Raw genomic sequence first — 63,718 nt, forward strand, 5'->3', positions numbered from 1 at the left:
AACCCTTTGTGGCCCACAAGTCAAAAAGTTTGCCCACCCCTGTCATAGAACATTACAGCACAGAAACAGGCCTTTTGGCCCTTCTTGGCTGTGCCGAACCATTTTTCTGCCTAGTCCCACTGACCATATACCACCATACACCTCTCATCCATGTACCTGTATAAGTTTTTCTTAAATGTTAAAAGTGAGCCTGCATTTACCACTTCATCTGGCAGCTCATTCCACACTCCCACCACTCTCTGCGTGAAGAAGCCCCCTAATTTTCCCTTAAACTTTTCCCCCTTCACCCTTAACCCATGCCCTTTTTTTCTACCCCCTAACCTCAGTGGAAAAAGCCTGCTTGCATTCACTCTATCTATACCCATCATAATTTTATATACCTCTATTAAATCTCCCCTCATTCTTCTATGCTCCAGGGAATAAAGTCCTAACCTATTCAACCTTTCTCTGTAACCCAGTTTCTCAACTCCCGGCAAATTCTTGTAAACATTCCCTGCACTCTTTCAACCTTATTAATATCCTTCCAGTAATTCGGAGACCAGAACTGCACACAATGATATCAAAAGTATCATCGCCTCTTTGTTCACAATCAACACTGGTACACCACAAGAATACGTGCTTAACCCACTGCTATCAGATATCTGAGGGTACAATCAATCCATGATCACAACCTCACTATTTTCGTCCACTCTATTTGCACTAGTTAGCAGGTCAGACAGCATCTATGTAAATGAGCAATTAGTCAATGTTTCAGGTCAAGACACTGCATCAAGACTGGAAAGCAAGGGGGAAATGATAGAATAAAAAGGTGTGTGGAGAGGGAGGATCTCTAGAAGCGATCGGGGAAGCGAGGTGGGTGGGGAAGGTAAAGGGCTGGAGAGGAAGGAATCTGATTGGAGAGGAGATTGGACCATAGGAGAAAGAGAAGGAGGAAGGGCCCCTAAGGGGGGTGATCAGCAGGTGACAAGAGATAAAAGGTCAGAGTGGGGAATAGAAGAAGAGGGAAGGGTAAGGGATTTCTTCACTTGAAGGAGAAATCGATATTCATGCCATCAAGTTGGAGGCTACCCAAACAGAATATCGCGTGTTGCTCCTCCTCCCTGAGTGTGGACTCATCACGCGGAACAGGAATTAGAATCGGAATTTAAGACTCAGCCACCAGGAGCAGCAGTTCCTGCTTTGGCAGATGGAGCAGAGCTGCTCGACAAATCATGCCCTAGTTTACAACAGGTCTACCCAATGTAGAGGGCAGCCACAACGGGAGCACCAGGTACAATGGACATCACAACAGATTGACAGGTGAAACGTTGCCTCACCTGGAAGGTCACCTTGGGGCCCTGAATGGAGCCAAATAGGCAGGTGTAGCCTTTGACCACTTGCAAGGGTAAGAGCTGGGAGGGAGAGTGGACAAGGGAATCATGGAAGGAGTGATTCCTGGAGAATGCAGAAAGTGTCAGGTAGGTAACAATGGGTTTAGTTGTAGGATCCCTTCGGAGATGACAGAGTTGGAGAGAATAATGTGTTCCACGTGGAGATAATGTGTTCCATGGGCTATGGACAAGAGGAACTCTAATACTGTTAAAGGCAGCAGGAAGATGGGATGGTCGTGGATGTCTGGGAAACAGAGAAGATGCCGGTGAGGGCAGTGTCAATGGTGGAGGAAGGGAACCAGCTTTCTTTGAAGAAGGGGGACATCTCTGATGTCCTGGAAAGGAAAGCAGCATCCTGGGAACAGATGCAGTGGAGACGAAGGAACTGAGAAAAGGGAATTGTACTTTTCCAGGAGACAGAGTGGGAACTAGTAGACTCATATCTCCAGCTTATGTGTTTCACTTTGATTATTTCCTGCAGTTACAAAACATAGCAGTAGTGACAAGGAAGTCTTAAAATGAACCCAAGATGACTACCCACCCGCTGAAGTGGAGTCCTGTACTGCCGAAGGGTTTCGGCTCAAAACGTCGACTGTACATGTTTCCGTAGATGTTGCCTGGCCTATTGAATTCCTCCAGCTTTTTGTCTGTGTTGCCTGGATTTCCAGCTTCTGAAGATTCTCTCTTGCTTGTGAAAGGGAGTTCACTTCAGCTTATTGGCTGAATAGAAGAAGTTTTCAGAGCATTGTGGGCCCTGATTGGCTGAGACAAATAAAACTTGATTGGAGTTTCATTAACCATTAGCATGCCACATCCCTGCAATATAGTCAACTGAAAACAAATTAAGAAAGATACCAGATAATGCCATAGCAGTGGTCAGGGATGGCATTGGAATACTCAAACACATCAAGGGTACAATATTATTAAATTAACATGCCACACCCCGATTTTACAAAGTCCATTTGGTTTATTAAATTCTGTGATTAAAAAAAAGCCAGTGAGCTAGATTGCATGGAGGCTGAAGGAATTTTTCCATGGTTGAGTGGAGCCCATGGGCATTACCAGTGGTCCCAGTAGCCAAGAAGGATAAGTCTCTCAGGATCTGTGGTGATTTTAAGGTCACCATCAACCCAGTATTGAAAGTAGACCAATACCTTTTGCCCAGGATGGAGGATATCTTTGCAAACCTTTCCGGGGGAAACACTTTGGCAGTGTGGACTTAGCTGTGGTACCCTACAGAAGGAGATGGTAGAAGAGTCCAAAGTGTTCCTCACCATAAACACTCCCAAAGGTCTTTATTGTGATCACGGACTTGTTTTTAAAGTAGCATCTCCACCTGCACTCTGCAAGAAAGTTATGGACCAGTTGCTGCAAGGTCTAAAGGCACACAGTGTTACCTGGGTGACATTATCGTTACCAAGGATAACACGGAACATCTTTAAAATTCCAAAAAAGTGTTAAATAGCTTAGAAGACTATGGGCTTAAAGCACTATATGGCAAGTGTGATTTATTTAATCAAACATTACTTACTGTGGTCACAGTATTTATGCACAATGATCACACAAGGGTACAAAGAAAATTCGAGCAGTGCTGGATGCCCAAGGCCAAAGGACCTGTCAGAGCTGCGATCCTTTTCAGGAATTCTCAATTACTATGACATGCTCCTGCCAAACCTGGCTGCACTGCTCCTTTGAAGTCATTACTACAGATTGGGAAGAAATGGCAACGGACAAAGCAGTGTGAGGTGGCTATCGAAAAGGCAAAGGAAATGGTGAAGTTAGACTCTGCTCACACATTATGAACCACATTATCAGTGAAACTTGCTTGCAATACCTGGCCTTATGGTTGATGTGTAGTCTTGTCACATTAAGTAAATGCCCCATAGCTTTTGCATCATATTTCCTAACTGATGCAGAAGAAATTGTGCATGGATTGACAGAGAGATCTTGAGCGTGTGTTCAGATGTCAAATGTTTCTTTCCTGTAATATCCATGTGGTGAACTACATATACCTGTCTGGACACGCCCCTGCTGACTGCTCCTGTGGCTCCTCTCACAGACCCCTGGTATAAAGGCCATTGAGGTCTGAGCCCGGCCTCTCAGTCTCCAGGATGTAGTATGGTGGTCACTCACTGCTTGTTCCTTCTTCCAGTCAATAAAAGCCGGTATCTCGCCTTTACGTCTCAGAGAGAGTTATTGATGGTGCATCAATCCATGGACCCTTATCTTGTTTAGCAGCCTTATGTGCGGCCTTCTGAAGTAACAGCAGCCACTGATTCACCTGTTACTTTCTCAAGTAATTCAGACAGATTAGTCTAGCAAGATTTCCCCTTAAGGAAATCATACAGAATCTGCCTATTTTTTCTTCCAGTTTCTTATCTGCCACACTACTGCTCCCACATCACTATCCCACCCGCACCCCCCCCCCCACCCCCACCATACACAACTACATTAAACTGAGTAGTAAATCTTGCAACTACACGTCTGAACCATTCTCGGAAGTGCATGGGTCTTGGTGAGAGGAGCTTGTTGTAACACTCCTAATTTGTTCATTGTCCATGCTGGCTCAGCTGGGAGTGACAGGGAATCAATTTCACTCAGCACATTTGGGATAAAAATGAGAGAGGAACTGCTTTCTTTGACTACTGCCTGAAAAAGGAAGTAACTAACTCAAACAGAACTCAGACACCCAACTCATTCAACACAGCTGGAACAGTGGTTTGGCACAGGGTGAATCCACCCGCCAGTAAAGACAGAGAACTACAGGAACAATTGCTCTTTAGGTTCTTACTGCTGTTGACATTTCATCAGATAAATAACTTTTTAATGTCCTTTGCGATTAATAACATGTAACTTTAAGAATTCTTAATCAGCTTAGTGGATTCAAGTCTAAACCTCAATGTTGCTCACTTCACTGGGTGTTAAAGAAAAGATAAACCGTTCACAGCTTTACAGATTCCTGATACTGCAGTCACTTCCTTGCATAACTGATTTAGGATCAGAACATTAGCAGCAAAGCAAGTTTATGAACAGCAAGCTCATACACATTAATGAGATGACGACAACACAGCCTGCCTTCTTTCCATTGCCTAAAGGGATTGTTCTTTTTTTGCCCAAGAACATGGACTTTCTCCTCTTTTCTGCAAGATGCACTGTTGGATGAATTTCCTAATGGACTTGACAAATCACGCAGTGATCAGGCTGAAAGGCGCAACAATGCAGCAGACCTTCATCTGGGAAGGGAATAAGGGTCGGACATTACAGTGAACGGTGAGGTCCTGAGTAGAGTTGTAGAACTGAGAGACTGAGCAGTACATGAGCTTGGTTTCTTGAGATTAACATCACAAATAGATTGTGAGGTGAAAAAGGCTTTAGGTACACTGCCCTTCACACCCCCCCCCCCCCCAACCCGGTCAGGGAGCGAGTATAGAATTTGGGATGTTATGTTGCGGTTCTACAAGATATTGGCAAGGACACATTTGCAATATTGTGTTAAGTTTTGATAATCCTGCTACAGGAAAGATGACATTAAGTTAAAAAGATTTACAGAGAGAAGTTGAGCAGGTTGGGACTTCTTTTACTGGACGGTAGGTGAATAAGGAAGATTTTACAGGGGTATATAAAACCGAGATTTGTAGGTTGGGTGAATGCAGTTGGGATTGAGGAACGAGAGGATGAAAGAGCAGAGATTTAATAGGCATTGACTTTGGGGGAGTCAGGAAGTGAGTCAGCAAACTGTCCGTACACTGCAGCTGACGTGTTTCATTTCAAAAGAGGAAGTACTCTCTTTGAGATATCTGAATAAGGAAGTGACCAACTCAGACACAGTACAGGGACCTGATCAGGTTGGCACTGCTGAAATATGGAGCTGCTGCAGGGTGAACTCACCCACCAGAAACAGCCCAGGATTGTGGAATCTATTGTTCTGCTGTTTCTCATCTCTGTTGGCTTCACATCAGGTAAATCATTATTTTATAAAATAATCTGATCAGTCAAATTATTAACAAGTAGCCTGAAGTGTTTTTGTCAAAGCAACTGATGAAAATCAGGAACTTCTGATACCGTTCCCTCGCTCGGTGGTTAAGCTGATGGTAAAACATTCAGTCTGCAGGATCCTGCAGTAACTTCAGAGTCTGTTGTGATGTTGTGTGTAGCCGATGTGTACACAGCAATTTCTCCTGAATAACAAAGAGATAACAGCCCTCTATCCTGCCTCTTGCCCTTGGTTGCAGGGATAATTCTCATCCTGATCAGGGAGTGTCCTCTAACAGTGCCAAGCTCCCTCAGTAGTACACTCCGTCAGCGCTCAGGCTTCTGGAGTGTGAGAGGAACCGGCAATGCTCTGACTCAGTGGCCAGAACATCAGCCACCGAGCTTGGCCTGGAATACACCACAGGCACTGGGTGGGGCACAGCCAGCTTGGAAAAGCCACAGCAGACTGCTAGCAGAAGTGGCGGATGCAGGTTCGATTTCAATATTCAAGAGAAATTTGGATAAGTACATAGATGGGACAGGCATGGAGGACTACGGTCTGGGTGAAGGTTGATGGGTCTGGGCAGATCATTAGCTCAGCTTAGACTGAAAGGCTGGTTTCCATACGGTAGTGTTCAATGACTCTATGTCTCTAAGACACTCCCTACACACTGCATAGGAAAATGTTGAATTATAGGACACTCAAATAAAAATGTGTGCAACCCAACCTTTGGAAACAGATGTTCTTTTGCAATCAGGAAGCACCACAAGCTCTTTTTAGTTTTATATTTGCAGGATTTGTGCCAATGTCTCCCTTCTGCTAAAAATCATCTGCTCGCCTACAATAAATTGCAACACAAGAGGCCCTGGTAGCTTGGGCACGTCTGCACTGTGGGCTTTACCCAGTCTCTGAAGATCAGGTCTCTGAAGTCCTTGATGGTAACTGGTGATTGTTCCTGGATTGATCTGATCACACATCTCCACACCACTCCTACAACCTATGGACCCACTTTCAAGGACATTTAATTGCATCTTCTCGATATTTATTATTTATTACTTCTTTCTTTTTGTATTTTGCACATTTTGTTAACTTTTGCACACAGGTTGAACACCCAAGAGGTCTTTCATTGATTCTGTTATGGTTATTATTCTATTATGGATTTATTGAATAAGCCCACTGAATGGACTTTGATAATAAATTTACTTTGCATTTTGAATACTTTCACTCCCTCGCTGCACCCTAGGCTATCAGCCATATGGGCAGGGGTTTCAGTGCATGTACAGTAATCACCAGGGACCACCAGCTCTCCATTCTGTATATTCAGAAGCTCTCCCAATGGAGATCAGCTGGCTCTGTGAGTAAGTGTGTCTGAGCCAAAGCTATCTCATGCCACCTCCTTGCATGCTTGATTTCCTTCTTAAGCATAAACCTGCATCTCCTTTACTGCCAGATCCCAGTTGATCTATGTATCAAACACGAGGAAATCCTGACGAAGGTTCTCGGCCCGATACGTTGACAGTGCTTCTCCTCATAGATGCTGCCTGGCCTGCCGTGTTCCACCAGCATTTTGTGTGTGTTGTTGATCTATGTATCCTTCTTTTTTCCTGCCCAAGTCTCTAATTATTAAGAATTCGTTATTACTGCCAACTTTGACAATACTCCAAAGGGAATGTGGATTATCTCATTTTTACAAAATTTCCACTTGTCAGTCGCCCCCTTGCCTGCAAAAAAACTACTTCAATCAAGTTTGACAAGTTTCTATCTAATATCATCAAAATTTATCATGCTCCAATTTGTCCAGCACATTTCCCAAGAATACATTGGGCTTTTTCCTCTCTGTAGCAGAGCCTTCTATATATTGCTTGCAGACACTTTCCTGAAAACAATTAATAAATACAATCCCATCAATTTCTTTACCAGTAAAGCAGATTCACTCTTTATTTAGAAAGTTAAATCATTTACTATGACAAACCTAATATTCATGCAACTTTCTGCAACCACCTTGAATAATTTATTCCTCTAATCTGGGTTTATTATTAGACGGCCTCTGGTGTAATCCAAATAAAGTATTCACCCAGTTCTTCCTCTGTTTCACCCAAAAAGTCACACTGGATGATCCCATAATAATTTCAGTGAGATCTTAGCATCACTGGCAAGGCCAGAATTTACTCTCTATCTCTGGTTGCCCTGATGAGGTGATGACACTTTCGCTGGATCATTTTCACTGGACAGCAAGGATCATTTTCCCAGAAATCACAACCTGTTCTCAACAAGAATCAGAATCAGGTTTAGTATCACCAACATATTTTGTGAAATTTGTTAACTCTGCACCAGCTGTACAAAACCTTACATGATAATATAGGAAAAAACTGTGAATTACAGTAGGTACTGTGTGTAGATATATACTGACTGTTTGTATCACAATCTGGTATGGGGGGGAGCAGCTGGCGAGCTACTGAACAGGATCAGAGTAAACTTCAGAGAGTTGTAAAAATATATAACAGTTACAAACTGTCTAATTACATAAGTAGTGCAAAAATAGAAAAAGAAGAAGTGATGTATTGTTCATGAGCTCAATGTCCATTCAGAAATCAGAGAGCAGATGGGCAGAAGTTGTTTCTGATACTAGATGGTGATGCAGCCAATCAGATTGCTTTTCATGGTACATCTATAGAAATGTCTGTGGATTGTAGGTAACATACCAAATCTCCTCAAACTGCGAGTGCAATATAGCTTCTGTCTTGCCCTTTTCTTAGCTGCATCGATATGTTCGAACCAGGTTAGGTCCTCATACATATGGACACCCAGGAACTTGAAGTTGCTCACTCTCTCCACTTCTGATCCTCTCTGAGGATTAACATGTATTCCCTCATCTTACCTTTTCAAAAGTCCACAATCAGCTCTTTGGTCTTACATGCACTGGGTGCACTGTGATACCACTCAACTAGCTGGTATATCCTACTCCTGTATGACCTCTCGTCACCATCTGAAATTCTGCCAACAATGGCTGTGTCGTCAGCAAAATTTTAGCTGGAATTTGAGCTATGCCTAGTCATGGTTGTCCGGGAGTAGAGAAGTGGGCTAAACACACATCGCTGAGGAGAGCCAGTGTTGACTGTCAGCAAGGAGATGTTACTTCCAATCTGCACAGATTGAGTCAACAGACCAACAGAAGAAACAGCACACCCACAAGTTGGAAATACCTAACTGAGCAATACCACTTTCACTGTAACTTCAGGAACATTCTCAGTGAAATAAGGATTCACATCAGGGATAGAGTATTAAAGTGGAATATGATCTCTGCAAAATCATGGAATTTTCTGAACAACTGAAATGATGAGATTATATTGCTAACTGCACTTTCTGCTGGTGACATTTGAGTGACCTTTCATTATTAATCTGTTCACAGGCTCGACTGCAATAACTGGACCTGAGAAGGTCAAAGGAGTAGTGGGACAATCAGTCACTGTGGAATGTCGGTATGAGCATGAATACAAGGACTACGTGAAGAAATGGTGTAGAGGTGATCCGAGCGTTAGTTGTGATGCTCTGGTTTCGACTGAGAAGCCGCAACATGGACGAGTATCAATGAATGATAACAAATCACAAGGGATAATTTCAGTAACCATGGACAACCTAAAGATGAGTGATAAAGGGCTGTACCAGTGTATGATACAAAGGGCAATAGTGATACCGAACGATAGGTTTACCATTTCACTCGAGGTTTCTGAAGGTATGTAAATATTTTTCTTCACTCTTCCAGCCTGGGAATTTCCTCCCTCACCTCTGGGTGAAGTAAAAATATTCTTTATATGCCCTCTAAGACTTTTATTCCTTACCTTAAACTTCAGTCCCTGGTTACATACACTGTGACTAGAAGTTTACCACAAACAATTCCATCTATTCCCCATATAGTTTGGTAGATATCAGTCAGTCCCTCTTCAGTCTTCAGCACCTCAAAAAGAACAACCCAGTCTCTCTAGTCTTTCCACATAATTTAATTGTTGCATACAAGGCAACATCCCGGTGAATCTCCCTTGCAGCCTCTCCACCCTGCTCCCTGTCCTTCCTACAAACTGGTCATTACAACTGCACTAAAAGAATGGTTGGGATTTCTGGCAATCTGAACAAAATACAAATGATAAGAAGTGGGAATCTTTTGCTGAACAGTTAACAGTTTACATTATCTCTGTCTCAATTATTAAAGAGATGAAATCTCGAACATTATTTTCACATCCCTGCGGGAAATTACCAGAGTATTTTATATCCACCCTTCACCTTTACCCTCCCTATCTCCTCCCATCCACACTGATCACTCTCCCCTTCCTCAGCGTTCTCCCTTCTCTCTCCATCCCCACAAACCCCATTCCCACTCTCCCATCTCAGATGCTCCAGTTTCCCAGCAGTGGGAGTTGGAAGCCTTGCCTTTTCCCTGTAGTCCCAGAAGTGGACAGATTGGGCTCAGGATCCCTGTGCTTTCATTCCGTCCCCTTGGTTCAACACTGAAATTTTAACCCAGTGGGATCTGCGCTTGTAACCAATAGCAAGAGCCCAGCTTCAGTGTGGGAGATGTCCCAGGAGGGGATGGAGGGTGGAAATGTAGCCTCAGCTACTGAGGGGATTTTCAGGTAACTGGGACACTCTCAGGAACATTCTTTGACCAGGCACACAAAAGCTCATCTGGAGAGCGCCAGAGAAATCACTACTTTCCTCATAACTGATGATAACAAAGAGGTTGATCATGGACTTTCACCAGAAATAAATTCCCCAAAATAAAAGGAACTTTGTCAGATCACTATTTAGAAAGATTCCAGAAATTACACTCGGTGCCAATTTTATTACGTATTGCCTTTACCTAATAAAGAGGCTACTGAGGTATGTTCATGATCAATAAAATGTGAGAACATTTTATTACTGAACCGTTGCTCAACCCTTGACCTGTGCAACCAGGTCACCATCGTAGCTTCTGGTACCGAGTGAATCCCTCACATTGCCCACTGGGAAGGGAAGTTATTAAATATGCACACATAATAACACATCTGCCTTTTTGAAAGAAAAACAAATACAATTCTACGTGCTCATAAACCTGCAAGGAAGAATAATTCATTCCAACAAAGATATCTACATTCTGTAGCCAGTCACTTTTCCCTTTTTTATTCAAATTCTCAACTGTTGAACATTTCAACATCAATTGTAATGAGCAGCTACAATCCGTTATCTACTCATCGAGTTACATTCAGTCTCTGGGATTGCTTAATGGTCCTTTTTGTTCTGCTATTCACTTCCACAGAAGTATTGCTTGTATTTGCTGCGTTAATACTTGTGTCTTTCTGAGAACTCTGATCAACAAGTTCATTTTTTACATATGCTGGCCCCTTTGGTGTACTGACAGGTGACATGTCACAGATAAGGGTTGCAGCTTGTGGCATTACATCCACATGATTCCTACTTGGAGATGTTTTGCTCCATATGGATGTGATAGGAATGTAGATCTACATTCTCTTTGCATGGACCATGTGCCAAAATCGTGATCTCGAATTCACATAATCTCCAGGCTTTGAGACTGGTAGTCTTTTCGCAGTCTTGTCATGATACTCTTTCTGTTTTTCTTTCCCTTTTACTTTAGGCAGTGTGACCTTGTGTACTCATTTAGGTGTCAACAGGATTTCATGCACTGGAAGGTTAGTGTGTGTGTGTTGACCCATCAGCACTCGGGCTGGTGAAAGGCCATTCTGCAGTGGCACACTGTAAATCACTAGACATATGTGGAAATCCTCTCATCCATCTTGCACTTTCTTCATGAGGCCCTTCACTACCTTGACTAAACTCTCTGCTAGATTGTAACTGATGTTATATGTCAAAACCCTCATTCATTGGCAAAGGACTGAAATTCACAGCTCCAACTGTGGTCCCATGTCTGACACCACATCACGAGGAACTCCCTGCCTTGCAAACACAGCTTTCAGGAAGGTGACGACTGCTTTGCTGGATATTGTTTGCAGTGTTGCAATAATTGGGTAATTGGAAAAGTAGTTTGTTACAACAATGTGATTCTTCCCATTACAATCAAACAAACCCTCTCCAACATTGAAGTACTAGCTGTCTGGTACAGGGTGTTGGTGGAAGCAGTTCTGCTTGCTAATTTCTTGTCTGTAGATAAGGCCTATTTCACATGAAGCAATGGTCTGGTTGATGTCTCAGTTCTTTCTTGACCAGTATATCACTTAACAAGCTCTACGTTTATAAATTCCCTCACCAAATGCCCGTTGTGCATCTTTTGGAGCATTCCCTTTGAAGAAGCAAAATTGCCCCATTTGAAGACAATGCCTTTCACTACTAACAGTTCAGCTCTGGATGCCCGAGAATCCTGAATACCCATTGGACAGTCATTCTTATCTGCTGTCAATGCTTTCCGTATCATATCTTTGAGTTCATTCATTGTTTCATCTGACCCTGCTGCTTTCCTAATCTGCACTGTTCTTTTCAGAGATATTGGAAGGGAGGTGACAATAATGTCAACAAAGACCTGTATATCTGTATTACCCTCTTCACCAATCTGCACTTTCTCATAAATTGCACAAGACAGCGCATTAGCAGCAAACTTTTATTTTCCCACAGTGTAGATCATCTTCACATCATATTTCTGCAGCCTTCTCAACACGTGCTGTATCCTCATGGGACAGTCGTTCAGTGGTTTGGACAGAAAGGAGACCAATGATTTATGGTCTGTACATCGCTGCTTTAATATTCTTGTCCTCTCAATATGAATGCTAACATAACATTTACCTTCTATACCATTGACTCAAACTATAAGTTAACCTTTAAGGAATTCTGAAAAAGGAATCCCAGGTCCCTTTGAACCTCTCATTTTTAAATTTTCACCTCATTTAGAAAATAGTCGATGCCTTTATCTCTCTAAAACCTTGTGCAGGCTCCCCACCTCCTTAAAATTACCTGTCTTTTTACCTATCTTTAAATCGTCTGTAAATCTGGCCACAAAGCGATCAATTCCATCATCCAAATCATTTTCATATAATGTGAAAAGGAGTGGACCCAAAACCAAACCCTATGGAACACCACTAGTCACCAGCAGCTTACCAGAAAAGTCCCCCTTTATTCCCACTCTTGCCCTCTGCCAGTCAGCTGATATTATATTTATTCTGGTACCTTTCCTCTCATACCATAGGCATTTAACTTGTTATCAACCTCATGTGTGGTTCCTTGTCAAAGGCCTTCTGAAAATCCAAGCAAACAACATCCACTGACTCTCCTTTGTGTATCCTGTTTTTATTTCCTCAAAGAACTGTACAGATATTTCAGGACAGATTTCCCCTTATCTCCAACCTCTATCCTCAAAAGTACAAAGAAATATAAAATTCTTTATTTATTCTAATTGTTAAGTGTTCTTTCTTTGTTGCATGTTGCATCAACACACACCACAGTAAATTCCAAACTCGTGCAAATGTAAATAGCAAATAAAATTTACCCTTGGTCCTTGATGCCCAATTCATGGGGTTTAGCCATTTGAAGGTGGCTTCAGCAGGAAGCCACTGCAGTGGATCACCAGCCTAGAGAGTATTACTCAAAACCCTGGTGTGGGTCTTGAACCAAGAATCTCCCCGCACATTGTCAGAGACTTCCCACTGGGGCACTGCTGATACATAATGGAAATAGTACTTGCTTTGAGACATTCAATGCTCAGATATTTGATCTACTTTAGCTCCAGAAAAGGAGGCAACCACCTTGGAAATTTCCACTGAAATCATGTGGACTACTTCACCTCAGAATTGGATGTCCACCAGGTAAGTAGAATCCACTGAGACTTCAGTTTTCTCACATCCGATCAGGTTAGTCACTTCATGGGACAATTCAGCTTTACCTCAGCATTACAGTATTCAGAGAACAACTCACAGTAAATGTCACAGGAAAATGCAACTTTACCAGTCATACAGTGAAACTCACACAAAGCGCTGGAGAAACTCAGCAGGTCAAGCAGCATCTATGGAAGTGAATAAACAGTCGATATGTAGGGCCAAGATCTTTCAAAAGGACTAGAGAGGAATGGGGAAGTTACCAGAATAAGAAGGTGGGGGAGGAGTATATGAAAGGACAGCACGCTGGAGCGTGATAGGTTAAGCCAGTTGACTGGTTGGGGGGGGTGGCAGGTGGGGTGAAGTAGGATAAGTAGAAATGAGAACGGACTGGAGAACAAGGAGACTGACAGGGGAGGAGAGCACATCATGAGGATCACAGGAAAAATGGAAGGAGGAGGAGATCCAGGCAGAAGAGATAGGCAGGCGACGAGAAGAGGTGGCAAAGACTGATCATTTCCCTGGTCCAGATGATTTGCATCCCAGGATACTAAAGGAGGTGGGTGCTGAATTAGCAGGGTGTTATGGTCGTGTCCCAGTTAGCTTAAGACTATTACAGCTCCAGAAACCCGGGTTCGATTCCCACCGCTGTCGGTAAGGCGTTAGTACATTCTCCCTGTGATCGCATGGGTATTCCATTTTCTTGCCACTTTCAAAATACATGTGTGTTAGGGTTGGTGAGTTGTGGGCACTGGAAACACGGTAACACCTGCAGGCCGGCCCCATCACATCCTTGGGTTGTGTTGGTTGCTGATGCAAACAACGTATTTCACTATATTTTAGTCTTCATGTAACAAATAAAGCTAATCTTTATAAAGATATTTAATATTTGTATTGGCATGGAGAGAGAAATGATCACCAGATAGGAAGAAGTGAATAGGGACAATGGGGTCATCTTCAAATTACAGTGCAGTGCCACTGGGCTGCGAGATTGAACAGCATCCCAGGGTGGGCATTTAGGGTGTGCACAGCATAAGTGTGTTTAATTTCTCCCTCTCCCAGTGTGGAGTGCCCACCTGCTTCAAAACATCCACCATTGTTCCTGTACCTAAAAAGACCAGGTAACATGTCTGAATGACGAGTGTCCTGTCACACTCACCTCAATAATAAACAAATGCTTTCAGCAGCTGGTCCAGGACCACAGCTGCAGCACGCTACCACCCATACTGGACTCCCTGCAATTCACCTACCGACACAACCGATCGATGGATGATGCAAAAGCCACAGCTCTGCACACCATCTTACACATCTGGAGAAGAAAGATGTTAATGTGAGAATGCTGCTCTTGGACTACAGTTCAGCATTCAACACCATAATTCCCTCCAGACTGGACACCTCGGCCTTCACCCTGCCCTGTGCAGCTGGATCCTGGACTTCCTGTCACCTCTGCCCCTCTGACCCTCAACACAGGAGCCCTTCAGGGCTCTATCCTAAGCTCCTCCTTTACTCTCTGTATACTCATAACTGAGTCACCACCCACAGCTCCAATCTGCCAATTAAATTTGCTGATGATACTACATTGATTGGCCTTACCTCAAATAATAATGAGGCAGCCTACAGAGAAGAAGTCATCACTCTGACACAGTGGTGTCAAGAGAACAACCTCTCCCTCAACGTCGCAAAAACAAAGCAGCTGGTCGTGGACTACAGGAGGAATGGAACAGGCTAAACCCTATTGACATCAATGGATTTGGGGTTGAGGGGGTGAACAGCTTTAAGTTCCTCGGTATACACATCCCTGTGGATCTCGCTTGGTCTGTACATACTGGCTGTGTGGTGAAAAAAGCACAACAGCACCTCATTCACCTCAGACAATTAAAGAAGTTTAGCATGAGTCCCCAAATCCTAAAGCGTTTCTACAGGGGCACAGTTGAGAGCATCCTGACTGGCTGCACCACTTGCCTGGTATGGGAACTGTACCTCCCTTAACTGCAGGACTCTGCATAGTATGGTGAGGACAGCCCAGCGCATCTGTATCTCTAAACTTCCCACTATTCAGGACCTTTACAAAGACAGGTGCGTAAAAAGGGCCCAAAGGATCATCGAGTACGCCAACCACAAACTGTTCCAGCTCCTACCATCGAGGAAATGGTACTGCAGCATTAAAGTCAGGACCAACAGGCTCTGACACAGTTTCTTCTACAAGGCCATCAGCCTGACTAATTCAGGCTGATACAATTGTATTTCTATGCTATATTGACTGTCCTGTTCTAATGCTAAATATTACAAATTACTATAAATTTCACATTGCACATTTAGACAGAGATGTAACGTAAAGATTTTTACTCCTCATGTATATGAAGGATGTAAGAAATAAATTCAATTCAATTCCAATATACGGTACAGTAGCTACCCCTACAGGCAATGTTGTGGTCACCTCCCTACAGAAAAGGTGTCAATAAAGTGGAAAGAGTACAGAAGAAAAATCAAGGATGTTTCCAGGACTCGAGAACACCAGTTATATGGAAAGATTGAATAGGTTAGGACTTTACTTCTTGGAAAGTAGAAGATTGAGACGAGAACTAATAGAAATATACAAAATTATCTGGGGTATAGATAGGATAAATGCAAGCAGGTATTTTCCATTGAAGTTGGCTGCAACTGCAACTAGAGGTTATGGGTTAAAGGTGAAAGGTGAAATGTTTAAGGGGAACATGAGAGGAAACATCTTCACTCAGAGTGTTGTGAGAGTGTGGAATGAGCTACCAGTGCAAGTAATGTGCGTGAGTTCAATTTCAATGCTTAAGAGAAGTTTAGATAGCTACGTGGATGGGAGGGGTATGGAGGGCTAAGACCCAGATGCAGGCTAATGGGACTAGTCAGTTTAAATGGTTTGGCATGGACTGGATGGGCCAAATGACCTGTTTCTGTCTGTGCTTTTCTACCACACTATGACTCAATGGAAAGATAGGCAGGAAAGCAAGTTGTGAGATGGGTAATAATTCATAGAGATTCTGAAAGATTAAACGAGTGGACAAAGCTGTGAAGTTGTTTACTTTGGAAGGATGAGCAAAAGAACATTAAAATTATTTGAGTAGAGAAGAAACTGCAGAAAGTTGCGGTGTTATAAGGTTTGGAAATCCTTGTGCACAGAAAGCCAGCACATAGTGAATCAGGTAGGGAAGACTAATGGACTGTAAACACAAAATGCACTGCAGATGCTGTGGTCAAATCAACACGTATAAACAAGCTGGAGGAACTCAGCAGGTTGGGCAGTATCCGTTGATGTAGCACATACGCTTGCGGGAGAAGTACCAGGAGGGAGATCAGTGGGGAGGGACATGTGGACCAAGGCTAATGGACTGTTGGCCCTTACTTCACCAGGGTTGGAGTATCATGGCAGGGAAGTCTGCTGGTTGCTAGTGAGACCTCATTTAGAGTATCGTAAATAATTTTGGTCTTCCTATTTCAGAAAAGATTTCATGAAGGCAGTTCAGAGAAGGACCTCTAGGATGTTCCTGGAGGGATTGTCCAACAAAGTTAAAAGTTCAGCATTTGCAACACTAGACCTTGATGCATACTCTAATGAGTGTGCCAGTCTAGTTTCAGAAGGATGCAAGGTGATCTTATTAAAATATGGAAGATTTTGTGTGGGGGTGATCAACATAAATAGTGAGAGAGGAGCACAAAAGACTGCAGATGCTGGAATCTGGATGAAAAAATATCAAACCCCTGGAGGAACTCAATATGTCAAGTAGCCAAACCCCTGCATCAGGGGTGAGGAGGGTAAAGAGCAGACCATCAGTGTAAATAGGTGAGAAGGAGAAAAGTGGGAGGGGCTGGTAGGTGATGTGGGGTTAATGGGCAGGTAAGGGTGGGGGAGAGGAGAGTTCAGACACAAGAGGCTGCTGGGTGATCAGAAAGAAGAGATAAGGACCAAAAAAAAAAGTCAGGTGGAGTCACGTGGGGGGAGGTGAAGATGAATTCAGTGGCTGGAGGGTGATAAGTGGAACTTGATGAAAGTATGATAGCCAGAGAGAACAAGAAAGGGAGGAAAGGAATAGAAAGGGTACGGCCAAAGGAAAAGAAACCCAGGTGGAAAAGTGTGTGATTGAGTGATGGGCAGAGGGAAAAGGGAAAGGTGATCAAAGGGAGAGAGAATGAGGATTGGTGGGATTGGGAAGGAACATGAAGGTGTTGATCAGTCCGTTGTCTTGGGAGAAGTAACTGGTTTTGAGTCCAGTGATCCTGGTGTGGATATTGTATCATCTCTTCCCTAATGGGAGTGAGACAAAGAGATGTGCAGGATGGCTGTGATTTTTCATAATATTCCTGGCCTTTTACCGGTACCTTTCAGTTTATACTGTACGTACCTGAAAAGCGTTAGGAAAGGTGAGAAATATCATGAAGGATCGCACCCACCCTGCTGACGGACTGTTTCATTCCCATCAGGAATCTCTTTTTCACAACATTCTCCAGGGACCTGCCATTTACTGTGTAAGTCCTGCCTTGGCTTACCTTCCCAAATTGTAACACTTCACAATAATCCTAACTAAATTCTATCTGCTACCCTTTGCCCCACTCTCCAAATCGATAAAGATCTTGTTATAATCAAAGAAAACTTCTTTGTTGTCCACTAAACACCAATTTTAGAGTCATCTGCCCAGAAACCATATCAGTCCTGCCAACTGCTCGCTCATCCAAATGGTTAATGTGGATGACAAACAAGTGGGTACAGAGCACCAGTTCCTGTGGTACAGGGCTCAGTCCTGAAAAACAACCCTCCAATTCATCCCTCTGACTCCATCAACTAGAACAATTCTATATCCTCCACTTCAGCTGACTGCAAATTCTACACCCTCACCAATCTCTGATTGAAGAAGTTCACCCTCATATACCCCTTAAGCATTTCACTGTCCACACATAACCCATGACGTCAAGTTCTAATCTCACCCAACTTCTGTGGAAAATAGCTTGTTACCATTTACCCTGTCTAAACCCCTCAGAATTTTATATACCTCTTTCAGGCCTCGCTTCATTTCTCAATGCAGCAGTGAATAAACTCTAACATTTTCAACTGTTCCCTACACTGTTTCACTCATTGATTACTCTGTGAGCAATAATTATATTTTCTTGGTCCATCAGGAACACTGAGCGGAAAATTCACTACGTTTGGGCTCTGACCCGTTGGATACTCTTTGGAGTTCTGGTTCTTTCCACCGTTTCTACAAGTTGCATGACAGCTTTTCAAAGGTAATTTGTTTCCAATCTCTTCACTTCCGTGTTCACATTAAACGCAATCAAAGGCAGAAGCTGAAGAGTTGCTGTGAATTCCCTGAGATAACGGCTTCACACAGAAGAGATTATAACCTGCACATTGTCTCAAAGTTGAGTTATTGTCATTTGCATAGATACGTGCGTGCACAAGTTCAATGAAGAACTGACATGCGGCAGCAACACAGACACAGAGTATCAGGTGCACAACATTGACAGTAAAAACATGAATTACATAAAATTATAAAAGAACAAACACAATTAGACAAAACAATTGATTGTATTGCAAAGACATCAAAGTGATTATATAGTTGCAATACGGCAATGCCTCAAAAAGGCCGCATCAATCATTAAGGGCCCCCATCACCCAATGCATGACCTCTTCTACAGGATCCTGAAGGCACACACTCACCAATACAGGAACAATCCTTCCCCTCTGCCATCTGATTTCTGAATCAAAATTGAACCCGGGAACACACTTTACTACTTTTTTTTGCACTAGTGTCACTATTTTACATATATTTACTTACTGTAATCCAGTGTTTTATTATTATGTATTGCAATGTACTGCTGCCACAAAAACATCAAATTTTATGATAAATGCCAGTGTTGTTAAACTGGATTCTGATTCTGATTACAGGGTGCCACGTTATTGTAGTAGTTAGCGTGATGCTGTACAGCTCGGGGTGGCAGAGTTCAGAATTCAATTCCAGTATCCTCATTAAGGAAATTTGTAGGTTCTTCACGTGTGTATGTGGGTTTCCTTAGCTGCTGTGATTTCCTCCCACAGTCCAAAGACACACCAGTTCACAGGTTAATTAGTCATTGTAAGTTGCCCTGTGATAAGCCTGGGGTTAAAGAGGTGGGTTGCTGGGCGGCATGACTCATTGGGCCAGAGGAGCCTGTTCCATTGTATCTTTAAATAAATAAATACTGAGATAAGGATTAGGGTTCAAACTTCAGGCTTCTGTACCTCCTGTCTGATGGTAGCAGTGTCAAATGCACAGTCAAATGATGGATCTTGCATGATGGTTGATGCCTTCACAAGGCTCCGCCTCCTGTAGATAAGCCCAGTGGTGGGGAAGGATGTTCCCATGATGTAATAGACAGAATCCAGTACCCTCTTCAGCTACTTATTTTTCTGTACATCTGAATTACCAGACCACGATGTAACATGTCAAGATACTTTCAAAAGTACATATTTAGAAGCTTGTTAGAGAACTCCTTGGAATGCTGAATCTCTTTGACCTTCTGACAAAATAAAGATATTGGCATGCAACTCTTGTGATTGTGTCTACTAACCATTATCCTTGGAGTGAAACATCAGTGGGGACACACAAATGGATATATAACTGAACAAAATGTATATAGACACATATTAGAAGAATGATATTGAAATTAAGGCTAATAACTATAATTGAATTCAGATTCACATATACGTTGTAACCTACAGTGAAATGCATCATTTCCATTAAAAACCAGCAACACACAAGGATGCTCACAAGTGTCAGCACACATTCTGGTGACTAAACAGCATTACATATTTCTCTGCAGAACAACATAAGCAACAACTGGAATAACAACAAAAAAACAAGACAACAACAGCAAAACTAATCCCTTTCCCATCCCTTCCATACACTAACTCACCACCCCACCCCACACACATAGACAATCAGGCCAGGCCACCTCAGGGCCAGTCCTTGAGCCAGATTCTCAAACTCAATCCTTCTGATGAATTGGCACTGCACACTCATGTTTAGCTTTTCAGGGCTAGAGAGGGTAGTCACCGTTTGGAGATGTACAAATCTCATCACATGCATACCCTGACTCCACACCTCCGTTTATCTCCAATCTAATTTTACTGTACCATTCTGACATGGTACTAGACAGCTCCCACTCCCCAAATAGCTTTGTGCCACTTCATTCATAAATCCTGCAGCAAACAGCTCACAGTCTTCTCCCTTTGGGCCCCACCAGCCTGTACATCATCCAACGTCCACACTCCACACACCACAGCCCCAAGGCAGCCCCACAGTGAAACAGACTCGCACACCAGCCTACCAACACAGCATCCACATCCACCACCACATAAATCCATCCATTGATGACAGTCAACCTGGAGACCAGCAACAGTGTTTCTTGATGAGAAATATCATCAACCACATTGCAAAATCTCACCTCTTAATCAGTGACTTTCTGCCTTTCTAGACAAGCAGATGAGAAAGTCCATGAAAAGCAGAACCTACGACAAATACAAATCAGCACGGTTTCCAGACCTGAGCTTCACTGAAGGCACCTAAAGTATTTTGACCTGAACTCACAAGTTGCTCTCAGTGATGTGAAATGTTTTGCTTTTTACCAAATGAAAGCCTATAGAAAGTTCTACGCACACAACAATGGTCAAAATAATCCAGATTCAATAAAGGTGACCGAACATTGTAAACGTTATCGTCCAATCCTTTGTAATAATGCAACAGCAACTTGCATTTCCGTGGCACCTGGAATATGGTAGACAAGTTCCGAGGTGCTTCATAGCAGTGTCGTCAGAATTTGCCACTGAATCACATGATCTGTTACAAGTACACATGACTCAGCGCTCAGTCAACGAGCTGGGATTAAATGAGCATCGTCAACAGGGACTGAGAGACATTGGGTTTGAATCCAGAACTCAGAGCCTGGACTGATGAAGATATGCCACCGGAGAAAGAACAATAAAGATCAGAGATGGTCTAGTCATCTAACTCTAGGAAATATATCAATACAGGAGAAACTGTAGATTTGAACTCTCTGGTTTATGATATGTTCTAGTTCTGGTCGTGGTTTTTTGTTACTGCTTTTGGGACATTTTTGAATCAGGGTGGGCTGCACATAATGGAACACTGAGCTAAATTGTACTGAAATATGCCTCGTGAATTTCTGTTTTTATATTCCGTGCTTTTTCTCGTCTTATTTGTTGGTGTTTGCATGACTTTTAGGCGCATGAGGGAGGGGGCTTTGATTTTTTTTCAAAGGGTTGGTTCTGTAGATTTGTTCCGTGATAGTCTGTGGGGAAGACGAATTTCAGGGTTGTGTACGGCATACATACGTTGATAATAAATGTACTTTGGACCTTTAATAAGATTACAAGAGAGCAGAGACAATTGACAAGGATGTTGCTGGGACTTAACAACCAGAGTTATCAGGAAGTGTTGAACAGGTTAGGACATTATTCCCTGAACCATTTGAGACTAAGTGGAGATTTGATTGAGGTATACAAAATGATGTGTAAATACAAGCAGGCTCTTTCCACTGAGGTTGGGTGAGACAAGATCAAGAAGTCAGGATTAAGGGTGTAAGGTGAAATGTTTAAGGGAAAGATGGGGGGAAGTCCTTCACACAGAGGCTGGTTAGAGAGTGGAACAAGCTGCCAGCGGAAGTGAATGATGTTGGTTTGTTTTCAGCTTTTCTGAGATATTTGGATAGGTAAATGTTGAGAGGGGATCTAGGCAGTATAATAGTTCAGAATGAGTTAGATGGGCCGACTGGCCTGCTTTTGTGCTGTAGTGCACTATGACTATGTTCAAGTAAACAGAGTCAACACCTTAGGGAGTCTGTTGCTGTTGCCAACAGCACAATATTGTAGGGAACTCCATGTACATGAATGGAAATTGATCGATCACACATGATGCTGATGCAGGGTTCCCATTTAACAGGCCTGTTGTGGCTGGGAATTACCAGGACAGTGACAATTCCTGACACGGAGTGACCAGTGATGTCAACAGCAATTAATTCCATTAACGGAAGAAGTACCAGTGAGCCTAAAGCATCAACAAAAGGCAAGACTCACCTGCCTTCACCTCATTGCCCACTCACAGGCAGACATCCCAAAAATGACTGACCATGAGATCTGAACACAGCACTCTACAATGTCCCCCACCCTCTACAAATCTCTATAATTTAAATATGACTCAATTTTTTTTTGAATCAGAGCCTCAATGCCCCTTGTCCACCTAATCCTGCCAGTGTTGCCCTTCACTCTAACTGGAATACACTGGCCCTGAATTGGTGTTGGTCATTGGAATTGGAATTGGCATTGGTGTTGGTCAAGTTTTGCCCCCTCTCCAGTGGGGCCATCTACGTATTTCTTGAGAAAACGTTCCTGGACTATGCACACAAAATGCTGGGGGAGCTCAGCGGTTCAGGCAGCATCAATGAAAATGAAGAAATAGTGAACGTTTCAGGCCAAGACCTGATGAAGAGTTTCAGACTGAAACATTGACTGCTTATTAATTTCCTTGATGCTGCCTGACCTGCACGGTTCTTCCATCATTTGGTGTGTATTCCAGTAAAAGCATCTCTTGTGCTACTGATTTCCTAGAAAATTCTGTCCCATGCTAGTCCTTAGCAGCGTGGCAGTCCCAGTCAATATCAGGAAAGTTAAAATTGTTTGTGCTCTTACAGCTATCTGTGATCGCCAACATATTTGCTCCGGTAATTCCTGCTGACTATTGAGGCTGTGATAACATCCCTTCAAAGTGATCACTTCCTTCATATTTCTGAATTCCATCCACACTGCCTCACTGGATGATCCATCAGGAATGTCCTCTCCAAGTACCAGTGTGATGTCCTTCCAAATTAGAAACACAACTAGGGTCTTAGCCCAAAAAGTTGATCTCTTTTTTCCATAGATGCTGCCTCGTCTGCTGAGTTCCTCCAGCATTTTGTGTGTGTTCAGTGAATGTCACAGGTAACTTCTTTGTACAGAGAATGGTGAGTGCATGGAGTGCCTGCCAGGGATGCTTGTAGAGACAGATACATTAGGGGCTTTTAAGAAACTCTTAATATGGATGCTAGGAAAATGGAGGGCTAGATAGGGGGAAGGGTTAGATTAATCTTCGTAGGTTAAAAGGTCTTCCCAATAGATGACGCACTCTATATGCATTGACCTTTGTTGAGGTGCAGCGTATTATTCCACATTTTGAATAAGTTATTCACTCGTTTTCCCACACTAGCCACGCTGGAAGAGGCTGGCTCAAATGTGAAAAAATACAGCGAGTCACTGGATGCGCTGCACAGAGAATTCTGCCGTCGCTTTTCTGATTTTGAAAAAATTGACAAGTCACTTCAGTTGGTGGCCTGTCCCCTGTCACAAGATCCTGAAACAGCACCAGAGGAGCTACAGCTGGAACTGATCGACCTTCAGTCTGACCCCGTCTTAAAAGAGAAGTTCAACTCTCTTAAACTGAATGACTTTTATGCTTCACTTGGTAAAGAGGTGTTTCCAAACCTCCAGAGGAGGGCACAGACGATGCTGGCGTTGTTCGGCTCGACCTATTTGTGAGAACAGGCATTCAGCGTCATGAACATCAACAAAGCCAGCCACAGATCCAAGTTAACTGACCAACACCTCAGATCCATCCTGAGAATCGCCACAACAAAATTAAATCCAGACTTTGATGCGCTGGCTAAAAAGGGAGACCAACAACACTGTTCCCACTGAAATTAAAAATAAGTTTCTTCGTTGTGTTATGTAAAAAATGCATTTGAAAATATTTTTTTCAATAAGTCTTACATGTTACATGTCATTTCTGTTAAGTGCTGGACATGAGTAGTGCGCAGGTGCACGTACATTCTCAAAATAAAAAATGCGCTCCAGATCAAATAACGTGCTCCGCATACTGGCGCGCTGTCACTGTTCTGTCCTTGTGCTGGTCGTTGTTGAGTTTTGGCACAGGGGACAATTGAATAAGAAGGAGCAGGACAAGTAGACCTGCATCTCCTACCGTTTTTGAAATAAAGACAGTCAGGAGGAGAGTGATGATGATAATATCTTGAAGGATAACAGAATTTTCAGTGCTTTAAAATAATAACTGTTACTATTTAAAAAAGCTGTATTTTATTCATTTAATTTTCAGTGTTTTAAAAGTCATTTCAATAAATAGCTAAATACCATGGGACTTCAAAAACAGATATTTTGTTGTAATGCATTTGTTCATTTTCAATTGAAATTAAAGCACATGTTTTCTACATATCCCATGATATTTTATTTTCTCTTATGAGGTATATTACCAAAACACTCCGTCCATCTGCTCCTGGTCCGGCCCCCCTGTCAAATTTTAGAACCCTTTGTGGCCCACAAGTCAAAAAGTTTGCCCACCCCTGTCATAGAACATTACAGCACAGAAACAGGCCTTTTGGCCCTTCTTGGCTGTGCCGAACCATTTTTCTGCCTAGTCCCACTGACCATATACCACCATACACCTCTCATCCATGTACCTGTATAAGTTTTTCTTAAATGTTAAAAGTGAGCCTGCATTTACCACTTCATCTGGCAGCTCATTCCACACTCCCACCACTCTCTGTGTGAAGAAGCCCCCTAATTTTCCATTAAACTTTTCCTCCTTCACCCTTAACCCATGCCCTTTTTTTCTACCCCCTAACCTCAGTAGAAAAAGCCTGCTTGCATTCACTCTATCTATACCCATCATTATTTTATATACCTCTATTAAATCTCCCCTCATTCTTCTATGCTCCAGGGAATAAAGTCCTAACCTATTCAACCTTTCTCTGTAACCCAGTTTCTCAACTCCCGGCAAATTCTTGTAAACCTTCCCTGCACTCTTTCAACCTTAGTAATATCCTTCCAGTAATTCGGAGACCAGAACTGCACACAATGATATCAAAAGTATCATCGCCTCTTTGTTCACAATCAACACTGGTACACCACAAGAATACGTGCTTAACCCACTGCTATCAGATATCTGAGGGTACAATCAATCCATGATCACAACCTCACTATTTTCGTCCACTCTATTTGCACTAGTTAGCAGGTCAGACAGCATCTATGTAAATGAGCAATTAGTCAATGTTTCAGGTCGAGACACTGCATCAAGACTGGAAAGCAAGGGGGAAATGATAGAATAAAAAGGTGTGTGGAGAGGGAGGATCTCTAGAAGCGATCGGGGAAGCGAGCTGGGTGGGGAAGGTAAAGGGCTGGAGAGGAAGGAATCTGATTGGAGAGGAGATTGGACCATAGGAGAAAGAGAAGGAGGAAGGGCCCCTAAGGGGGGTGATCAGCAGGTGACAAGAGATAAAAGGTCAGAGTGGGGAATAGAAGAAGAGGGAAGGGTAAGGGATTTCTTCACTTGAAGGAGAAATCGATATTCATGCCATCAAGTTGGAGGCTACCCAAACAGAATATCGTGTGTTGCTCCTTCTCCCTGAATGTGGACTCATCACGCGGAACAGGAATTAGAATCGGAATTTAAGACTCAGCCACCAGGAGCAGCAGTTCCTGCTTTGGCAGATGGAGCAGAGCTGCTCGACAAATCATGCCCTAGTTTACAACAGGTCTACCCAATGTAGAGGGGAGCCACAACGGGAGCACCAGGTACAATGGACATCACAACAGATTGACAGGTGAAACGTTGCCTCACCTGGAAGGTCACCTTGGTGCCCTGAATGGAGCCAAATGGGCAGGTGTAGCCTTTGACCACTTGCAAGGGTAAGAGTTGGGAGGGAGAGTGGACAAGGGAATCATGGAAGGAGTGATTCCTGGAGAATGCAGAAAGTGTCAGGTAGGTAACAATGGGTTTAGTTGTAGGATCCCTTCGGAGATGACAGAGTTGGAGAGAATAATGTGTTCCATGGGCTATGGACAAGAGGAACTCTAATACTGTTAAAGGCAGCAGGAAGATGGGATGGGCGTGGATGTCTGGGAAACAGAGAAGATGCCGGTGAGGGCAGTGTCAATGGTGGAGGAAGGGAACCAGCTTTCTTTGAAGAAGGGGGACATCTCTGATGTCCTGGAAAGGAAAGCAGCATCCTGGGAACAGATGCAGTGGAGACGAAGGAACTGAGAAAAGGGAATTGTACTTTTCCAGGAGACAGAGTGGGAACTAGTAGACTCATATCTCCAGCTTATGTGTTTCACTTTGATTATTTCCTGCAGTTACAAAACATAGCAGTAGTGACAAGGAAGTCTTAAAATGAACCCAAGACGACTACCCACCCGCTGAAGTGGAGTCCTGTACTGCTGAAGGGTTTCGGCTCAAAACGTCGACTGTACATGTTTCCGTAGATGTTGCCTGGCCTATTGAATTCCTCCAGCGTTTTGTCTGTGTTGCCTGGATTTCCAGCTTCTGAAGATTCTCTCTTGCTTGTGAAAGGGAGTTCACTTCAGCTTATTGGCTGAATAGAAGAAGTTTTCAGAGCATTGTGGGCCCTGATTGGCTGAGACAAATAAAACTTGATTGGAGTTTCATTAACCATTAGCATGCCACATCCCTGCAATATAGTCAACTGAAAACAAATTAAGAAAGATACCAGATAATGCCATAGCAGTGGTCAGGGATGGCATTGGAATACTCAAACACATCAAGGGTACAATATTATTAAATTAACATGCCACACCCCGATTTTACAAAGTCCATTTGGTTTATTAAATTCTGTGATAAAAAAAAAGCCAGTGAGCTAGATTGCATGGAGGCTGAAGGAATTTTTCCATGGTTGAGTGGAGCCCATGGGCATTACCAGTGGTCCCAGTAGCCAAGAAGGATAAGTCTCTCAGGATCTGTGGTGATTTTAAGGTCACCATCAACCCAGTATTGAAAGTAGACCAATACCTTTTGCCCAGGATGGAGGATATCTTTGCAAACCTTTCCGGGGGAAACACTTTGGCAGTGTGGACTTAGCTGTGGTACCCTACAGGAGGAGATGGTAGAAGAGTCCAAAGTGTTCCTCACCATAAACACTCCCAAAGGTCTTTATTGTGATCACGGACTTGTTTTTAAAGTAGCATCTCCACCTGCACTCTGCAAGAAAGTTATGGACCTGTTGCTGCAAGGTCTAAAGGCACACAGTGTTACCTGGGTGACATTATCGTTACCAAGGATAACACGGAACATCTTTAAAATTCCAAAAAAGTGTTAAACAGCTTAGAAGACTATGGGCTTAAAGCACTATATGGCAAGTGTGATTTATTTAATCAAACATTACTTACTGTGGTCACAGTATTTATGCACAATGATCACACAAGGGTACAAAGAAAATTCGAGCAGTGCTGGATGCCCAAGGCCAAAGGACCTGTCAGAGCTGTGATCCTTTTCAGGAATTCTCAATTACTATGACATGCTCCTGCCAAACCTGACTGCACTGCTCCTTTGAAGTCATTACTACAGATTGGGAAGAAATGGCAACGGACAAAGCAGTGTGAGGTGGCTATCGAAAAGGCAAAGGAAATGGTGAAGTTCGACTCTGCTCACACATTATGAACCACATTATCAGTGAAACCTGCTTGCAATACCTGGCCTTATGGTGGATGTGTAGTCTTGTCACATTAAGTAAATGCCCCATAGCTTTTGCATCATATTTCCTAACTGATGCAGAAGAAATTGTGCATGGATTGACAGAGAGATCTTGAGCGTGGGTTCAGATGTCAAATGTTTCTTTCCTGTAATATCCATGTGGTGAACTACATATACCTGTCTGGACACGCCCCTGCTGACTGCTCCTGTGGCTCCTCCCACAGACCCCTGGTATAAAGGCCGTTGAGGTCTGAGCCCGGCCTCTCTGTCTCCAGGATGTAGTATGGTGGTCACTCACTGCTTGTTCCTTCTTCCAGTCAATAAAAGCCGGTATCTCGCCTTCACGTCTCAGAGAGAGTTATTGATGGTGCATCAATCCATGGACCCTTATCTTGTTTAGCAGCCTTATGTGCGGCCTTCTGAAGTAACAGCAGCCACTGATTCACCTGTTACTTTCTCAAGTAATTCAGACAGATTCGTCTAGCAAGATTTCCCCTTAAGGAAATCATACAGAATCTGCCTATTTTTTCTTCCAGTTTCTTATCTGCCACACTACTGCTCCCACATCACTATCCCACCCGCACCCCCCCCCCACCCCCACCATACACAACTACATTAAACTGAGTAGAAAATCTTGCAATTACACGTCTGAACCATTCTCGGAAGTGCATGGGTCTTGGTGAGAGGAGCTTGTTGTAACACTCCTAATTTGTTCATTGTCCATGCTGGCTTAGCTGGGAGTGACAGGGAATCAATTTCACTCAGCACATTTGGGTTAAAAATGAGAGAGGAACTGCTTTCTTTGACTACTGCCTGAAAAAGGAAGTAACTAACTCAAACAGAACTCAGACACCCAACTCATTCAACACAGCTGGAACAGTGGTTTGGCACAGGGTGAATCCACCCGCCAGTAAAGACAGAGAACTACAGGAACAATTGCTCTTTAGGTTCTTACCTCTGTTGACATTTCATCAGATTAATAACTTTTTAATGTCCTTTGCGATTAATAACATGTAACTTTAAGAATTCTTAATCAGCTTAGTGGATTCAAGTCTAAACCTCAATGTTGCTCACTTCACTGGCTGTTAAAGATAAACCGTTCACAGCTTTGCAGATTCCTGATACTGCAGTCATTTCCTTGCATAACTGATGTAGGATCAGAACATTAGCAGCAAAGCAAGTTTATGAACAGCAAACTCATAAACATTAATGAGATGACGACAACACAGCCTGCCTTCTTTCCATTGCCTAAAGGGATTGTTCTTTTTTTGCCCAAGAACATGGACTTTCTCCTCTTTTCTGCAAGATGCACTGTTGGATAAATTTCCTAAAGGACTTGACAAATCACGCAGTGATCAGGCTGAAAGGCGCAACAATGCAGCAGACCTTCATCTGGGAAGGGAATAAGGGTCGGACATTACAGTGAACGGTGAGGCCCTGAGTAGAGTTGTAGAACTGAGAGACTGAGCAGTACATGAGCTTGGTTTCTTGAGATTAACATCACAAATAGATTGTGAGGTGAAAAAGGCTTTATCACACAGGGAGCGAGTATAGAATTTGGGATGTTATGTTGCGGTTCTACAAGATATTGGCAAGGACACATTTGCAATATTGTGTTAAATTTTGATAATCCTGCTACAGGAAAGATGACATTAAGTTAAAAAGATTTACAGAGAGAAGTTGAGCAGGTTGGGACTTCTTTTACTGGACGGTAGGTGAATAAGGAAGATTTTACAGGGGTACATAAAACCGAGATTTGTAGGTTGGGTGAATGCAGTTGGGATTGAGGAACGAGAGGATGAAAGAGCAGAGATTTAATAGGCATTGACTTTGGGGGAGTCAGGAAGTGAGTCAGCAAACTGTCCGCACACCGCAGCTGACGTGTTTCATTTCAAAAGAGGAAGTACTCTCTTTGAGATATCTGAATAAGGAAGTGACCAACTCAGACACAGTACAGGGACGTGATCAGGTTGACACTGCTGAAATATGGAGCTGCTGCAGGGTGAACTCACCCACCAGAAACAGCCCAGGATTGTGGAATCTATTGTTCTGCTGTTTCTCATCTCTGTTGGCTTCACATCAGGTAAATCATTATTTTATAAAATAATCTGATCAGTCAAATTATTAACAAGTAGCCTGAAGTGTTTTTGTCAAAGCAACTGATGAAAATCAGGAACTTCTGATACCGTTCCCTCGCTCGGTGGTTAAGCTGATGGTAAAACATTCAGTCTGCAGGATCCTGCAGTAACTTCAGAGTCTGTTGTGATGTTGTGTGTAGCCGATGAGTACACAGCAATTTCTCCTGAATAACAAAGAGATAACAGCCCTCTATCCTGCCTCTTGCCCTTGGTTGCAGGGATAATTCTCATCCTGATCAGGGAGGGTCCTCTAACAGTGCCAAGCTCCCTCAGTAGTACACTTCGTCAACGCTCAGGCTTCTGGAGTGTGAGAGGAACCGGCAATGCTCTGACTCAGTGGCCAGAACATCAGCCACCGAGCTTGGCCTGGAATACACCACAGGCACTGGGTGGGGCACAGCCAGCTTGGAAAAGCCACAGCAGACTGCTAGCAGAAGTGGTGGATGCAGGTTCGATTTCAATATTCAAGAGAAATTTGGATAAGTACATAGATGGGACAGGCATGGAGGACTACGGTCTGGGTGAAGGTTGATGGGTCTGGGCAGATCATTAGCTCAGCTTAGACTGAAAGGCTGGTTTCCATACGGTAGTGTTCAATGACTCTATGTCTCTAAGACACTCCCTACACACTGCATAGGAAAATGTTGAATTATAGGACACTCAAATAAAAATGTGTGCAACCCAACCTTTGGAAACAGATGTTCTTTTGCAATCAGGAAGCACCACAAGCTCTTTTTAGTTTTATATTTGCAGGATTTGTGCCAATATCTCCCTTCTGCTAAAAATCATCTGCTCGCCTACAATAAATTGCAACACAACAGACCCTGGTAGCTTGGGCACGTCTGCACTGTGGGCTTTACCCAGTCTCTGAAGATCAGGTCTCTGAATTCCTTGATGGTAACTGGTGATTGTTCCTGGACTGATCTGATCACACATCTCCACACCAGCTCCTGACATTACGCAATGGGGAGTGTGCTGTCCACTGCCCACATTACCAGTGACTGGAAAGAGAATTGAATGATGTTAAGCTTCAGAGACTGGATGAAGTGCAGTGTCCAGATGTTCCCGAGCTGCCAGTATCCATGGAAGACAGTTTATTTCAGGTGAGTGGCTACTTTAACTGTAATAGACAGAGCTTGAGGTTTGGAATCTGCTCCAAGCTTCTGTGACACTGTTTCCCGGTTTTCCTCCCACACAGCCTGGGTCTCAGTATCGGACTGAATCCTTTTGTTTTCTACTTCTAACCAGAGGGCGTAACAATCCTGTCACATGAAGGTGTGGATTTTCCACTGGCAGTAGGGGTTGAAACAGCAACTTTCATGACCAGCTGTACAGTTTAATTCAATGGGGACGTGTGACATACCGACAGAAGGCAGTATATGAGATGAGGCAAGCACATCTCCACATCATGCTCACTCAGCTCTGTGTTCCATCCCCTCTACTACTTTCTCTATACACCAATGGCTGTGTATTCAGTGATCCATCAATTAAACTGATAAAGTTTGCTTAATCACTGACTAATCACCAGAGTCGATACAATCGCAACAACTTGGAGCTGAATGCCCTCAAAACCATGGAGGTGTTTATCAACTTCAGGAGTAAAGGGTCTCCTCTCCACACTCTTACCACCAACAACTCCACAGTGGGTACTGTGTCATCATTCAAGTACCTGGTCATCAGTATTTCACAGGAGATCATGTGGGAGACCCATATGTGCTTTAATAACAAGAAGGCTCGGCAGTGGATGTTCTGTTGTGACAATTGGTGAAATTCCACCTTCCTCATAATATGCTGGTGCAATTCTACACTGTTATCATCAAGAGCATCCCCACATCAGCCATTTCTGCCTGGTTTATGTAGCATCTCCTCACAATAAACAGAAGCTACAGTGAACTATCACTTAGATGAAAATATCCTTGGCTGCAGCCCACCATTACTGCAGGACTGGTATGTGTCTAGGATGAAGAAATGGGCAGGAAAATTAATTGCAATCTCTACCCAACAGCAAACTACTTTTTCCTAAAGCTCCCTTCTGAAAGGCACGATAGGCCTATTAAAACAAAAACTTTACACCATTTTAAAAGTTTCTTCCCCCAGGTAACTAGTCTGGATCATACCCCCACCCATCCCTGTCTCTGTACTAATTGTCAACACTTTAAACCATTTTTATAATGTTGTTTAAATTGCAAGTATGTGCTGGTATTTATTTACGCATGTTTTATTCCATATCTGTATTTTAACTACCAATTTATTTTTATATAATGCATTATTATTATAATTTTTGAGTGGTAAGGTTTTCTCTTTTCTGTCTCACCAACACCCCACTGTACATTCCGAATACATGTAAATGTATACGGAGAATAAAGCTGAACGCACAGAACCAGACTGAATAACGAGCTGGCACCCAGGGAAGTTGGCATGGGCTTTAGTACGACTAAGGAGAGGGTGGTCACAACGTTCACCCCAGTAGGGAGGAGTTAGGATGCGGGTGACCTTAAGCAAATCCTCAGTCAACAGGGGTTCTGATAGTAGTGGTTGGAATGTGGAAGGTCTTCAAGTGGGTGAAGCAATTCCATGGAAGATTTTGTTTTCGTGCCATGAGGAAGATTACCTTGTTCTTGGTGATAAGCCAAATTTATGTTCTTGGTGATAAGTCAAATTTATGGTCAAATCTCTAGAGGAGGAAACCAGAGGTCCATGAGGCAGTCCTCATCGGAGGATCAGAGATGGAGAGGGACAGCGATTTTAAATTCCTCCATGTTATTATTTTGGAGGACCTGTCTTAGGCCCAGCACATAAAGTGAAATTACGAAGAAAGCAAGACAGCGTGCATACTTCCTTTCAATTTTGTAAAGATTCAAAAGTTCAAAGGTTCATTTTATTATCAAAATATTTCTGCAAAACACATCTCTGAGATTCATCCTTTCCTGTTAGTCATAAAGTACAGAAAAACCATATAGTTGAAAGAAAATACATCAACTCCTCTGTAGGAAAAGAAAAAAAAAACAAAAATTCACAATCCCCAAACCACAACCCACCCACCTCCACAGACCACCCCTCACACAAAACCTAACAGTTTGCTCAGACAGAGAACCAGCAAAAAGAACATCAAACCCCAAAACCCGAGCCTGCCAATCAGCGACAAGAAAGAATGGATGAGAACACAAGACAAACACATAGAGCTGAAAGAGGCCAATATGAACTTCAGTTAGCTTGAACTCCAGTCCAATCCATAAGTCTCAGAATTTCAATCAAATCTCTGAGATCCTAGGGGAGAACACCTGCATGCTTAGTGGCCTTTCCAAGGGGAGTGACTCGGACCTAGCGTCCCTCCGAGGGGAGCGACTTGAACCCTGCAGCCCCTCTGAGGATAGCCAGCACTCTCAACCTCTACGTTTGCCTGGATGTTTCAGCGTGACATCTTAAACATTGCCAGTCTTATGGGTGTCTATTGAAAACTATATTCACTGGCTGCATCACAGCCTGGTGTAGCCCTAAACAGAAAATCCTACAAAAAGTAGTGAATACGGCCCAGTCCATCATGGGTAAAGCCATCCCCATCACTGCAAATCGAGTACAGTGGTGGTGAGGACTTTACACAGGATCAACTGGGCACATCTATACGAAATATTGTCACAGGAAAGCAGCATCCATCATCAGGGATCTTTACCACCCAGAACATGCTCTCTTCTCACTGCTGCCATCAGGAAGGAGGTACAGGAGCAACAGGACCCAATACACCAGCAGGTTCAGGAACACTTATTACCCCTCAACCATCGGGCTCCTGAACCAGAGGGGATAACTTCACTTTTCCCGTCATTAAAGCGCTCCCACAACCTATGGACTCACTTTCAAGGACATTTCATCACATCTTCTTGATAATTATTGCTTATAATTTCTTTATTTTGTATTTGCACACAGGTTGAACACTCAAGAGATCTTTCACTGATTCTGTCATGGTTATTATTCTATTATGGATTTATTGAATAAGCCCACAGAATGGACTTTGATAATAAATTTACTTTGCATTTTGAACATTTTCGCTCTCTCGCTGCACCCTAGGCTATCAGCCATACGGGCAGGGGTTTCAGTACATGTACAGTAATCACCAGGGACCACCAGCTCTCCATTCTGTGTATTCAGAAGCTCTCCCAACGGAGATAAGCTGGCTCTGTGAGTAAGTGTGTCTGAGCCAAAGCTATCTCATGCCACCTCCTTGCACTCTCGATTTCCTTCTTCAGCATAAAACTACATCTCCTTCACTGCCAGATCCCAGTTGATCCTTCTTTTTTCCTGACCAGGTCTCTAATGATTAAGAATGCTTTATTCCTGCCGGCCTTGACAATACTCTAAAGGGAAAATGGATTATCACACTTTTACAAAATTCCCACTTGTCAATCTTGCCTGCAAACAAACTACTCCAATCAAGTTCAGCAAGTTTCTCTCTAATATCATCAAAATTGGCCATGCTCCAATTTGTCCAGCCCATTTCCCAAGAATACATTGGGCCTTTCCCTCTCTGTAGCAGAGCCTTCTATATACTGCTTGCAGGAACTTTCCTGAAAACTATTAATAAACACAATCCCATCAATTTCCTTAGCACTAAAGCAGATTCACTTTTTATTTAGAAAGTCAAATCATTTACTATGACAAACTTAATATTCATGCAATTTTCTGCAACCACCTTGAAGAATTTGTTCCTCTAATCTGGGTTTATTATTAGACGGCCTCTGGTGGAATCCGAATAAAGTATTCAGCCAGTTCTTCCTCTGAGTTTCACCCAAAAAGCCACACTGGATGATCCCCCAATAATTTCAGTGAGACCTGGGTATCATTGCAAGGGCAGAATTTATTCTCCATCTCTGGTTGGCCCTGAGAAACTGGTGACTCTTTCACTGAAACACGGCAAGGATCATTTTCCCAGAAATCACAACCTGTTCTCAACAAGAATCAGAATCAGGTTTAGTATCACCTACGTATTTTGTGAAATTTGTTAACTTTGCATCAGCTGTACAAAACCATTATGATTATATAGTGAAAAAACTGAATTACAGTAGGTACTGTGTATCGATATATACTGACTGTATCACCATCTGGTATGGAGTGGGGTGGTGAGCTATTGAACAGGATCAAAGTAAACTGCAGAGAGTTGTAAAAGTAAATAACATATAAAAATTGTTTTCTTACATAAGTAGAGCAAAAATAGAAAAAGAAGAAGCAATGTATTGTTCATGAGCTCAATGTCCATTCAGAAATCAGAGAGCAGATGGGCAGAAGTTGTTTCTGAATTGTTGAGTGTGTGTTTTCATGCTTCTGTACCTCCCTCCCGATGGTAACAACAAGAAGAGGACATTTCCTGGGGATAGGGGTTCTAAATGATGTTCACCGATTTTGAGGCACCACTCCTTGACATCTTGGATAATACTGAGGCAAGTGCCCATCATTGAACTGACTAATTTTCTAACTTTCTGCAGCTTACTTCGATCCTGTGCAGTAGATCCCCACCCCCACGTACTAGATGGTGATGCAGCCAGTCAGATTGTACAGTTTTTAGAAATGTCCGAGGATTGTGTTCCCTCATCTTACCTTTATGGAAGTCCACAAGCAGCCCTTTGGTCTTACGTGTGCTGAGAGCACTGTGACACCACTCAACTAGCTGGTATATCCTACTCCTGTATGCCCTCTCGTCACCATCTGAAATTCTGCCAACAATGGCTGTATCATTAGCAAATTTCTGGATGACATTTGAGCTGTCCCTAGTCGTGGTTGTCCGGGAGTAGAGAAGTGGGCTAAACACACATCGCTGAGGAGAGCCAGGGTTGATTGTCAGCAAGGAGGAGATGTTACTTCCGATCTGCACAGATTGAACCAACAGACCAACAGAAGAAACAGCTCACGCACGAGTTGGAAATGCCTAACTGAGCAATTCCACTTTCACTGTAACTTCAGGAACAATTTCAGTGAAATAAGGATCAACATCAGGGATAAAATATTAAAGTGGAACATGATCTCTGCAAAATCATGGAATTTTCTGAACAACTGAAATGATGAGATTATATTACTAACTGCACTTTGTACTGGTGATGTCTGAATGACCTTTCATTATTAATCTGTTCACAGGCTCAACCGCATTAACTGGACCTGAGCAGGTCAGAGGAGTAGTGGGAGAATCAGTCACTCTGGAATGTCAGTATGATCAGAAATACAAGGACTACGTGAAGAAATGGTGTAGACGTGATCCGGACGTTGGTTGTAAGGATCTGGTTTCGACTGAGAAGCCACAAAATGGACGCGTATCAATGACTGATAACAAAACACAAGGGATATTCTCAGTAACCATGGACAATCTAAAGAACAGTGATGAAGGGCTGTACCAGTGTATGATACAAAAGGCGAATGAAAACTTTACCATTTCACTGGAGATTCCTGAAGGTATGTAAATATCTTTCTTCACTCTCCCAGCCTGGGAATTTCCTCCCTCGCCTCTGGGTGAAGTAAAAATATTCTTTATATGCTCTCTAAATCTTTTATTCCTTACCTTAAACTTCACTCCCTGGTTACATACACTGTGAGCAGAAGTTTACCACAAACAATTCCATCTATTCCCCATATAGTTTGGCAGATATCAGTCAGTCCCTCTTCAGTCTTCACCTCCCCAAAAAGAACAACCCAGTCTCTCTAGTCTTTCCACATAATGCTTACCAGGCAACATCCCGGTGAATCTCCCTTGCACCCTCTCCACCCAGTTCCCTGTCCTTTCTACAAACTGGTCGTTACAACAGCACTAAAAGGATGGTTGGGATTTCTGGTAATCTGAAAAAAATGGCTAAATAAGAAGGCTGATTCTGTCATGGTTATTATTCTATTATAGATTTATTGAATAAGCCCACTGAATGGACTTTGATAATAAATTTACTTTGCATTTTGAACACTTCTGCCCTCTCCCTGCACCCTAGGCTATCAGACATACGTGCAGGGGTTTCAGTACATGTACAGTAATCACCAGGGACCACCAGCTGTCCATTCTGTATATTCAGAAGCTCTCCCAACAGAGATCAGCTGGCTCTGTGAGTAAGAGTGTCTGAGCTAAAGCTATCTCATGCCACCTCCTTGCACTCTCGATTTCCTTCTTAAGCATAAACCTGCATCTCCTTTACTGCCAGATCCCAGTTGATCTATGTATCCTTCTTTTTCTGACCAGGTCTCTAATGATTAAGAATTCTTTATTCCTGCCAGCCTTGACAATACTCCAAAGGGAATATGGATTATCTCACTTTTACAAAATTCCCACTTGTCAGTTGCCCCCTTGCTGCAAGCAAGCTACTCCAATCTAGTCTGGAAAGTTTCTCTCTAATATCATCAACTCCAATCATAATATGCACACATCATAACACATCTTCCTTCTTGAAAGAAAAACAAATATTATTCTACGTGCTCATAGACCTGCAAGGAAGAATAATTCATTTCAACAAAGATATCTACATTCTGTAGCCAGTCACTTTTCCCTTTTTTATTCAAATTCTCAACTGTTGAACATTTCAACTTAAATTGTAATGAGCAGATACAATCCCTTATCTATTCCTCAACTTACATTCAGTCTCTTGAGATTGTTTAATGGTCCTTTTTGGTCTGCTATTCACTTCCACAGGAGTATGGCTTGTATTTGTTATGTTAATACTTGTGTTTTTCTGAGAACTCTGCTCAATAAGTTCATTTTTTACATATGCTGACCGCTTTGGTGTACTGACAGGTGACATGTCACAGTTATGGGTTTAAACTTGTGGCCGTACATATTCATGAATCCTCATCAGGGATGTTTTGCTCCATCTGGATGTGATAGGAATGTGGATCTACATCCTCTTTGCATGGACCATGTGACAAAATCGTGATCTCAAATTCACATGATCTCCAGGCTTCGAGACTGGTAGTCTTTTCGCAGTCTTGTCATGATACTCTTTCTGTTTTTCTATCCTTTTTACTTTAGCCAGTGTGACCTTGTGTACTCATTTAGGTGTCAACAGGATTTCATGCACTGGAAGGTTTGTGCGTGTCTGTCGACCCATCAGCACTCGGGCTGGTGAAAGGCCATTCTGCAGTGGCACACTGTAAATCACTAGACTTTTGTGGAAATCCTCTCATCCATCTTGCACTTTCCTCATGAGGCCCTTCACTACCTTGACTAAACTCTCTGCTAGATTCTCACTGATGATATATGTCAAAACCCTCATTCATTGGCAGAGGACTGAAATTCACAGCTCCAATTGTGGTCCCTTGTCTGACACCACATCACGAGGAACTCCCTCCCTTGCAAACACAGCTTTCAGGAAGGTGATGACTGCTTTGCTGGATGTTGATTGCAGTGTTGCAATATCTGGGTAATTGGAAAATTAGTTTGTTACAACAATGTGATTCTTCCCATTACAACCAAACAAACCCTCTCCAACATTGAAGTACTAGCTGTCTGGTACAAGGTGTTGGTGGAAGCAGTTCTGCTTGCTAATTTCTTGTCCGTAGGTAAGGCCTAATTCACACGAAGCAATTGTTTGGTTAATGTCTCAGTTCATGCTTGGCCAGTACATCACTTCACAAGCTTTACGTTTACATATTTCCTCACCAAATCCCTTTGTGCATCTTCTGGAGCATTTCCTTGCATAGCAACACTGGAATCACAAAATTGCTCCATTTGAAGACCATACCTTTCACTACTAACAGTTCAGCTCTGGATGCCCGAGAATCCTGAATACCCATTGGACAGACATTCTTAGCTGCTGTCAATGCTTTCCATATCGTATCTTTGAGTTCTTTCATTTTTTTCATCTGACACTGCTGTTTTCCTAATCTGCTCTGTTCTTTTAAGAGAAATTGGAAGGGAGGTGACAATCGTCTCAACAAAGACCTGTATATCTGCATTAACCTCTTCATCAACCTGTTCTTTCTCATAAGTTGCACAAGACAGTGCATCAGCAGCAAACTTGATTTTCCCACAGTGTAGATCATCTTCACATCATATTTCTGCAGCCTTCTCAACACGTGCTGTATCCTCATGGGACAGTCGTTCAGTGGTTTGGACAGAAATGAGACAAATGGTTTATGGTCTGTCTCCACTTCAAAACCTTGTCCATAGGTATACTGATGGAACTCTATGCATGCATATTTGCTGAAAAATGCTTTCTCTATCTGTACACAGTTGTCTTCCATGCTTGCTAAAACCTTTGACGCACAGGTCACAGGTTGACATGTGTCATCATGCTGCTGCAGTAGTACTGCTTCAAAGCCATTTCGGGACGCATCAGCTGAGGTCCCAGTAAACCTTTCTGGATCATAAAACTTCAGCCTGTCTCTGCAGTGATGACTCTTTTCAGCATTTGAAAACAATCTTCTTGCTCATGAGATAACTTTGATGCTCAAGGATTGACGTAAGTGGTTTGACACAGCTGACAGTCAAGGGTGAATGTAGCCAGAAAAATCACCATCCCCAAGAAATGTCTCATCTCCTCGCTGTTTATGGACACCCCATGTTTTCAGCATCCGACATCTTTCTTGGGTTAGCCATTACACCCTCTTCAGGTATGACACTGGGTTGAACTCTGTGCATTGCCCATTGGGAACTGAAGTTTTTTATTATCTAACATAATGATACGTAGAGTACCTAATAAAGTGGCCACTGAGTGTATTTCCCAGCAAAAACTTGCTCACATGAGCTAGATCCTGGGTAAGCTCCATAACATATTGCTCTGAAAATTAATTCCTCATGTACTCTACAATTTTTTTCTCTTTGATCAATACGAAGGAGCTGGTCATTGACATTAAAAAAGTAGGTTGCAGTATGTGCTTGTGTATGCATCATTAATGCAGAGTTGGAGATGGTTGAGAATTTCAAAGTCACAGCCGTAAGTATCACTAAGAATTTGTCCTGACCCAGCCATATAGATGCTATAGCCAAGAAAGGACACTGACACCGCAACTTCATCAGTAGCCAAAGAAAATTTGGCATCTCCCAATGACCAACGCCAATTTTTGTAGATGCACCACAGAAGGCATCCTAACTGGATGAATCACCATTTTTATAGCAACTGCTCTTCCAAAGACCACAAGAGCTGTAAACATAACTCAATCCATCAGCTAAACCAGTCTCCCTTCTTTGGTCTCTCTTGTCTATGGCTCAAGAATGCATCCATCAAAAATCAAGGACCCCTTTCACCCAGATAATTTGCTCTTCTCCCTCCTCCCGTCTATGAGAGGGAAACAAATGTTTTAGAGCATGTACCACCAGGCTCGAGGACACCTTCTGTACCACTGTGAACAGATCCTGAGCAGACCTTTCATACACTCAAAGTTGAACCTCAGATCTTCCAATCTACCTCATGTATCCCTTGCATTTCTCTGTAACTGCAAATTACATTCTGCATTCTGTTTTCCCTTTACTGCCTTGACATACTGATGTAGATAATGATCTGTCTGGAGGGAGTTCAGACAAAAGCTTTCCACTGCACCTTGGTATATGTGACAATAATCAAACAATTCCAATTCCCACTGAACTTTCCAGTGACAATTGCAGCTCCCTTCAAACATGCCTTAGTGATTTCCACATTTATGCTCTGCACTAATATAGGGTGACATTTTGGCAGTGTGTAGACAACTCTTACCTTAGCCATGCACTTTGTGATTTTAACCCAATCTGATTCTACGTTGCAACCCACAGACTCAACCCTAACAGTGCAACACCACTCTGACAAATTTCCTGATTAATAACAAATAAACTATCACCTTTCCTTTATGTCCATTTGTTTTGAAATATTCTGGATGAATGAGTACTCAGTCCTGTTGATTCTGTAATCATACAGTTTCCCCCAAGCCTTTCATAATCCTTCATCAGAAACTCCATCGTAGCTCTACCCATGTCCACAGTACTAATGTTGGTCATGGCATCGTACCCCTCCCCAATACGAACATTTTCTTCAGCTCAGAATGAATGCGCTTCACCCTAACAACTCAGCTTGTGGAATTCTGAGAGTATTGAAAGAAATTTAATAACATGTGTAAGAGTGAGAAGGAAACTCATCCCTTTTGTTCCACCATTCCATTATTACTGATCTATTATCTCTCTCAACCCCATTCTCCTGTCTTCTCCCTGTAACCTTTGACAATCCAGACTAACCAAGAACTTGCAAACCCCCATTTTAAATATACCCCATGACTTGGCTTCCACAGATAACTGTTGCAATGAACTCCAGAGTTTTTTTCAATATTCATTTGGTTTCAGTGAGATCCCCCCACATCATTCTTCCAAACATCAGCAAGTATCAGCCCAGAGAAATCAAATGCAACATAAATGTTAATGTTTTCATCCCCAGAATGATTCTTGTGATCCTCTCCAATGCCAGCACATCTTTTTTTCGATAAGAGGCCTAAAACTGCTCACAATACTCTGTGCGATCTGACCAGTGGCCTTATGAAGACTCGGCTTTACATCGCTGTTTTTATATTCTTGTCCTCTCAATATGAATACTAACATAACATTTACCTTCCATACCATTGACGCAAACTACAAGTTAACCTTTAAGGAATTCTGAAAAAGGAATCCAAGTACCTTTGTACCTCTCATTTTTGAATTTTCACCTCATTTAGAAAATAGTCTATGCCTTTATCTGTCTAAAACCTTGTGCAGGCTGCCCGCCTACTTAAAATTACCTGTCTTTTCACCTATCTTTAAATCGTCTGTAAATCAACCACAAAGCAATCAATTCCATCATCCAAATCATTGGCTGATAATGTGAAAATGATTAAGAATTCTTAATTCCTGCCAGCCTCCAAAGGGAATATGCATTATCTCACTTTTACAAAATTCCCATTTGTCAGTTGCCCCCTTGTCCGCAAACAAATTATTACAATCAAGTTCGGAAAGTTTCTATCTAATACCATCAAAATTGGCCATGCTCCAATTTGTCAAGCCCATTTCCTAAGAATACATTGGGCTTTTCCCTCTCTGTAGCAGAGCCTTCTATATATTGCTTGAGGGAACATTTCTGAAAGCAATTAATAAATACAATCCCATCAATTTCCTTAGCACTAAAGCAGATTCACTCTTTATTTAAAAAGTTAAATCATTTACTATTGCAAACCTAATATTCATGCAACTTTCTGCAACCACCTTGAAGAATTTGTTCCACTAATCTGGGTTTATTATTAGACGGCCTCTAGTGTACTCCAAATAAAGTATTCACCCGGTTCTTCCTCTGAGTTTCACCCAAAAACTCACACTGGATGATCCCCCAATAATTTCATTGAGATCTGGGTATCATTACAAGGGCAGAATTTACTCTCTATCTCTGGTTGCCATGTGAAGGCGGTGAGTCTTTCGCTGAACCACAGCAGGGATCATTTTCCCAGAAATCACAACCTGTTCTCAACAAGAATCAGAATTAGAATCAGGTTTAATATCACCAACATATTTCGTGAAATTTGTTAACTTTGCACCAGCTGTACAACACCATACATGATAATATAGGGAAAAACTGAATTACAGTAGGTACTGTGTGTAGATATATACTGACTGTTTGTATCACCGTCTGGTATGGAGGGTGGGTGGTGAGCTACTGAACAGGATCAAAGTAAGCTGAAGAGTTGTAAAAATATATAACAGATACAAATTGTTTTATTACATAAGTTGCAAAAATAGAAAAAGAAGTGATGTAGGGTTCATGAGCTCAATGTCTGTTCAGAAATCGGAGAGCAGATGGGCAGAAGTTGTTACCGATACTAGATGGTGATGCAGCCAATCAGATTGCTTTTCATGGTACTCATCTCCTCAGACTGCGAATGCAATATAGCCTCTGTCTTGCCCTTTTCTTAGCTGCATCGATATGTTGGAAACAGGTTAGATCCTCATACAAATGGGGGACGTCACGTGATGACGTAGGATCGAGACGCTGGAACCCAGCTCTCCTGTAAAAAGTTAATAAATTAATGTCTAAATGAAGAAAAGTTAGTCAGTACCTTCTAAAAGTTACTTATAAACTACTCCGGATTGTGTCAAGCTATGCCTCAAAGAAGGAAGATGAAGAAAACTAATACCGGGAAGATTACGCAAGTTGGAACAAGAACAAGGCCCACGTCTACCGAGGAACCGCGGTCTCAGGTACATTATACCACCGGCGATATGGAACAGGAGACTGCGGCAACATTGGCCATTCCTAAAGGGAAAGGCCATCGTGAATTGCACAAACATGAAGGATGGAGCATGCGCAAATGGGAGCAACAAAAACTACAAAGCCCAGCTACCACTGCAACTGAAAGTGATAGCGAATCGGAGAGAGAGTCAAATGTCTCGGAAGGATCAGATGAAGAAGGAGTTAAAAGTCCTTCTAGAAATATAGAAAAGACTTTGAGGCAAATAATGCGTAAATTAGACACATTAAAAGTAATTAAAAATAATCAAAAAATACTCGAAAAAAATGACCAAAATGGAGATTATGCTTGATAAAATGACAAAGAGACAGGAAAAAATGGAAAAAAGAATTACGGACTTGGAAACTACAACGGAGGACATGGTTGAAAGAATGGACAAAATAGAAAATGAAAATGCTGCTTGGGCATCAGAAAGAAAACAATTTATGGAAAAAATTGATAAGCTTGAAAATTTCAGTAGACGAAATAATATTAAAATTGTTGGACTTAAAGAAGATATAGAAGGAGAAGATCCAATAATTTTTTTTCAAAAATGGATCACTGAAAAGTTGGAAATGGAAGGAGAAATTCCAATTGAGATCGAAAGGGCTCATAGATCCTTAAGGTCAAGACCTCGAGCTGATCAAAACCCACGATCAATTTTGATAAAATGCTTACGATACCAAGACAAAGAAAAGATCCTGAAGGCCGCTGCCCAAAGTGCCAAAAATAGAAACGGGCCATTGATGATAGCAGGGAAACCAGTTCTTTTTTATCCTGATATAAGTTACAACCTGTTGAAGAGAAAGAAGGAATTTAACCCAGTGAAAAAAGCCTTATGGGTAAAGGGTTATAAATTTACAATGCGTCATCCAGCAACACTGATAATTTTTTTGGAGGAGGGAAAAAATTTTTTTCCCAATTATCGAAAAGCGGAGGAGTTTGTACAAGAACTTCCATCTATTCGCTAATTACACATAGAGGCTTCCAAACGTAATGGATTAAAGATGAAGATAGACCCAACGAACAGAAGTGATGGACATTTATGGATATTATAGAAGAGAAAAGCAAAATTTTAGAAATACTAAATGAGAATAGTATTTTTTTTTCTCTTCTTATACATATACTTTTTTGTGTTGCGGGGGGTCTGGGGAGCTTTGGATCGGTTACTGCGGGATTCACGTGTGTAATCATGGCGGTTGCCATGACCCGTACAGCAGAGGGGGGTAATGTTGTGTTTTTTTTCCACAACATTAGTAGTGGGGTATTTTGTTTTTTTCTTTATATTTTAATTTTCTTCTATCTTTTTGCCTGGATGATTGGTGGGGACACACATAGCAACACGGAGATTTTTATAAAGATTTCCCAGGATACCACGAAAGTTGAAAGATTAGGTATTATTATAGATTGGAGTAATATAATAAAAAAAATAATGACTAATCTACTAAATTTTTTAAGTTTTAATGTTAATGGGCTTAATGGGCCAGTAAAAAGAAAAAGAATCTTAACATATATTTAAAAAATGAAAACAGATATAGCTTTTTTTACAAGAAACTCATTTAACAGACATAGAACATCAGAAATTAAAAAGAGACTGGGTTGGAAATGTTATTGCAGCTTCATTTAATTCAAAGGCGAGAGGAGTTGCAATTTTGGTTAACAAAAATCTACCAATTAAAATACAAAACGTATTAATTGATTCGGCGGGGAGATATCTAATTATACACTGTCAAATTTTTTCAGAACTATGAACCCTTATGAACATTTATGCACCAAATGAAAAAGATGTAAAATTCATACAGGAGGTCTTTTTGAATTTGGCTAACGCACATGATAAAATATTAATAGGTGGAGATTTTAATTTTTGTCTAGATCCAGTTTTAGATAGATCAACAAAGGTTGTTACAAAATCAAAAGCAGTAAAATTAACTCTATCATTGATGAAAGACTTAAATCTGATTGATATATGGAGAAGAATTAATCCAAAAGAAAGAGATTATTCATTTTATTCAAATAGACATAAAACATATTCAAGGATAGATTTTTTCCTATTATCAATGAATATTCAAGATAGAGTGAAAAATGTGGAATATAAAGCAAGAATATTGTCAGATCATTCTCCTTTAATAATGACAATGATAATGATAGATAAAGAGGAATCAGTTTATAGGTGGAGATTTAATTCAATATTATTAAAACGTCAAGACTTTTGTGATTTTATGAAAAAACAGATTCAGTTCTTTTTAGATATAAATTCACATTCAGTTGATGATAAATTTATAGTGTGGGAAGCAACAAAGGCATACTTGAGAGGTCAGATAATAAGTTATACTTCTAAAATTAAGAAGAAATATATGATAGAAATAGATCAATTGGAAAAAGAGATTACAAAATTAGAAAAAAGAATCCCAAAGAAATATGACAGAAGAAAAACGAAGACAACTTATTAACAAGAAGTTACAATATAATACGCTCCAAACATATTGAACAGAAAAAGCAATTATGAGAACTAAACAAAGATATTATGAACTAGGTGAAAGATCACATAAAGTTCTTGCATGGCAGCTAAAAACAGATCAGACTTCTAAAACAATAAATGCAATTCGAACAAGAGTAAATAAAATTACTTATAAACCTTTAGAAATTAATGAAGCTTTTAAGAATTTTTACTCTGAGTTGTACAAATCAGAATCACAAAATGACAATGTCAAGATAGAAAGGTTTCTATCACAAATAACTCTTCCAAAATAAAATACGGAAGAACAGAAGGGATTAGATATGCCTTTTACATTGAAAGAGGTCGAAGAAGCCCTAGGATCACTTCAAAGTAATAAATCTCCAGGAGAAGATGGTTTTCCGCCTGAATTCTATAAAAAGTTTAAAGATTTATTAATTCCTCCTCTTATGGAGTTAATACACCAAGCGGAAAGAACGCATAAACTTCCAGAATCTTTTTCGACAGCCATTTTAATAGTATTGCCAAAAAAAGAGAGATCCTTTAAAGCCATCATCATATAGACCGATTTCTTTATTAAATACTGATTATAAAATAATAACAAAAATCTTATCTAATAGATTATCTAAATGCTTACCAAAATTAGTACATATGGATCAAACAGGATTTATTAAAAATAGACAATCAGCAGATAATGTAACTCGCTTATTTAGTATAATTCATTTAGCACAGAAGAGGGAGGAAATGAGCGTAGCAGTTGCTTTAGATGCAGAAAAAGCATTTGATAGATTGGAGTGGGACTTTTTATTTAAGGTATTGGAAAAATACGGATTAGGAGAATCTTTTATAAAATGGATTAAAACCTTAAATACTAATCCCAAAGCTAAAGTAGTGACAAATGGTCAAATTTCAACACCATTTCAGTTAACAAGGTCAACTAGGCAAGGTTGTCCATTATCACCTGCTTTATTTGTGTTGGCGATAGAGCCATTAGCTGAATTGATTAGAATGGACCCAGATATTAAGGGTTTTAGAGTTAACCAGGAAGAATACAAGATTAGCTTATTTGCTGATGATGTTCTGCTTTATCTAACAAACCCATTGCAATCGTTGCATAAATTATCCTATAGATTAGAAGAATATGGGAAAGTATCAGGTTACAAAATAAATTGGGATAAAAGTGAAATTTTACCTCTTACTAAAGGAGACTATAATCAATGTCGATCAATAACCCAATTTAGATGGCCGGCAAATGGTATAAAATATTTAGGTATAAGAGTTGATAATGATATAAAGAACATATACAAATTAAATTATTTACCACTATTGAAAAAAATTCAAGAAGATCTTGATAAATGGATGGTATTACCAATAACATTAGTAGGTAGAGTAAATACCATAAAAATGAATATATTCCCTAGATTACAATACTTATTTCAATCACTACCAATACAATTACCCCAGAAGTTTTTTCAAGAGCTGAATAAATATGTGAGGAAGTTTCTTTGGAAAGGTAAGATGTCAAGAATATCGTTGGAAAAATTGACATGGAAATTTGAGCTAGGAGGGTTACAACTTCCAAATTTTAAGAATTATTATAAAGCAAATCAACTTAGATTTATTGCATCTTTTTTTGAGAAAGACAAACCGGCATGGATCAGAATAGAACTAGATAAAATAGGAGAAAACATACCAGAAGACTTTATATATAAATGGGAATCTAAATGGATACGGGAAAAGAAAGAATCTCCTATATTAAAACATTTGATTGATTTATGGAATAAGATAAATGTTGACGATGAGACAAAGAAATCCTTATTAGCAAAGAGATCTTTAATTCAAAATAGACTTATTCCTTTTACAATGGATAATCAACTTTTATATAATTGGTTTCAAAAAGGGATTAGATATATAGGAGATTGTTTTGAAGGAGGTATATTAATGTCATTTGATCAATTAAAGAATAAATATAAAGTATCAAACAACACTCTTTTTTGTTACTTTCAACTAAGGGCTTATTTAAGAGAAAAGTTAGGTCAAACAATGTTACTACCGAAACCCAATGAAATAGAAACTTTAATTCAAAAAGGAAAGATTAAAAAAATTATCTCTTGTATGTATAATTTGATTCAAAAACAGGCAATTAAACAAGGAGTCCATAAGTCAAGACAAAAATGGGAAAGTGATTTGAATATCAAAATTGAAGAAAAAAACTGGTCAAGACTATGTCTTGAGAGTATGACAAATACAATAAACGTTCGATTAAGATTAGTGCAATACAACTTTTTGCATCAACTATATATTACACCACAAAAAATAAATAAATTAAACCCAAATTTATCTGATCAGTGTTTCCGATGTAACCAAGAAATTGGTACTTTTTTACATTCTACTTGGTCTTGCTCTAAAACTCAACCTTTTTGGACAAATTTAAGAGTTTGACTGGAACAAATTATTGGAATACAACTTCCACACAACCCAATATTACTTTTACTAGGTAATATTGAAGGGATAAAACTGATATCCAGATTGAGTAAATATCAGAAAGAATTTATAAAAATTGCATTGGCAGTAGCCAAAAAAGCTATTGCAGTGACTTGGAAATCGGATACATATCTAAGTATAGATCGTTGGAAGAACGAAATTTATGGCTGTATTCCACTTGAAAAAATTACTTATAATTTAAGAGATAAATATGAAACATTTTTGAAAATTTGGTGCCCTTATTTACAAAAGACAGGATTAAATATATAGGTGCTCCGAAGATGAAATAATTGGTTACTTGGGAAAAGAAATAAATATATATACTAAAGTTATTACGAACTCCATGGAGCATGTGAGGACCCTCCAATATCCAGGCATTCCTTTTTTTTTTTTCTTTTTTTTTTAATAGGGATGTTAGGGGGGAGGGGTTAAGGGGAGGGGGGCTGGGTAACACATTTTTTTTTCATACACATTTATTCTGTAACTATTTGAAAACAATAAAAAAAGTTTAAAAAAAAAGATCCTCATACAAATGAACACCCAGGAACTTGAAGTTTCTCACGCTGTCCACTTCTGATCCTTCCCTGAGGATTAACATGTGTTCCCTCATCTTACCTTTTCAAAAGTCCACAATCAGTTCTTTGGTCTTAAATACGATGAGCACAAGGTTGTTTCTGTGACACCACTCAACTAGCTAGTGTATCCCACTCCTGTATGCCCTCTCGTCACCATCTGAAATTCTCCCAACAATGGCTGTATCATTAGCAAATTTCTGGATGACATTTGAGCTATCCCTAGTCATGGGTGTCTGGGAGTAGAGAAGTGGGCTAAACTCACGTCGCTGAGGAGAGCCAGTGTTGATTGTCAGCAGGGTGGAGATTTTACTTCCAGTCTGCACAGATTGAACCAACACACCAACAGAAGAAACAGCACATGCACAATTTGGAAATGCCTAACTGAGCAATTCCACTTTCACTGTAACTTCAGGAACAATATCAGTGATATAAGGATCAACATCAGGGATAAAATATTAAAGTGGAACATGATCTCTGCAAAATCATGGAATTTTCTGAACAACTGAAATGATGAGATTATATTACTAACTGCACTTTGTACTGGTGATGTCTGAATGACCTTTCATTATTAATCAATTCACAGGCTTAACCGGACCTGAGAAGGTCAGAGGAGTAGTGGGACAATCAGTCACTGTGGAATGTCAGTATGAGCATGAATACAGGGACAACGTGAAGAAATGGTGCAAGGGTGTAACATTCGTTGGTTGTGATGCTCTGGTTTCGACTGAGAAGCCACAAAATGGACGAGTATCAATTACTGATAAGAAAACACAAGGGATATTCTCAGTAACCATGGACAATCTAATGAAGAGTGATGAAGGGCTGTACCAGTGTATGATAGAAAGGGCATTCTACACATGGAACAAAAGGTTTACCATTTCACTGGAGGTTTCTGAAGGTACGTTAATATTTTTCTTCACTCTTCCAGCCTTGGAATTTCCTCCCTCACCTCTGGGTGAAGTAAAAATATTCTTTATATGCCCTCTAAGACTTTTATTCCTTACCTTAAACTTCACTCCCTGGTTACATACACTGTGAGCAGAAGTTTACCACAAACAATTCCATCTATTCCCCATATAGTTTGGCAGATATCAGTCAGTCCCTCTTCAGTCTTCACCTCCCAAAAAAGAACAACCCAGTCTCTCTAGACTTTCCACATAATTTAATTGTTGCATACAAGGCAACTTCCCGGTGAATCTCCCTTGCAGCCTCTCCACCCTGCTCCCTGTCCTTCCTCCAAACTGGTCATTACAACTACACTAAAAGAATGGTTGGGATTTCTGGCAATCTGAACAAAATACAAATGATAAGAAGTGGGAATACTTTGCTGAACAGTTAACAGTTTACATTATCTCTGTCTCAATTATTAAAGAGATGAAATCTCAACCATTATTTTCACATCGCTGTGGGAAATTACCAGAGCATTTTATATCCACCCTTCATCTTTACCCTCCCTTTCTCCCCTCCTTCACACTGATTACTCTCCCCTTCTCAGCATTCTTCCTTCTCTCTCCATCCCCACAAACCCGATTCCCACTCTCCCATCTCAGATGCTCCAGTTTCCCAGCAGTGGGAGTTGAAGGCCTTGCCTTTTCCCTGTAGGCCCAGAAGTGGACAGATTGGGCTCAGGATCCTTCTGCTTTCATTCCATCCCCTTGGTTCAACATTGAAATGTTGACTCAGTGGGATCTGCGCTTGTGACCAACAGCAAGAGCCCAGCTTTGGTGTGGGAGATGTCCCAGTAGGGGATGGAGGGTGGAAATGTAGCCTCAGCTGCTGAGGGGATTTTCAGGTAACTGGGACACTCTCAGGAACACTCTTTGACCAGGCGCACAAAAGCTCATCTGGAGAGTGCCAAAGAAATCACTACTTTCCTCATAACTGATGATAACAAAGAGGTTGATCATGGACTTTCACCAGAAATAAATTCCCCAAAATAAAAGGAACTTTGTCAGATCACTATTTAGAAAGATTCCAGAAATTACACTCGGTGCCAATTTTATTACGTATTGCCTTTACCTAATAAAGAGGCTACTGAGGTATGTTCATGATCAATAAAATGTGAGAACATTTTATTACTGAACTGCTGCTCAACCCTTGACCTGTGCAACCAGGTCACCATCGTAGCTTCTGGTACCGGGTGAACCCCTCACATTGCCCACTGGGAACTGAAGTTATTTAATATGCACACATAATAACACATCTGGCTTCTTGAAAGAAAAACAAATACAATTCTACGTTCTCATTGACCTGCAAGGAAGAATAATTCATTGTAACAAAGATATCTATAATCTGTAGTCAGTCACTTTTCTCTTTTTGATTCGAATTTTGATAGGAATGTGAATCTACATCCTCTTGCACATATCCTTTCATGGACCGTATGCCAAAATCATGATCTCGAATTCACATCATCTCCAGGCTTCGAGACTGGTGGTCTTTTCGCAGTCTTGTCATGATACTCTTTCTGTTTTTCTATCCTTTTTACTTTAGCCAGTGTGACCTTGTGTACTCATTTAGGTGTCAACAGGATTTCATGCACTGGAAGGTTGGTGCGTGTCTGTCGACCCATCAGCACTCGGGCTGGTGAAAGGCCATTCTGCAGTGGCACACTGTAAATCACTAGACTTTTGTGGAAATCCTCTCATCCATCTTGCGCTTTCCTCATGAGGCCCTTCACTACCTTGACTAAACTCTCTGCTAGATTTTAACTGATGTTATATGTCAAAACCCTCATTCATTGGCAAAGAACTGAAATTCACAGCTCCAATTGCGGTCCCTTGTCTGACACTACATCACGAGGAACTCCCTCCCTTGCAAACACAGCTTTCAGGAAGGTGATGACTGCTTTGCTGGATGTTGATTGCAGTGTTGCAATATCTGGGTAATTGGAAAATTAGTTTGTTACAACAATGTGATTCTTCCCATTACAATCAAACAAACCCTCTCCAACATTGAAGTACTATCTGTCTGGTACAAGGTGTTGGTGGAAGCAGTTCTGCTTGCTAATTTCTTGTCTGTCGGTAAGGCCTATTTCACATGAAGCAATGGTCTGGTTGATGTCTCAGTTCTTTCTTGACCAGTATATCACTTCACAAGCTCTACGTTTACATATTCCCTCACCAAATGCCCGTTGTGCATCTTTTGGAGAATTCCCTTTGAAGAAGCAAAATTGCTCCATTTGAAGACCATACCTTTCACTACTAACAGTTCAGCTCTGGATGCCCGAGAATCCTGAATACCCATTGGACAGTCATTCTTAGCTGCTGTCAATGCTTTCCATATCGTATATTTGAGTTCTTTCATTGTTTCATCTGACCCTGCTGCTTTTCTAATCTGCTCTTTTCTTTTCGGAGATATTGGAAGGGAGGTGACAATTATGTCAACAAAGACCTGTATATCTGCATTACCCTCTTGTCCAATCTGCTCTTTCTCATAAATTGCACAAGACAGCGCATCAGCAGCAAACTTTATTTTCCCACAGTGTAGATCATCTTCACATCATATTTCTGCAGCCTTCTCAACACGTGCTGTATCCTCATGGGACAGTCGTTCAGTGGTTTGGACAGAAAGGAGACCAATGATTTATGGTCTGTATATCGTTGCTTTTATATTCTTGTCCTCTCAATATGAATGCTAACATAACATTTACCTTCTATACCATTTACTCAAACTACAAGTTAACCTTTAAGGAATTCTGAAAAAGGAATCCCAAGTCCCTTTGTACCTCTCATTTTTAAATTTTCACCTCACTTAGAAAATAGTCTATGCCTTAACTGTCCAAAACCTTGTGCAGGCTCCCCACCTCCTTAAAATTACCTGTCTTTTCACCTATCTTTAAATTGTCTGTAAATCTGGCCACAAAGCGATCAATTCCATCATCCAAATCATTGGCATATAATGTGAAAAGAAATGAACCCAAAATGCTTTATTTATTCTAATTGTTAAGTGTTCTTTCTTTGTTGCATGTTGCATCAACAAACACCACAGTAAATTCCAAATACGTGCAAATGTAAATAGCAAATAAAATTTACCCTTGCTCCTTGATGCCCAACTCATGGGGTTTAGCCATTTGAAGATGGCTTCAGCAGGAAGCCACTGCAGTGGATCACCAGCCTAGAGAGTATTACTCAAAACCCTGGTGTGGGTCTTGAACCAAGAATCTCCCCGCACATTGTCAGAGACTTCCCACTGGGGCACTGCTGATACATAATGGAAATAGTACTTGCTTTGAGACATTCAATGCTCAGATATTTGATCTACTTTAGCTCCAGAAAAGGAGGCAACCACCTTGGAAATTTCCACTGAAATCATGTGGACTACTTCACCTCAGAATTGGATGTCCACCAAGAAAGCAGAATCCACTGAGACTTCAGTTTCCTCACATCCGATCAGGTTAGTCACTTCATGGGACAATTCAGCTTTACCTCAGCATAACAGTATTCTGAGAACAACTCACAGTAAATGTCACAGGAAAATGCAACTTTACCAGTCATACAGTGAAACTCACACGAAGTGTTGGAGAAACTCAGCAGGTCAAGCAGCATCTATGGAAGTGAATAAACAGTCAACATCTTGGGCCAAGATCTTTCAAAAGGACTAGAGAGGAATGGGGAAGTTACCAGAATAAGAAGGTGGGGGAGGAGTATATGAAAGGACAGCACGCTGGAGCATGATAGGTTAAGCCAGTTGACTGGTTGGGGGGGGTGGGGGGCAGGTGGGGTGAAGTAGGATAAGTCGAAATGAGAACAGACTGGAGAACAAGGAGACTGACAGGGGAGGAGAGCGCATCATGAGGATCACAGGAAAAATGGAAGGAGGAGGAGATCCAGGCAGAAGAGATAGGCAGGCGACGAGAAGAGGTGGCAAAGACTGATCATTTCCCTGGTCCAGATGATTTGCATCCCAGGATACTAAAGGAGGTGGGTGCTGAATTAGCAGGGTGTTATGGTTGTGTCCCAGTTAGCTTAAGACTATTACAGCTCCAGAAACCCGGGTTCGATTCCCACCGCTGTCTGTAAGGCGTTAGTACATTCTCCCTGTGATCGCATAGGTATTCCATTTTCTTGCCACTTTCAAAATACATGTGTGTTAGGGATGGTGAGTTGTGGGCACTGGAAACACGGTAACACCTGCAGGCCGGCCCCATCACATCCTTGGGTTGTGTTGGTTGCTGATGCAAACAACGTATTTCACTATATTTTAGTCTTCATGTAACAAATAAAGCTAATCTTTATAAAGATATTTCATATTTGTATTGGCATGGAGAGAGAAATGATCACCAGATAGGAAGAAGTGAATAGGGACAATGGGGTCCTCTTCAAATTACAGTGCAGTGCCACTGGGCTGCGAGATTGGACAGCATCCCAGGGTGGGTATTTAGGGTGTGCACAGCATAAGTGTGTTTAATTTCTCCCTCTCCCAGTGTGGAGTGCCCACCTGCTTCAAAACATCCACCATTGTTCCTGTACCTAAAAAGACCAGGTAACATGTCTAAATGACGAGTGTCCTGTCACACTCACCTCAATAATAAACAAATGCTTTCAGCAGCTGGTCCAGGACCACACCTGCAGCACGCTACCACCCATACTGGACTCCCTGCAATTCACTTACCGACACAACCGATCGATGGATGATGCAAAAGCCACAGCTCTGCACACCATCTTACACATCTGGAGAAGAAAGATGTTAATGTGAGAATGCTGCTCTTGGACTACAGTTCAGCATTCAACACCATAATTCCCTCCAGGCTGGACAAGAAGCTCAGAAACCTTGGCCTTCACCCTGCCCTGTGCAGCTGGATCCTGGACTTCCTGTCACCTCTGCCCCTCTGACCCTCAACACAGGAGCCCTTCAGGACTCTATCCTAAGCTCCTCCTTTACTCTCTGTATACTCATAACTGAGTCACCACCCACAGCTCCAATCTGCCAATTAAATTTGCTGATGATACTACATTGATTGGCCTTACCTCAAATAATAATGAGGCAGCCTACAGAGAAGAAGTCATCACTCTGACACAGTGGTGTCAAGAGAACAACCTCTCCCTCAACGTCGCAAAAACAAAGCAGCTGGTCATGGACTACAGGAGGAATGGAGACAGGCTAAACCCTATTGACATCAATGGATTTGGGGTTGAGGGGGTGAACAGCTTTAAGTTCCTCGGTATACACATCCCTGTGGATCTCGCTTGGTCTGTACATACTGGCTGTGTGGTGAAAAAAGCACAACAGCACCTCATTCACCTCAGACAATTAAAGTTTAGCATGAGTCCCCAAATCTTAAAGTGTTTCTACAGGGGCACAGTTGAGAGCATCCTGACTGGCTGCACCACTTGCCTGGTATGGGAACTGTACCTCCCTTAATTGCAGGACTCTGCATAGTGTGGTGAGGACAGCCCAGCGCATCTGTAACTCTAAACTTCCCACTATTCAGGACCTTTACAAAGACGGGTGCGTAAAAAGGGCCCAAAGGATCATCGAGTACGCCAACCACAAACTGTTCCAGCTCCTACCATCGAGGAAATGGTACTGCAGCATTAAAGTCAGGACCAACAGGCTCTGACACAGTTTCTTCTACAAGGCCATCAGCCTGACTAATTCAGGCTGATACAATTGTATTTCTATGCTATATTGACTGTCCTGTTCTAATGCTAAATATTACAAATTACTATAAATTTAACATTGCACATTTAGACAGAGATGTAACGTAAAGATTTTTACTCCTCATGTATATGAAGGATGTAAGAAATAAATTCAATTCAATTCCAATATACGGTACAGTAGCTACCCCTACAGGCAATGTTGTGGTCACCTCCCTACAGAAAAGGTGTCAATAAAGTGGAAAGAGTACAGAAGAAAAATCAAGGATGTTTCCAGGACTCGAGAACACCAGTTATATGGAAAGATTGAATAGGTTAGGACTTTACTTCTTGGAAAGTAGAAGATTGAGACGAGAACTAATAGAAATATACAAAATTATCTGGGGTATAGATAGGATAAATGCAAGCAGGTATTTTCCATTGAAGTTGGCTGCAACTGCAACTAGAGGTTATGGGTTAAAGGTGAAAGGTGAAATGTTTAAGGGGAACATGAGAGGAAACATCTTCACTCAGAGTGTTGTGAGAGTGTGGAATGAGCTACCAGTGCAAGTAATGTGCGTGAGTTCAATTTCAATGCTTAAGAGAAGTTTAGATAGCTACGTGGATGGGAGGGGTATGGAGGGCTAAGACCCAGATGCAGGCTAATGGGACTAGTCAGTTTAAATGGTTTGGCATGGACTGGATGGGCCAAAGGACCTGTTTCTGTCTGTGCTTTTCTACCACACTATGACTCAATGGAAAGATAGGCAGGAAAGCAAGTTGTGAGATGGGTAATAATTCATAGAGATTCTGAAAGATTAAACGAGTGGACAAAGCTGTGAAGTTGTTTACTTTGGAAGGATGAGCAAAAGAACATTAAAATTATTTGAGTAGAGAAGAAACTGCAGAAAGTTGCGGTGTTATAAGGTTTGGAAATCCTTGTGCACAGAAAGCCAGCACATAGTGAATCAGGTAGGGAAGACTAATGGACTGTAAACACAAAATGCACTGCAGATGCTGTGGTCAAATCAACACGTATAAACAAGCTGGAGGAACTCAGCAGGTTGGGCAGTATCCGTTGATGTAGCACATACGCTTGCGGGAGAAGTACCAGGAGGGAGATCAGTGGGGAGGGACATGTGGACCAAGGCTAATGGACTGTTGGCCCTTACTTCACCAGGGTTGGAGTATCATGGCAGGGAAGTCTGCTGGTTGCTAGTGAGACCTCATTTAGAGTATCGTAAATAATTTTGGTCTTCCTATTTCAGAAAAGATTTCATGAAGGCAGTTCAGAGAAGGACCTCTAGGATGTTCCTGGAGGGATTGTCCAACAAAGTTAAAAGTTCAGCATTTGCAACACTAGACCTTGATGCATACTCTAATGAGTGTGCCAGTCTAGTTTCAGAAGGATGCAAGGTGATCTTATTAAAATATGGAAGATTTTGTGTGGGGGTGATCAACATAAATAGTGAGAGGGGAGCACAAAAGACTGCAGATGCTGGAATCTGGATGAAAAAATATCAAACCCCTGGAGGAACTCAATATGTCAAGTAGCCAAACCCCTGCATCAGGGGTGAGGAGGGTAAAGAGCAGACCATCAGTGTAAATAGGTGAGAAGGAGAAAAGTGGGAGGGGCTGGTAGGTGATGTGGGGTTAATGGGCAGGTAAGGGTGGGGGAGAGGAGAGTTCAGACACAAGAGGCTGCTGGGTGATCAGAAAGAAGAGATAAGGACCAAAAAAAAAGTCAGGTGGAGTCACGTGGGGGGAGGTGAAGATGAATTCAGTGGCTGGAGGGTGATAAGTGGAACTTGATGAAAGTACGATAGCCAGAGAGAACAAGAAAGGGAGGAAAGGAATAGAAAGGGTACGGCCAAAGGAAAAGAAACCCAGGTGGAAAAGTGTGTGATTGAGTGATGGGCAGAGGGAAAAGGGAAAGGTGATCAAAGGGAGAGAGAATGAGGATTGGTGGGATTGGGAAGGAACATGAAGGTGTTGATCAGTCTGTGTCTTGGGAGAAGTAACTGGTTATGAGTTCAGTGATCCTGGTGTGGATATTGTATCGTCTCTTCCCTAATGGGAGTGAGACAAAGAGATGTGCAGGATGGCTGTGATTTTTCATAATATTCCTGGCCTTTTACCGGTACCTTTCAGTTTATACTGTACGTACCTGAAAAGCATTAGGAAAGGTGAGAAATATCATGAAGGATCGCACCCACCCTGCTGACGGACTGTTTCATTCCCATCAGGAATCTCTTTTTCACAACATTCTCCAGGGACCTGCCATTTACTGTGTAAGTCCTGCCTTGGCTTACCTTCCCAAAATGTAACACTTCACAATAATCCTAACTAAATTCTATCTGCTACCCTTTGCCCCACTCTCCAAATCGATAAAGATCTTGTTATAATCAAAGAAAACTTCTTTGTTGTCCACTAAACACCAATTTTAGAGTCATCTGCCCAGAAACCATATCAGTCCTGCCAACTGCTCGCTCATCCAAATGGTTAATGTGGATGACAAACAAGTGGGTACAGAGCACCAGTTCCTGTGGTACAGGGCTCAGTCCTGAAAAACAACCCTCCAATTCATCCCTCTGACTCCATCAACTAGAACAATTCTATATCCTCCACTTCAGCTGACTGCAAATTCTACACCCTCACCAATCTCTGATTGAAGAAGTTCACCCTCATATACCCCTTAAGCATTTCACTGTCCACACATAACCCATGACGTCAAGTTCTAATCTCACCCAACTTCTGTGGAAAATAGCTTGTTAGCATTTACCCTGTCTAAACCCCTCAGAATTTTATATACCTCTTTCAAGCCTCGCTTCATTTCTCAATGCAGCAGTGAATAAACTCTAACATTTTCAACTGTTCCCTACACTGTTTCACTCATTGATTACTCTGTGAGCAATAATTATATTTTCTTGGTCCATCAGGAACACTGAGCGGAAAATTCACTACGTTTGGGCTCTGACCCGTTGGATACTCTTTGGAGTTCTGGTTCTTTCCACCGTTTCTACAAGTTGTATGACAGCTTTTCAAAGGTAATTTGTTTCCAATCTCTTCACTTCCGTGTTCACATTAAACGCAATCAAAGGCAGAAGCTGAAGAGTTGCTGTGAATTCCCTGAGATAACGGCTTCACACAGAAGAGATTATAACCTGCACATTGTCTCAAAGTTGAGTTATTGTCATTTGCATAGATACGTGCGTGCACAAGTTCAATGAAGAACTGACATGCAGCAGCAACACAGACACAGAGTATCAGGTGCACAACATTGACAGTAAAAACATGAATTACATAAAATTATAAAAGAACAAACACAATTAGACAAAACAATTGATTGTATTGCAAAGACATCAAAGTGATTATATAGTTGCAATACGGCAATGCCTCAAAAAGGCCGCATCAATCATTAAGGGCCCCCATCACCCAATGCATGACCTCTTCTACAGGATCCTGAAGGCACACACTCACCAATACAGGAACAATCCTTCCCCTCTGCCATCTGATTTCTGAATCGAAATTGAACCCAGGAACACACTTTACTACTTTTTTTTGCACTAGTGTCACTATTTTACATATAGTTACTTACTGTAATCCAGTGTTTTATTATTATGTATTGCAATGTACTGCTGCCACAAAAACATCAAATTTTATGATAAATGCCAGTGTTGTTAAACTGGATTCTGATTCTGATCACAGGGTGCCACGTTATTGTAGTAGTTAGCGTGATGCTGTACAGCTCGGGGTGGCAGAGTTCAGAATTCAATTCCAGTATCCTCATTAAGGAAATTTGTAGGTTCTTCACGTGTGTATGTGGGTTTCCTTAGCTGCTGTGATTTCCTCCCACAGTCCAAAGACACACCAGTTCACAGGTTAATTAGTCATTGTAAGTTGCCCTGTGATAAGCCTGGGGTTAAAGAGGTGGGTTGCTGGGCGGCATGACTCATTGGGCCAGAGGAGCCTGTTCCATTGTATCTTTAAATAAATAAATACTGAGATAAGGATTAGGGTTCAAACTTCAGGCTTCTGTACCTCCTGTCTGATGGTAGCAGTGTCAAATGCACAGTCAAATGATGGATCTTGCATGATGGTTGATGCCTTCACAAGGCTCCGCCTCCTGTAGATAAGCCAAGTGGTGGGGAAGGATGTTCCCATGATGTAATAGACAGAGTCCAGTACCCTCTTCAGCTACTTATTTTTCCGTACATCTGAATTACCAGACCACGATGTAACATGTCAAGATACTTTCAAAAGTACATATTTAGAAGCTTGTTAGAGAACTCCTTGGAATGCTGAATCTCTTTGACCTTCTGACAAAATAAAGATATTGGCATGCAACTCTTCTGATTGTGTCTACTAACCATTATCCTTGGAGTGAAACATCAGTGGGGACACACAAATGGATATATAACTGAACAAAATGTATATAGACACATATTAGAAGAATGATATTGAAATTAAGGCTAATAACTATAATTGAATTCAGATTCACATGTACGTTGTAACCTACAGTGAAATGCATCATTTCCATTAAAAACCAGCAACACACAAGGATGCTCACAAGTGTCAGCACACATTCTGGTGACTAAACAGCATTACATATTTCTCTGCAGAACAACATAAGCAACAACTGGAATAACAACAAAAAAACAAGACAACAACAGCAAAGCTAATCCCTTTCCCATCCCTTCCATACACTAACTCACCACCCCACCCCACACACATAGACAATCAGGCCAGGCCACCTCAGGGCCTTCAGTCCTTGAGCCAGATTCTCAAACTCAATCCTTCTGATGAATTGGCACTGCACACTCATGTTTAGCTTTTCAGGGCTAGAGAGGGTAGTCACCGTTTGGAGACGTACAAATCTCATCACATGCATACCCTGACACCACACCTCCGTTTATCTCCAATCTAATTTTACTGTACCATTCTGACATGGTACTAGACAGCTCCCACTCCCCAAGTAGCTTTGTGCCACTTCATTCACAAACCCTGCAGCAAACAGCTCACAGTCTTCTCCCTTTGGGCCCCACCAGCCTGTACATCATCCAACGTCCACACTCCACACACCACAGCCCCAAGGCAGCCCCACAGTGAAACAGACTCGCACACCAGCCTACCAACACAGCATCCACATCCACCACCACATAAATACATCCATTGATGACACTCCACCTGGAGACCAGCAACAGTGTTTCTTGATGAGAAATATCATCAACCACATTGCAAAATCTCACCTCTTAATCAGTGACTTTCTGCCTTTCTAGACAAGCAGATAAGAAAGTCCATGAAAAGCAGAACCTACGACAAATACAAATCAGCATGGTTTCCAGACCTGAGCTTCACTGAAGGCACCTAAAGTATTTTGACCTGAACTCACAAGTTGCTCTCAGTGATGTGAAATGTTTTGCTTTTTACCAAATGAAAGCCTATAGAAAGTTCTATGCACACAACAATGGTCAAAATAATCCAGATTCAATAAAGGTGACCGAACATTGTAAACGTTATCGTCCAATCCTTTGTAATAATGCAACAGCAACTTGCATTTCCGTGGCACCTGGAATATGGTAGACAAGTTCCGAGGTGCTTCATAGCAGTGTCGTCAGAATTTGCCACTGAATCACATGATCTGTTACAAGTACACATGACCCAGCGCTCAGTCAATGAGCTGGGATTAAATGAGCATCGTCAACAGGGACTGAGAGACTTTGGATTTGAATCCAGAACTCAGAGCCTGGACTGATGAAGATATGCCACCGGAGAAAGAACAATAAAGATCAGAGATGGTCTAGTCATCTAACTCTAGGAAATATATCAATACAGGAGAAACTGTAGGTTTGAACTCTCAGGTTTATGATATGTTCTAGTTCTGGTCGTGGTTTTTTGTTACTGCTTTTGGGACATTTTTGAATCAGGGTGCGCTGCAGATAATGGAACACTGAGATAAACTGTACTGAAATATGCCTCATAAATTTCTGTTTTTATATTCCGTGCTTTTGCTCGGTTTCTTTGTTAGTGTTTGTGTGACTTTTAGGTGCATGAGTGAGGCAACTTTGATTTTTTTTTCAAAGGGTTGGTTCTGTAGATTTGTTCTGTGATAGTCTGTGGGGAAGACGAATTTCAGGGTTGTGTACAACATACATACGTTGATAATAAATGTCCTTTGGACCTTAGGTTAGGTTAAAAGCTCATAGGCCAAAGGGCCTATTCTATGCTTATATCATAGAACCATAGAATATCACAGCACAGAAACAGGCCTTTTGGCCCTTCTTGGCTATGCCGAACCATTTTTCTGCCTAGTCCCACTGACCTGTACCTGAACCATATCCCTCCATACCCCTCTCATCCATGTACCTGTCCAAGTTTTTCTTAAATGTTAAAAGTGAGCCTGCATTTACCACTTCATCTGCAGCTCATTCCATACTCACACCACTCTCTGTGTGAAGAAGCCCCTTAATTTTCCCTTAAACTTTTCCCCCTTCACCCTTAACCCATGTCCTGTTTATTTCCCCCCCTAACCTCAGTGGAAAAAGCCTGCTTGCATTCACTCTATCTATACCCATCATAACTGTATGTATAACTATCAAATCTCCCCTCATTCCTCTACGCTCCAGGGAATAAAGTCCTAACCTATTCAACCTTTCTCTGTAACTCCGTTTCTCAAGTCCCGGCAACATCTTTGTAAACCTCTGCACTCTTTCAACCTTCCTGTAATTCGGTGACGAAAACTGCACACAATAATATCAAAAGTATCATCTCCTCTTTGTTCACAATCAACTCCACAAGAATACGTGCTTAACCCACTGCTCTACTCTCTCTTCACCCATGACTGTGTGGCTGGGCAGAGATCAAATGCCATCTATAAACTTGCCGATGACACACATATTGTTGGTGAAATTTCAGACAGTAATAAGGAGACGTAGAGGAGCAAGAAAGATCACCTGATAGTGTGTTGTCGAAACAACAGTCTTGCACACAATGTCAGTAAGACCAAGGAATTGATTGTGGTCTTCAGGAAGGAAAAGTCAAAGAAACACACACCAGTCCTTATCAAGGGATCAGCAGTGGAAAGAATGAACAGGTTCAAGTTCCTGTGAGTCAACATCTCTGAAGCTCTATCCTGGGCCCAACATATTGATGCAATGACAAGGAGGGGATGATAGCAGCAAGACATCATTAGGACTTTCAGGAGACGTGTCAGGTCACCAAAGAGACTGTTTGCATCACAATCTTGTATGGAGGGATCATTATACAGGATGAGAAAAAAGCTGCAGGAAGTTGTAAATTCAGCCATCTCCATCATGGCCCTCCCCAGCATTGAGGGCACCTTGAACAGGTAATACCTCAAAAATGATGCTGGAGATGTTGTAATGAGAGATGCAGAGATGGCAGAGGAATTGAATGCATATTTTCTATCAGTCTTCACAGTGGAAGACGTTTGCAATATACCGGACATTCAAGAGTGTCAGGGAAGTGAGGTTTGTGCAGTGAAAATTACGACTGAGAAGGTGCTCAGAAAACTAATGTTCTGAGGGTGGATAAATCTCCTCAACCTGATGGAAAGCACCCTCAGGTTCTGAAGAAAGTAGCTGGAGTGATTGGAGATGAATTAACAATGATCTTTCAAGAAGTGATAGATTCTGGCATTGTACCAGATGACTGGAAAATTGGAAATGTTACTCCGCTATTTAAAAAGGGTGAGAGGCAGCAGAAAGGAAACTATAGACCTGTTAGCCTGACATCAGTGGTTAGGGAGTTGTTGGAATCGATTGTTAGGGATGAGATTACGGAGTACCTGGAGGCACATGACAAGATGGGCCAAAGCCAACATGGTTTCCTTAAAGGAAAATCCTGCCTGACAAGCCTACTGCAATTCTTTGAGTAAATTACAAGCAGATTAGACAAAGGAGATGCAGTAGACATAGAAAATCTTGGATTTTCAGAAGGCCTTTGAAAATGCACCGCACATGAGGCTGCTTAGCAAGATAGAGCCCATGGAATTACAAGGCAGTTACTAGCATGGGTGGAACATTGGCTGGTCAGCAGAAAACAGAGATTAAAGGGATACCATGCTGGCTGGCTGCCAATTACCAGTGGTTCCACACGGATTGGTGCTGGGACTACCACTTTTTACGATGTATATGTCAATGATTTGGACTATGGGATTAATGGATTTGTGGCTAAATTTGCCGATGATACAAAAATAGCTGGAGGAGTGGGTAGTGTTGAGGAAACAGAGGGCCTGCAGAGAGACTTAAATAGTTTAGGGGAATGGACAAAGAAGTGGCAAATGAAATACAATGTTGGAAAGTGTATGGTCATGCACTTTGGTAGAAAAATGTAAACGGGCAGACTATTATTTAGATGGGTTGAGGATTCAAAGTGCAGAGATGCAAAGGGACTTGGGAGTCCTTGTGCAAAATACAGTTAAGGTTAACATCCAGATTGAGTTGGTCGTGAAGAAGGCGAATGCAATGTTGGCATTCATTTCTCGAAGTATAGAAATTAAGAGCAGGAATGTGATGTTGATGCTCTATAGGGCACTCGTGAGACCACACTTAGAGTATTGTGTGCAATTTTGGGCTCCTTATTTTAGAATG

The 63,718-nt window shown here is 41.6% G+C and overlaps 1 protein-coding gene across 1 annotated transcript; it reads left to right on the forward strand.

Moving 5' to 3' along the window:
* The first annotated feature begins 5,206 nt into the window (after positions 1-5,206).
* On the forward strand, positions 5,207-58,589 carry LOC140717065 (polymeric immunoglobulin receptor-like). Its single transcript, XM_073030247.1, has 8 exons — positions 5,207-5,329; positions 8,753-9,076; positions 13,064-13,146; positions 29,732-29,795; positions 35,971-36,282; positions 49,115-49,429; positions 52,797-52,923; positions 58,046-58,589. The coding sequence occupies exons 1-8, from the start codon at positions 5,233-5,235 to the stop codon at positions 58,155-58,157; spliced, it is 1,434 nt and encodes a 477-aa protein (XP_072886348.1). The 5' UTR covers positions 5,207-5,232; the 3' UTR covers positions 58,158-58,589.
* The last annotated feature ends 5,129 nt before the right edge of the window (positions 58,590-63,718 follow it).

The sequence above is a fragment of the Hemitrygon akajei genome, chromosome 27 (genome assembly GCF_048418815.1).
Source record: "Hemitrygon akajei chromosome 27, sHemAka1.3, whole genome shotgun sequence".
Lineage (NCBI taxonomy): Eukaryota > Metazoa > Chordata > Chondrichthyes > Myliobatiformes > Dasyatidae > Hemitrygon > Hemitrygon akajei.

Bases quoted from the DNA above. Each gene is read 5' to 3' on its own strand.
- LOC140717065 (XM_073030247.1), top strand. From the start codon at position 5,233: ATGGAGCTGCTGCAGGGTGAACTCACCCACCAGAAACAGCCCAGGATT. The intron at 9,077-13,063 runs GTATGTAAATAT...GATCTACTTTAG, and splicing joins TTCACTCGAGGTTTCTGAAG to CTCCAGAAAAGGAGGCAACC. The intron at 13,147-29,731 runs TAAGTAGAATCC...CTCACCCACCAG, and splicing joins AGAATTGGATGTCCACCAGG to AAACAGCCCAGGATTGTGGA.